At 43.3% G+C, this 72,089-nt stretch overlaps 1 protein-coding gene across 3 annotated transcripts; it reads right to left on the bottom strand.

The window, feature by feature from the left end:
* Positions 1–6,459: 6,459 nt before the first annotated feature.
* On the bottom strand, positions 6,460–57,923 carry LOC138299072 (RB-associated KRAB zinc finger protein-like). 3 transcript variants are annotated; one of them, XM_069237055.1, is made up of 9 exons: positions 57,832–57,923; positions 56,746–56,872; positions 51,609–51,719; positions 38,217–38,327; positions 37,175–37,285; positions 34,218–34,328; positions 25,874–25,990; positions 24,334–24,444; positions 6,460–9,940 (listed from the first exon to the last, which is right to left on the bottom strand). In XM_069237055.1, the coding sequence occupies exons 2-9, from the start codon at positions 56,864–56,866 to the stop codon at positions 9,333–9,335; spliced, it is 1,401 nt and encodes a 466-aa protein (XP_069093156.1). In that variant the 5' UTR covers positions 56,867–56,872; positions 57,832–57,923; the 3' UTR covers positions 6,460–9,332. The 3 variants fall into 3 exon arrangements, with proteins under 3 accessions (XP_069093156.1, XP_069093173.1, XP_069093164.1); XM_069237072.1 differs by lacking the exon at positions 57,832–57,923 and adding an exon at positions 57,372–57,627; XM_069237063.1 differs by lacking the exons at positions 51,609–51,719; positions 57,832–57,923 and adding an exon at positions 57,372–57,617.
* Between the last annotated feature and the right edge of the window lie 14,166 nt (positions 57,924–72,089).

A 72,089-nucleotide genomic window follows, 5' to 3' on the forward strand; every position in this document is an offset into this window, starting at 1 on the left:
TCCTGGTAGAGGAGCAGGAAGATAAAGGCTGGAAAAATCTGGAGCTCTGGTTCCATGGCGTCCTGGTTTTTTCGTGGGGTGTGTAGCGTTTTCCCTTCGAAGTCCTGTTTCCGCCGTGATTTTGTTTGTGGTGAATCCACTCCGGAAAAGGTGGCAGATTGGTGGGTTGTAATTCTGTGGGCGGTACATTGTCCTCCGCCTGTCAGTTGGCGGTGACTGCCGCTGTGTTTGTTTGTACCGCCGTGGCAGTCAGAATGTTAAAGTGGCTGTCTATGTTGGCGGTTTCCTCCACGGTCGGAATTCCATTTTTTTTTACCGCCGGCCTGTTGGCAGTTTTACCGCTGCTTTAACACCGACCACCAGGGTTGTAATGACCACCTATATCTTTTTCTGAGCTCTCAGATTGCGGAGATTCTCCTCTCCGACTTCGTCTATCTTTATTTTTGTTTTGCTTATCCCAGTGTTTTTTAGAGCCCTCTTGTGCTTGCTTAGCATTGTCCTTAGCAGAAGTTCTCTGTATTTAAGGTTTAGTTGGTCTGGCCCCCAGACTATCCCCGCCTATACTAGCATAGGTTTCAGAAATAATCCTTGCCAGCTCACGCTCCTAGTCCAGCTGAGAAAACTCCTGAAGCTGCTGGCAAATCACCAGTGCCACTGCTCCCCCTTTTATATTACTATTTATATTGAGGACACTGTATCAGACTTGTGCATCAGTCTCATCCCCAAATCCAGGGCCAGGCCTGCCCTGTGTTTATTTTGAAATTGTTTTAATACTTCTGGTAAGTCGGCAAGAATTGGGATACAATGTGTGGTTGTATATTGTGGCGAAGACTGTGCCCCAAGTGGCACAATCCTATATTGAGGGAACCATTCCGAATGCAAGCACACTGAGAATTCTATGTTTATCTTGGGGACTCACATGGGGAAACACTGCTTCCAGCTGGTTAATTTTTTGCGCAACCCAGAAAGAGATATTCTACTGCTCAGTGGGTGTTTTACCCATAATGGAGTGGACTGTTTGCAGATTAATTCCTGTAACAGCTAATTGGTTAATAGTTGGAACAGTATTTAAGGTCCGCATTACAAATTGCATCAAGCGTCTATATATTGCTACTAGCTTATTGTATGATGTGCATACATCAGCTATTAGTAGAGCCTGCACATTGGGATGTGGTGTGTAAGTGGCAACGTTTGCTCATAATTACTGCACATTGGGATGTGGTGTATAAGTGGCCATGTTTGCTCATAATTACTCAGAAGGACCTAGTCTAACAGGTTGTACTACATGTGAGATGGCGCCACCAAACCAATGATGGTGTTCTTGATAACTTAAAGGTACTTCTAAGTATTGATATGCTCTGCACTGTTGTGGTACGTTTGCAATTCTGTATGTGTGGAATGTGTTGGAGTCTGTATTTACTTCAGGAAAGTTGACCAAGGAATAAAATATTTCTGTTCTATATGCATCGTGAGGTTTTACTGCAAATTTAACCTGCTGGGAAAGGAAAATAATGAAAAGTAAAACCCCAGACAGAGGGGCAGAAAGAGAATCCACAGTTTTTTCTTTACACCATGCCACAAATTCCTTCTAATCGCAGGTGTATACCGTCTTGGTGGAAGGACACCTGGCTGCCAAGGTGATGTTACAAACTTCAAAAGGAAGGTCAAAAGTTGTCAACTGTAGAGTGGACACGTTCGGATGAACAGCCCGCCATGGCACTCTCCTTAATCGAACGAGACTGCTGGATTCGGGGAGGCAGCACTACCGTTTGTGGGTGACTGAGTCATTCCAACACCAGTTAGCGGCTTCTGGCCCAGCCCTACTGGCTTGCTAGCAGCACCTCAACCAACCTGAGAAGGAATAGGTGAATTGTGGCAGCCTATCGCATGACTCTCTAGTGACCTCTCAGGTAAGTCACGCTGAACAGATCTCACCCCTTTCTCTTGTTAGCAAAAGGTCTCATACATACACAAACAGGTAAATAAAAAGATGCAGGTTGGTTTTCAGAACATTTATTAAAAAGAATGCAATCTACGATAACATATATAAGCTGCAATTATTAGGAAAACAAGGCATAACAAAATCAGGATTGTGACTGTTAGTGAGGAAAAGATGAACAATCCCAACATATTGCAATGAACAGGTATTTAGAATTCCTACCTAATGCCTAGTGTCTCGCTGCTAGCGAGAGCACAGCAGTAATACCCTAATTTGTCCATACTCAGTCCGTGAGAGGAGCACCCACCCCCATTATCTTAGAATGAAGGTGTGCCCTTTGTCTCCTAAGCTGGGTTGCAGAGACAAGGCTGAGGTCTTGCAGAAAAAAAGCATGAAGGACCCCTCTCAAACCCCACTTTCCCTACATGTTGTTTTATAGAAAAACATGTTTTGTTCTGCGAAATAGGCTTGATGTGGGAATGTGCCTAAGTATTAGACCATGTGGTGCTCTTGTGGTGACAATACCAAACATTATCTCGTGTTGGTCTCATACTGTTCCCTGTCAACCCTGGGTCAGGAATATGATGAGAAATGTTGTGCATAGTAATAATAACAACACTCTCAGAGAATAACAGCTGATTAGGAAAAGCAAGATATTCTAAAATTAAAAAATAAGAATACAGCATATTATCTAGGTAAAAAGGACATAGGTCACAGTAAGGTACTAAAATGACCCCGTAAAAAACCCTTCCCTGCTGCTGTGTCAGAAGATCTTCCTAAAGGGGCGGCCTGATCGGAGGATCGAAGGCCATGCTCAGTAGCTCGGGATACCAGACTCACCGTGCCCAGTCCAGAACCACAAGGATGACTTGGGCTCAGTCGTTTCTGATTTTCTTGAGAATTCCGGGGCAGAGGTGGTATGGGCACAAAGGCGTATAAAACGTAAGAAGAAAGGCGTCTCTGAGCGAGAGCTGACTTGGAAACGCCAGTGTGCAAAACTGCTGACATCAAGTGTTTCTTGGCAGAGGGGAACAGAGCTAACCAAGGCTCTCCCCTCTGCTGAAAGAGACTTCTTCAGCTGAGATATGACCTGCTGTTCCAGCTATGTCCAGAGACGCGGAGCCTCTTCACACAGTGTCCATGACCCCACCTCAACCTGTTTGTCGTAGTACCACATAGCTGTGATGTTGTCTGTGAACAACTGCGCTAGCCTTCCTTTGATGGCAAGAAGAAAAGATTTAAATGCTGATCAGATCTCTTGGAGCTCCAGCATGTTGATGTGGAGTCCGGATTCTGCCGGAGACCAGAATCCTCTGACGCCACCTCTTCCAGACGGACGCCACATCCCAGGAGTGACTCATCTGTCAATGCTGTAAGATCTGATTGGGAAAGGGAGAGGGGTCTGCCTCTGACCCAATTGGGGTTTTTTACCCACTACTGCAGATCTTTTGCATTTCCCTCTCAGATGTGGACCATGTCAGAGAGATTCCCCTGATGATGCGCCCACTGAAACTTCTGGTTCCACTGCTCAGCCAGCATATGCCACCTGGCATATGTCACCAGCAGGATGCAGGTGGCCATGAGCCCCAACAGCCTCAGAGCCAGACTGACTGAAATCTAGGATAGAGGCTGAAACACATGTATCATAGCCTGAATAATCCGTACTCACTGCTCAGGAGGATAAGCCCAAAACTGCACTGTTTCCAGAACAGCTCTGGTAAAAGGGAGCATCTGAGAGGGAGTCAGGTGTGACTGCAGCACATTGATTGTAAACCCCGGGGTATGCAGAAGGTCTGCCGTACTCTGGAGTTGAGCCTGGAGCGGTGAATTGAAAGTGCTTGTGACTTACTGTAAACCGCAGGTAAAATCTCTGAGCAGGCAGGATGGAATGTGGAAATATGCGTCCTGCAAGTCCAATGCTACCATCCAGTCTCCTGGGTCCAGGGCAGTCAAGACCTGAGCCAACGAGAGCATTTTGAATTTTTCCTTTTTGAAGAAGAGTTGAGGGTTTGAGATTTAAAATATGGCATAGGCCCATGTCCTTTTTGAGAACCAGAAAGTAGCGGGAATAGTAACCACAGCCTACTTCTGGCACCGGAATCCTCTTTATAGCTTGGCAAAAAGGGCTGCGACTTCCTCGCAGCAAAGGGACAGATGATCCTCCGTCAGCCCATCATGATATGGTGGCATAGAAGGAAGGGTAGTACAGAGGGGAGGGAGTAGTCCCTTCAGACAATCACCCACCTTTACAATGTTATGGACTGTCAGTGGCACAGGTGATGGAGAATCCTGCCACCAACTGGGTGCCCATGGTGCTAAGGGGGCAGACTAGGAGGGTTTGGGGCTGCTGCACTTGCGGGCGACGGACTGACCAGACCACTGGCCACCTGACCCATGAAGTCTGAGGGTACTGTGAGGCTGGGAAGCATGCGTGTCACGGTGGCTGTATGAGAACTGGCGATGAAGGAAGCCCCTTCCTTAGTTTCAAAAGGAGTGAAAGGCTGATTCGGGTGGGGGAGAGAGGTGCATTGAGGCCCACGGACCTTGCCTTGTCTTGAGAGTCCTTGAAGAGCTTGAGCACCGAATCTGCCTTGTCTCCGAAGAGAGGGGTGCCATCGAAGGGCATGTCCATGAGGGAAGCTTGGACATCCCCTGAAAAGCCAGACAACGTTAGGCAGGTGTCCACTGTCAGGGAAATTGCTCTGCTTAGCAAGTCAGATGTGTCAAGTCTACATGAATTGTGAACTTCGCTGCATCTCTCCTATCAGCAGCAGCATGAGAGGACAGTCTGGGCCTCCTCCAGAACATGTAGCAGCGCTTGTGCAACGTGTCCCAAAGAGTGTGGAAGTAATGGTCCAAAAGGCATGCAGTGTTCATGGACCAGTTGTAGCACCTCTGTCTTGACTGCCACCAAGGGTTAGGAACTCCACTCCTCCGTAGCCATTGTAGGGGGAGAAAGCATACCAGTATTTGGAGAGGTATCAAGTCCACAGCTTCACCTAGATCCTCACGCCAGTCCATGTATTGTTCTTCCTATTAGAGCTGGTATTTTGAGGGGTCCAGCCACCCTTTCCAGTCTTCCCCGAGCCCCAGCCAAAGGGATTAGGGCTCAAGCGACATCCATCGGACTCCGTGTCAGAGTCAGGATGGCAATGGATGGTGCACCTGTGGGCACCAGCAATAGGACTGCGACCGGGGAAGATTGAGCTGGTATGACTGGCATCGGTCCAGATCCAGGACTGGATCCTCAGGGGCCCATTGGGGCTGGATCCTGCTGACACGTAACCTAATGGGGCCCCCTCTGACCCTGTGGGGCACAAAAGGGCACCAATGGGGTAGGACTACCCAGAAGTGAGGTGCATGGCCTCTTCAAACTCCTTAGGTTTGTCAGGGATCACTCCAGCTACCAGAAGGTCGGGGAGGTGTAGATCCATCCCACGTGCAGGTTGCTAAGAACGAGGCCTAGAATACTGATGCTCCTTCGTCACATTGGCCGACGGAGAAGAAGTCAAAGATCACTTCAATTTCTTGCTCTTCTTTGTGTGCCTAGACTTATCCGACTGTCCCAAGGACTTAGAACATGACGAAGAGGACTCAGGACTCCGCAATTTGTCCCGGGACCTTCCCCTGGACCGGGACCTCGACTTGCATGGAGCTGCATGCTGGGCCACCATCAGCTTTAAGGATCGCTCCCTCTAAGTCTTTGGATGCGTGGCCCAGCAATCAGAGCACGACTTTCGGTTGTGGTCGCACTCCAACACCACAAACAGAGGAGATACAGATCCATCAAAGACATCAGCCAGTGACAGGCTCCGAAGGGCTTAAAAGCTGTCTTACGCAATGACATCCTCGACACACCAGGAGGAAAAACCTCAAAAAACTGTGGACAAAAAGTTGAAAAAGTCCAGTCAAAAACTGACTAAGGGATATCTCTTCCCCGGATCAGTGCTGGTTGGGGCAGAAAGAAAAGAACTGACCTAGATGGTGCCTATATAGGTACCGCAATGTCACTTCCGGAATGGACAACGATGGACCAGGAGCCAATTGATGTCACCTACCACCATGCAGGGGCACTGCTCTTGAAAATAAAATTCAAAGGTAAGGAATTTGCGGCTAGAAGATTCTCTATCAGATAGAAGAACAAACATTGACTTATGGTCTGTCTAACATCCACACCAGATGTTTGTTATTTACAATGAACTATCAGTTAAACATCTGACAGAATTTGAATATGTTGGTAGTGTTAAATAGCACTGAGGAGTCTCAGAGATAACATTTGTCCCAATAAACATTCTCTGACACACTGGAAAAACCATTGGATAAAACCTGGTCTGCTCTTTCCCACCCTGACCTTCCATCATTAATATATATGGTTATTTTGTTCTCTTATATGGCTCGATTGTTTATTATTATGATTACTTTTCAGAATAAAACATTTCTGACATTCTGTTCAGTTGGATGGTAATCATGACAAGTTAAATCTTGCACATACTATTAGGAGACACGAGGGCAAAGCATAATACTTTGTTTATAAATTTTATTTCAATAATGCTTAAAAATAACAAAATTCGATCATTCAATTAATGGACATCATATTAACACTCACAAATGCCTTGTACTATTTATACATTAAATAATAACATTAAGGTGGGTACCTTCCACATGCGATGGTTATAGCCAATAAAATAATTTACAATAAATCTATATTTCACCCGACATCTGGTAATTCGTAAAAAGTATACAAAAGAGAGAGAAATATAGGCTGTGTTTATCAAATAATTGATTATACCTCATTCTCTCAAGTCATGTAGTGAAGCCAAATATGAATTTCCTCGCTCTACTCGCCCAAGTGCAATTATAGGCTTCACTCTTCCTTTAACTAATCAGTAAACATACTTCCCAAATATTGTTACATTTCCAATAATTCTAATGTAGATTATTTTCACATTGTTTGAGATTGGTATTATTTTCTAGCACCATTTTCCTTCTTTGTCTTTCCACTGGTGTTACTTGTGTAAATCTCAAGCCGCTAAACATGTTGTATAAATGTGCAAGGCACTAACAACCTCATATGTACTGTGTTTATGTGTTATGCCCTCCAGCTCCTCCAAGTAAGGCTAGTGCCTCTGGACAAAGACTGTGCAGTTGCGAATGTCACAATAACAGTGTTGAAAATCGGCTAACAATATTTGCTTCCTCTTCTAGGTTTGCCAACCAGCAGGTGAAAACAGTTTATAAATCAATGAAGAAGACAATAATATGAGTCATTTGCTTGTAAGTTTTGTATACCTATTATGACACCTAACCCATTGAATTAGGAATCACATTGTATTGCTATATCCTGGTGCAAGTCACTGAGCTATTCTGTCTTTGTGCAAGACCCTACTTGACTACTCCAGATTGGTACAATTTCTCCAATCCACACATTCTCTAATGCAACACTGAGTGCTACTCTAATAATTAACATTGATCAGCAGCGCACAGTTATACGAACTACCTTGACTGAGTGATTCTGAATTACTTACAACCATGTTCCGTTGTTCCAAGTATTCCATGATTTTTAAGTCTCTCTCATGGCTGCTTAACACCCATACCCATCCTCTTGTGAGCATGTGATTTCTGCCCTCATTAACTTGCCATGTTTTTCAATGGAAGGGTTCTTGGACGAATGGATGAAGTGGACAGTGTTTTGATCACTTCTTTGCTTACTGGATACCCAATGTGTCACAGTAACACCAAACATAAGCAAATCTTTCCTACTATTTTGCAAACCACCTTGATAAACTTCACATTGTTTTTTCTTAGTTCTTTTCAACTCTGATACCCAAAATGATAATACTGGGCAAACAAATGCTAGAAGGTCAAGATTCTGGTCAAAGGCGGACAGCTCCAGAAGATAGGCAGGCTCCAGCTTATAATAAAAATACACTGGATTGATTAGTAGTTGTAAACAAGACAAATCATAAAATGTATGTGAAGATGGTCCTGGTGTTTACAGATATTACCGCAGTAATATTTGTTTTTTTTCTATTGTGCTGTGCACTTATCAGTATGCTTCTTCTATGGGCAAAGGAGACTACATTCCCTCAAGACAGTGTATTTCTATCCTTGAGACAACATCAAAAGGCAACTTCTGAGTGGCCGGTTGACATGGTAGAAAAACAAACCTATAATAAGAAACAATCTGTGCTGCTGAAAACCTCTGAACCGTTTAACATTCTATGTATTAAGTTCCAAACTGTGTGCATTGCAGCTACAAGTAAACAAAATATACCCTTCAGCTCTGAATTAAAGGCAATACTTCACATTGAAAGATTCCCCTCAAACCACACAACCTTTACATCCACACAGGCCTAGCCATTTGTTTCACAGTGTTACTGTCAAGACCTATTTCAAATCCTGCAAAAGGAATTCTTTACAATGCAACCGGCAGCCATGTTTGGGTTTTTCAGTGAATGAAAATAAGACAATCATAACGTCTGTTGTGATCAACTGAAGTCCATCTTAAAGTAAATAGGTTTCCTTAACTTTGGTGCATACTTAAATCATCTGTGACTACAATAAGGGCCAAGCGCATCCCATTTTATAAGAAATGTTTCTAGTCACAATGCTGACTTGGCTTCCAAAGACCAATATTCAAATCTATTGTCAGCTACATTAAATAATCACCATGTTTTGAGGCAATTACTATTAACCATGCCTTTGGCAAGTGTGTAACATGATGAAGGGAGCGCAGACATCTTTTTGCTCTAAGTCCTTGGGACAGCTGAATTTCAGATGTCTTTGTGAAGACCGTGGCTAAACCAGACCTTCAGCTGCACCTGCTGAATTCTACTGGGGACAGTGATCTGTCCAACCATACACATTCATCACATTCAGCAGATTAACAGCACAAATATCAACAGCATTGGAGCAAGACACAGAATGTGTCAGACTTTGATCAAGCTTAAATCAAAATGGTTGTCTTATCCAAGTAGTACAGACAAATGGTACTCAATATCAGAACAGAGGCATGAGAAACCCTACCTTGTAACCCCAAGTTTTTCAAAATAGGAGCTCAAAAGCTTTAATACCATCCATCCTCAGGCATCACTTGTTTGACATAAATTTTTTAAATGTAGTGAAATATAGCCATCAATGGCTACAGCAAATGTTCTGTTTCACTTTCCCAATATTCTTCAAGACTAAGGCATACCTGCTTGTTTATGATAGACACTAGTAGAGCCTACTCCATTGCGTAATAGTGAAAGCCTCTGTTTACTGTATTACAGTTTTGAATAAATGTGATGATAGTATTTAACTTGATCCTCAAATCTGGGCATGGAAAAAGAAAACCTGCCCTCATGTTCATAAGACAGTTCCCTTCCGGGTTATCTGTTGACTTCAGATTGTTCTAAAAATGTTTTCGTCGATGTTCATTAAGATCACTTTTACGAATGAATCTTTTTTCACATTCACTGCATTTATATGGTCTCTCTCCAGTGTGTATCCTTTCATGTCCGTTAAGATTATCTTTTCTATTAAATCTTTTGTGACAGAATGAACACGAATATGGTTTTTCACCACTATGTGTTCTATGGTGTCTTATAAGATGTGGCATCTGAAAAAAGCTTTTCCCGCATTCAGTACATGGATATGGCCTAATTCCTGAATGTGTAATCATATGCCTAATAAGTTCTCCCTTTAGGCCATAACTTTTATCGCATACGGTGCATCTGAAAATTCTTGGATTCTGCAGTGTGCTTGGAAGTGATTTAAAAAACTCTAAACTCCTCAGTTTACTTTCATGTTCTTTGCATTTATCCAGTCTCCCTGGTTTGGGGGTTGGCTGATTTGAATTGGAAGATTTAAAATGTATAAAACCTCTTTCATGTTGCACAATTTTCTCAGTTCCCTTTTTCCAATTGTCTTCTGACCACATGGTTGTTCTATATTTTGTATTCCTTGGCACATTTTCTGTTGATTCTCCAATGGTTGCTTTTTTGTTCATGTTTCCAATGCCTGTTGGATTAAAATACATTAGTCATTACTTTTTGATGTGTTAGAAAACTATTCACACCTGTTATACTATTAAATGAAGTGTATAAAGATAACACTGCGTTATAAACTCTGTAGTAGTAGTGTGCAAAGTTATGGGAGTAGGTGGGGCTGTTATGGCATTTAGTATATGTAAAAAGCAAGGTAAGAAGGGAAACAATCTGACCGGACAATGCACAGCATACTGCTAGCAGTGGACTGACAGTAGGTTAACTCAGTCCTGGCAAATCTACAGCAATTTCAAATCTGTTTCTGATAGTTGACAATGAAGTTATTACAACATCAATATACACAAGAACAATGTTTAATTATTCTCTAGGTGATTTTGGATTTCTTGCTTTGTGGAACTGCTTTTGTTAAGAATCACACAGCTCCAAAAAGAACCAAATACGTCTATTCCAACGATGTCCTATCAAGCTTGCAAAACTGTTGATGCAAAATAGCTTTAGCATTGTAGTACCAAATGATATAGGTCGAAAGTGGAAAATGAAGGAGCAGATAGAAAATTAATTTACAGCAGTTTGGTAACAAACACATAAGAAAAAGTGTGTTATAGGAAAGAGGGTGTAGGCAATTAGAGATGCATCAAGGCATGTTCAAAGGGAAATAAATAGCAAGTGTCCACTCACACAAGACGACCTGCCTGATCTCACAACATGTGCTGATGTGTTTGAAATGTATTAATTGTCAATGTATTAAATAGAATTCAGGATAACGTTTATGTTCTTCAGTAGTTAATACATTTATTAATGGTTATCACTTCTATTCCACTGTTATGCTGTTCATGAACTTACCCATCACATCTGTATGTTTTTTGTGATCAAATCTAAATGTAACTAAGTGCCTAATTTAGGGATTGGCGGACAAGTTACTCCATCATAATGGCGACGGATATCCCGTCTGTCAATATCTAAATCCCATTATATCCTTTGGGATTTTGATATTGGCAGACAGGTATCTGTCACTGCTGTGATGGAGTATCTTGTCTGCCAACATCTAACTCAACCCCTAAATCCTGATCTCTTAATACGTAAAACAGAATCTCACTTGTTACCTGGATGGATGTTCCTTTCTACCCTCTACCTTTTAATGGTTTCAACATTCTAGTCCTAATGCTGTTATCCCTACTCTCTTTCCCACAAGGCTTTTCCGCTGTACAAGTCAACTGGCAGTTCTGGAGGGGTCATCAGGGAAAGCACACAAAGCATATGGAGGAAGAATTTTCCAGTATACTCTAAAAACATTCTATTCTAGCTATTCTAGTTATTCTCAAACCACCCCTTACATATGCATGAGACAATAAAAACATCTTTGTTGATCAGACAATAAATAGACAAAGTACAAGGTAGAAGAGACCCCTAGGCCCCAGATTACATGCCAGACAGAGCAGGATTCCCATATGAAATTCCACTTTGCCTGATACTGAGTCAGCTGTTGTATCTGCACAAAATTGCTCGAGGTTTTGGCAGCAGCATCAGCCAAGCCTCACTCACCCTTTTTTTTTGGCAAGGGGGAGCATACAATGCTCCTCCCTGCTAGAATGTACCTTTTCCTTTCCACCCCTACTCACTGAAACCCCCTCCACCTTACCCAATCTTGGAGCAGAAGCATACATTTACTACCTGCTCAAATCAGGTACAATTCAATGTAGAATCTCATGTGGTTTTACAACTGGTAAAACAGGTCCCACACAGTAATTCCCCATTCCATGGGGCTTAACTTTGTAATTACAAAGTACTGGTATGGATTTACTGCCCCATCAGTACTGTCCAGCTCGGACTCTGGGCATTATGCCAGGGTGCAAAAGAAACAATACAAAAGTAATATTTTGTTCCAGACACATCTAAAGACAAATGATAGGTACTGTTACCTGTAATAACATGCAATAGATGCATGTACATATTTCATTTTTTGTTACAAAAAATATGAAAAACATTTAAACCATTCAGAAACCACATGTAACACAAGGCACTGTCGTCCTGGGCCTATCCGTATTTCCTGTAACTAAACTCAATGGGTCACCTTCAACGGTTCACAATGTTTTTGTCAGTAACAGCTCTAAAAGGACTGTAATTTTACAAAACATGTATTTCGCTGCCAGAAACAACTGACTGTCTGTTTGCTAAATACTGTGCATTCCACTTTTTCTGTTTTACTTTGCCTTAGTTATAGTTGCGAAGGAGAGGAAGATGATGCTTTCATTCACTGTTTATTCTTGTCCATGGTTGAAAAGGCAGAAAGTTTTAAAGTCAAAGTCTGCAAGCTAGTTTCTGCAGTTAACACCATATTCCTTTCGAGGCGTAGCCAGGTGCTGCAAGATGGCGGACGCCAGATAGTGAGGCCCAGTTGCGAGGGCCCGAAATGCACCAGTATCTAACCGGCCTGGGGCAGTGAGAGAAAGCCTGAGGTGGGCAGATTGTCCCTTCGAATGAGAGGGTGCTGTGAGGGGACTGGGGGGTCATCTGGTTCCTGCCCGTGAGGCCACACTGGATCCGTGGCTGCAGGAAGACTGAGACAAGTGTGCTGTGACCACTGAGCAGATTGTAGACCTTCCAGCAGGTGGTGGCGACTAAGGGCATACTGCATTACACCAGCTACTTGGTTGCAGAGGTGCTTGGTAGGTTCTGTTTCAGTGCCTGGGATGTCAAAGGGTGCAATGACGAGAGGCTTGTCAGGGCTGCCTGGACAAGCGGAGGCCTGGGGCAGTGCCAGTGGCTAAAGGGTGGCTGATTGGTGAGCGCCTGCCCATCCTGCCTCTGCCTGTAGTGGGAGCGAAGGATCTACTCTGCAGAGGCTAGGGTGGAGGCCTAAAGTGAAACTGGTGCCTCTTTTCCTCTCCATTCGGCACCCCCTGCCTGGGGATTACCAACAGACATTCCTTGGGAGCAAATAGACCCCTGCCAGCCTTGCCCTGCATTTCCTACAATGGATACACAAGGTCTGATGAGGTGCCTTGCCCAGTAGCAAAAACCTGCCAATGCTGGATCCACATGACAGTAGTCTCAGGAGAGCATACTAGGCTAGTGGTGCCTCCCCAGCGTGAACAAACCTGGAGAGAGTTGCTAGGGGACGATGGGCCTAGTGTAGACGAGGGAGCACTTTTCCCCAACTACTTCTGCCTCACTCTCATGGAAGCACTGAACTCTGCTAAGTGGCATGCGGGGACAGAGAAACCCTGCTGAGACTGCAGTCCCATCACCACCTGGACCCCCATGGACACAAAGTTGGACACCATCCTTAAAGCCATCATGGAAACCAGGCTGGATCTTGGAGGAAGGGTAGACGCAGTGGCACTGGAGCTAGGGCTTCTATGTGAGGACCAATGGAAGTTTTTGGATATACAAGGAAGTGAGCGCATACCAGTATCTGGAGAAGTATCCAGTCCTTTGGCTTCCCTTAGATCCTTATACCAGTCCTGCTCCTGCTCCATACCATTCTTTAAAGAGTCCTCAGATCCCTTCCACTCCTCACCCGTGCCTGGATGTTCATAATAAGCCTCAGGCACTGATCTGGGCCTAATCGGTGCTGTTGAAGTCAGAATTGGCGTCGTTCCTGCTCCGGATCATCAGTAATGAGGATTGGGCTTCCACCACCAGTGGGCGCTGGTAGTTGAGGAAGCATTGACATAGGGCCTGGTGCCAGAGGAGGCTAACTGTGAGAAACCGGCACCGGTCCTGAACCGATATGGGATCCTGGGGTCCCCAACGGCACTGAGGTCGAAGCTGCCGATGTCGAACCCGATGGGGCCCTTGCTGGCCCCACATGGTCCTTACATCCACCTGTGGTGTCAGCCCGCTCAAAAACTATGAAGCATGGCTTCGTAAAACTCTTTTATTTGAGCGGGGGTCGCTCCGGCTCCCGGAAAGGGGGGAGATTGCAAAGTGGGCCCTGGCAACCGCTCCGCAGAATCGTGCTCGGAACGTCAACGTTCCCAAGAAGCCTCGTCGGTCAATGGGCATTGCGAAGTCTTTGACTTCCTCTTCTTCTTGTGCCTCTTCCCTGAGTGCCTCGAGGACCTCAGGTGGGACGAAGAGGACTTGGGGATCCTGGACGGGTCCAGCGGCCTCCTCCTTGAGCAGGACCGTGACCTTCGAGGAGTCACGCCAACCGAACTCGACTACCGGGCTGCCATGAGTTTTAGGGACCACTCCCTCAAAGCTTTGGGTGCCATGGCCCGGCAGTCGGAGCACTACTTCGAGGCATGGCTCCTGTCGAGGCCACACAGCTGTGAACCCCGTCTTCCTAGATGACATGTTCCTCGCACAGACAACAAAAATCTCCGACAAAGTGTTGAAAAAAGGCTTGCCCAAAAAAGCAAAGGGTAGCTCAATCCCGAACCTGCGATTAACTGGCACGGAAAGAAAAGAGCTGACGTACGCGCGCCGGGGTGGTGCCTTTATAGGCGACCCTGTCGTCACAGACAGCTTCAGCAATGCTGACATAGCCATGCGGAGCTGGACGACGTAGACGTATTCGAAGAACGCCACTCAACAGCGCCTGCAGGGTATTGCTCAGCAAAAAGATTCCGGATTCGAAGCTGGCGCCAGGGAATTCAAAGGTAAGGACTCTGCAGCTAGAAGTCTCTATCAGATAATAGTGATATTGTTGGGGTCACAGGGGGGTAGGTGGGTGGTAGATGGAGACTACCCCATTGCTTACTTTCCCTCACTTTACAGTGAAACATACGCACTGAATGCCTGCCAAAGCCCCAACACCTGGTGCTACCTCAAGGCCTGTAGTGGCCAAGCTGCTAAACGTAAGGGGGAGGGAAAAAGTACTCCAAGCCACCAGATGACAGGACTGAATCAATTACGACAATGATCAGATCATGCGCTTCTCAGATAGCATCATTGCAGTCCAACGTCAGCGTGCATCATTCACGGACAGGAAACGCAAACTGATAGTTGCTAGTTTCAAATATTCACTCATTTTTCTTGCAAAACTCAAAGTGATGGCGAATGGAAAGTCATACCTCTTCACAGAGCCAGGAAACCCATGGGACTGGGTCGAGCGATGGAGACAAGCCTCGCCCAAGATTAGCAATCTAACACTGTGGAGAAGCAACTCGAAGAAGCTACAGTCTGGGTGACACCACAGCCATGAGGAGCTTCTACCAGAGTCTCCAGTGCTCCATCATCTGCAGAGGCACACTGTTAAAGAATCGCAGCTTTTGCCATGGCAGCCCACCTCTGAGACCAGAACACAACTTACCTTTCAGTGGGGTCAGACAATGCTTCTTAGGATAGCTGTTCTTCAGACTCCCAGCTTAGCGTGACATCTACTGCCGCAAATGGCAGAAGAACTAAGTTCTGAAGATGAGGCGACTCTCGCAGTGCTGCCCGCCTGTTGGATATTTCTACTGAACATACTTAGATCCCCCACCCCTAGACCACAGGATAAAGCTCCTGGAGCCTGAAGATGTGCACTCCTTGCCAAGAATCTGGATCAAACGCAGTAGGTATCCAGCTGACAGTTGTGGGCATGCCCACCTCTGCTTTGCCGCTCTTTGGCCTCTCAGGCAAAAGGTGCATCCAAAGGACACTTTCATTAACTGGACTTGTTGATATTGTAATTCAGGTTTGGGCAGCTAGATTTTGCCCGCCACCCTAGGTCTGGGAGCTGGGATGTTTATGTTGACAAGGCTTTTATGGGATGCATGGTACTGCACTGTGCACTTTTTCCTCCACCACCCCTCCGGGGGTTCTGATCCCCTCCCCTCACCCTGCCACACCACATTTCCCAGATGAGTAAGCTAAATTTGGTGACGTGTGTAGGAAAGTACCATCTTGCCTGGCATGTTACCCCCATTTTTCACTGTATATATGTTGTTTTAGTTGTATGTGTCACTGGGACCCTGCCAGCCAGGGCCCCAGTGCTCATAAGTGTGCCTGAATGTGTTACCTGTGTAGTGACTAACTGTCTCACTGAGGCTCTGCTAACCAGAACCTCAGTGGTTATGCTCTGTCATTTCTTTCCAAATTGTCACTAACAGGCTAGTGACCAATTTTACCAATTTACATTGGCTTACTGGAACACCCTTATAATTCCCTAGTATATGGTACTGAGGTACCCAGGGTATTGGGGTTCCAGGAGATCCCTATGGGCTGCAGCATTTCTTTTGCCACCCATAGGGAGCTCTGACAATTCTTACACAGGCCTGCCACTGCAGCCTGAGTGGAATAACGTCCACGTTATTTCACAGCCATTTTACACTGCACTTAAGTAACTTATAAGTCACCTATATGTCTAACCTTTACCTGGTAAAGGTTAGGTGCAAAGTTACTTAGTGTGAGGGCACCCTGGCACTAGCCAAGGTGCCCCCACATTGTTCAGGGCCAATTCCCCGGACTTTGTGAGTGCGGGGACACCATTACACGCGTGCACTACATAAAGGTCACTACCTATATGTAGCTTCACAATGGTAACTCCGAATATGGCCATGTAACATGTCTATGATCATGGAATTGCCCCCTCTATGCCATCCTGGCATAGTTGGCACAATCCCATGATCCCAGTGGTCTGTAGCACAGACCCTGGTACTGCCAAACTGCCTTTCCTGGGGTTTCACTGCAGCTGCTGCTGCTGCCAACCCCTCAGACAGGCTTCTGCCCTCCTGGGGTCCAGCCAGGCCTGGCCCAGGATGGCAGAACAAAGGACTTCCTCTGAGAGAGGGTGTTACACCCTCTCCCTTTGGAAAATGGTGTGAAGGCAGGGGAGGAGTAGCCTCCCCCAGCCTCTGGAAATGCTTTCATGGGCACATTTGGTGACCATTTCTGCATAAGCCAGTCTACACCGGTTCAGGGACCCCTTAGCCCTGCTCTGGCGCGAAACTGGACAAAGGAAAGGGGAGTGACCACTCCCCTGACCTGCACCTTCCCTGGGAGGTGTCCAGAGCTCCTCCAGTGTGCTCCAGACCTCTGCCATCTTGGAAACAGAGGTGCTGCTGGCACACTGGACTGCTCTGAGTGGCCAGTGCCACCAGGTGACGTCAGAGACTCCTTCTGATAGGCTCCTTCAGGTGTTGCAAGCCTATCCTCTCTCCTAGGTAGCCAAACCCTCTTTTCTGGCTATTTAGGGTCTCTGTCTCTGGGGAAACTTTAGATAACGAATGCAAGAGCTCATCCGAGTTCCTCTGCATCTCTCTCTTCACCTTCTGCCAAGGAATCGACTGCTGACCGCGCTGGAAGCCTGCAAAACTGCAACATAGTAGCAAAGACGACTACTGCAACTCTGTAACGCTGATCCTGCCGCCTTCTCGACTGTTTTCCTGGTGGTGCATGCTGTGGGGGTAGTCTGCCTCCTCTCTGCACTAGAAGCTCCGAAGAAATCTCCCGTGGGTCGACGGAATCGTCCCCTTGCAACCGCAGGCACCAAAGAACTGCATCACCGGTCCCCTGGGTCTCCTCTCAGCACGACGAGCGAGGTCCCTTGAATCCAGCAACTCTGTCCAAGTGACTCCCACAGTCCAGTGACTCTTCAGTCCAAGTTTGGTGGAGGTAAGTCCTTGCCTCCCCACGCCAGACTGCGTTGCTGGGAACCGCGACTTTTGAAGCTACTCCGGCCTCCGTGCACTTCCGGCGGAAATCCTTTGTGCACAGTCCAGCCTGGGTCCACGGCACTCTAACCTGCATTGCACGACCTCCTAAGTTGTTCTCCGGCGACGTGGGACTCCTTTGTGCGACTTCGGGTAAGCACTGTTTCACGCATCCTCGTAGTGCCTGTTTCTGGCACTTCTCCGGGTGCTACCTGCTGCTGAGAGGGCTCCTTGTCTTGCTCGATGTCCCCTCTGACTCCTGACGCAATTTGCGACATCCTGGTCCCTCCTGGGCCACAGCAGCGTCCAAAAACCCTTACCGCACGATTTGCAGCTAGCAAGGCTTGTTGGCGGTCTTTCGGCGGGAAAACACTTCTGCACGACTCTCCACGGCGTGAGGGATCCGTCCTCCAAAGGGGAAGTCTCTAGCCCTTGTCGTTCCTGCAGAAACCTAAGCTTCTACCGTCCAGTAGCAGCTTCTTTGCACCCACAGCTGGCATTTCCTGGGCATCTGCCCATCTCCGACTTGCTTGTGACTTTTGGACTTGGTCCCCTTGTTCCACAGGTACCCTCGACTGGAAATCCATCGTTGTTGCATTGCTGGTTTGTGTCTTTCCTGCAGAATTCCCCTATCACGACTTCTATGTCCTTTGGGGAACTTTAGTGCACTTTGCACTCACTTTTCAGGGTCTTGGGGTGGGCTATTTTTCTAACCCTTACTATTTTCTAATAGTCCCAGCGACCCTCTACAAGGTCACATAGGTTTGGGGTCCATTCGTGGTTCGCATTCCACTTTTGGAGTATATGGTTTGTGTTGCCCCTATCCCTATGTGTCCCCATTGCATCCTATTGTAACTATACATTGTTTGCACTGTTTTCTAAGACTATACTGCATATTTTTGGTATTGTGTATATATATCTTGTGTATATTTGCTATCCTCCTACTGAGGGTACACTCTGAGATACTTTGGCATATTGTCATAAAAATAAAGTACCTTTATTTTTAGTATAACTGTGTATTGTGTTTTCTTATGATATTGTGCATATGACAACTAAGTGGTACTGTAGGAGCTTCACTCGTCTCCTAGTTCAGCCTAAGCTGCTCTGCTAAGCTACCATTATCTATCAGCCTATGCTGCTAGACACCCTATACACTAATAAGGGATAACTGGGCCTGGTGCAAGGTGCAAGTACCCCTTGGTACTCACTACAAGCCAGTCCAGCCTCCTACAACGTGGACTACTGCAAAAAAAGCAACACTCTATACACCATTACCTCTAGAGATGGGGGCACAAATAACATTCCTATAGGAAACACTCCTCTCCAAGGGTTAGTCAAAAGCTTCAGAAGGGTCAGTGTTATGGAACTGAGTACTCGAGATTTGCTAGGGGAGTGAACCTCTCAACTGTTTGGCCTCTTTTCTGTGGAAATTGATCCTGAGGGCAACATGATCTAATAGAAAAGTGCTGGTTGTCACAATGATACTAATGGGAACTGTCTACTTGCCACCAGACAATCTGCATTCCTCGCCTCCCTCTCATCTCACTTGACACGCTGGGCATATATGCCCTGGATAATAGGAGGAGACATTACTAGTGTTCTTGATCCTATAATAGATCAGTCATACCTTCAACCAAACGGCCCTATGGTCTACACTGTGACACATCTGACACAATGGGCTACACACTGGTCCCTAGTTGATAGCTGGTGTACTCTACAACTTGATAGTAAAGATTATTCCTTCTGCTACCCTCTCATGATTTACATGCCAAATATTTGGGCAAGACACTCTCAGATCACAATCGCCTATTGATACAACTTTCTTGGTGGGGGGGGGGGCACACCCCAGGGGTCCCTGTAGAAATTACAGTCCGCAGCAATGCAATGGAAGACCAAGTTTTCCATGCCACCATTTGCGATGTCCTGGTAAACTATATAGCAGAAAACACCAACACATCGACAACCCGACTCATTGAGTGGGTTGTATTAAAAACAGCTGCACTGGGACACTGCATACATGCCATCATAGGTACTAGAAGTACATTAAACCACAAGTGTGACCAACTTGAGACCTCATTACCAGACCTAGAAAGGGCAGATAGGTGGCCTAATGCAGATCAGGCCCTTCTCTTTGTGGCACTAGAGCAGCACGCTCGCCTCCTTGACTTCCTGCGGTGCCTTGATTACAGAGCGCATCAAGCCAAAAATTCATGTGGAAGGAGACAATTTGTGTCGTCACCTCGCTTTGCTCCTGAAAGGCAAAACAGACGCAGCACCGTAGCATCTATACTAAAGGACCCCACCACAGTTGTATACTCCCAAAACAACATTCACAGGGGATTTCATACGCATTATCAAACATTATACAACTCCAAGCATGCCCTGATTCGCCTGGGGTTGGCAGTGTTCCTTTCCACTATCACACTCTCTAGAGTGACAGTGGAACAGAAGCCCCGTAACTGAGCACGAAATCAGGTGACTTCCCTACATACAAAACCCCAGGCTTGCCTATTGAGCTCTATAGTCACCTGCTGATATACTGATCCCAAAATTGGCTGAAATGTACTCATCAGCGATGGACGCTGGCATCTTACCATGCTCGATGCAAGAGGCATTTTTAGTCTCCCTTCTTAAACCAGGCAGGGGTCCCTTGGACATGACTTTATACCGGTTGTTGGCCATGATGAGATGTGATTACAAAATCCAACACAATGTCCTTGCCATGCGTTTCCTCGACTGCATGCCCCACTTGATTCACACTGATCAGAACGGGTTCATACCTAGGAGGTCCACCTCTTTTGTGTTGCCTCTTCCGAATCCTCCAGGAAGCTTTGACACAACTAGCCTACTCTGCGTGACTGGTACTAGACCTAGAAAAGGCATTTGATATGCTAGACTGGGAGTATAAGTTTGCAGTGCTGTGGAAGGTAAGAATGGAAGACAGACTGCTTCGCTTAGTTAAAATTTCTGTACGTGGAACCAACAACCAGGTTAAACACTGATCAGCTAATTTCAACCTCTTTATAGGTTTATCGTTCATTGTTTGCTTTGGCAATGAAAACTTGCGCAGCGAAAGCACCAATTTCGTCAGGCCTCAGGTATCTCTATGTGGGGTGAAAAACATGTGGTTTCCCACTAAGGGGAAGACACCCTCTTATATGTGAGGGACATATGTGAGGGAGTGGCCGAAATAACAAGAGTCTTAACTGCTTTCAAAGCAGCCTTAGGCCTTGGAGTCAAGTGGGCAAAGACATGCTTGTTCCCACTACACCCAGACTGTTGTGCTCAAGAAATCATACTGGCCACCCATCACATACAGTGAGTGGCCCACACATTTAGCTTTTTGGGTATCAATATGTACCACACCACACGCTCTCTACTAGAAGGCAACCTGATGAAAGCCATCGCTGCACTATGGCTTCAAATTGCATTTTGAAAATAGCTCCCTCCAACAATACAGGGGCGGCCACATTATCAAAGATGGTAACGCTGCTAATGCTGCTTTATTCATTTGTAATTTACCAGTCCCCATCCCGTGTGGGTGTATTTTGTCTGCTAGGTGGGATGCTGGGGGATCTCATTTGGAATAGAGGGAGATGCAATTTCCCTAGTAAAACTGCAATACCCTCAGAGGCTGGGGCCCTTGGCGCCCGATCTTCAAACTTTACTATCTTGCGACCCAATTGCAATGACCAGCCTGATGGCTTATGGGACGTAACCTAACAGAGGTGACACCGGTGTTCAGCTACACCTTCAAAAGAATACGGGAGATGTTCCTTCCACAACCACCAATACCCGCATATCGTAAATGTCTCTTCTGTGTTATTCACAGAAGCTATAGCAGAGCACTGAAATTTACTGGGAACATGCTACCGTGCATGTCAAATGTACCGCTGAGCTCCCTGGAAGTCTATCGCAGGGCAGTGGGCAAGAAGGGAATGGCGACACAGGGCACCGATGGGGTGGACACAGTAAGAGCTCTGTTTCAAGATCATAATACGATCCTGTCTGATGTTTTGTCGCAGCAAGCTAACTTACCGCCTGGGCAGTTTTTAACACACAGAAACTTGACAGCTGAGATCAAACGCCTCTGGGGAATGGAGGTCCACGATCCTGTCAAGTATTCGCTGATACAGGTGCTCTTCACCTTGAGGACATAGCGACGCCTTGTTACATAGATAGTGAGAGCCATCTCAAAAGTACCACAGACCCGCTGTCTGGCCTGAAAGCTCAGGGGGAACGAGATCTGGAACGACCATCGACCCCAGAGGAATGGAAGTGGGTGCTCACATACCCATGCAAGGTCTTGCACAATGCTCTCTTTCAATCCACACAACATATTATCCTACATAAAGCCTATTTAACACCAGCTACACGACATAAAATATACCCCACAGAATCCTTTGCCTGTCATCGCAACCACTGGTGGATATACTACATATGTTTTAGGATTGTCCTATTGCACAACATTTCTGGGATGTGATCTGTACGTTTCTCCAGAGAGTCTCTGGTAAGTCAGACATGAATAGGCTAGACACTTGTTTTGTACAACTCCATGGCCACCGAAAGGGGCCACAACTCGCTTTAGTGATTGGCAATGGTGCTGGCTAGAAAGTTGATTTTAATGAGGCCCCACATTGGCAGGATACGGTGCTACAGTGGAATCAGTGGCACTACATAATGAGGAGCTGAGGGGCCTACAAAAGCGTCCCATAGCTGAATCATAGGATGACCTCCTACACAAACTCTAAAACAATCAAGATGATGACATGCACCCACTGTAAACACAATCATTGTCACCGGACAACCGTGGACTAGACTAAGATACGAAAGACATAATGGTCCACAACTCAATTGGCCACATAAATACTGAATTAGACGCGCATCAAGAGTCACCCAGAGGTCACCCACATGACTACACACTCACATCTGACATATGAGAACAACCTCAAAGTTAGCACTGTTTTGCTTTTCGTTTTCAGACGTTATCTCACTCACAGCTGCAATATAAAGCCCCTGTCTCACTGAATATGTTATGAGAAGTCAGAGGTAAATGTTGATGTAATTGCTGAAAGTAAGTCACAGCCACGATATAGTGAATGCTGTACATTGCAGTAACCTTAATAAACAAATTTAAAAAAAAATAACATCACATTCCTCATGACTGCAACTGTCATTTATTTCAAGGACAAAGATGACAGTCCTTTACGGAAAGAGGGATCCTTGCTATATAACAAAGCACTCCAAACTACATTATTCTGGCTCTCCTCCCCAAAGTTTCATAGGACTGCTCTCCCTAGACAAAGAGAGTATGACGAGAAGCTCGCCATGTCGGAACATGCTGGGGCATCATTTATAGCAGATGATAAGCATCCATCCAAAAGCTGTGATGGCAAGACAACTTCAGTCCTGTCACAATCCCTAAATAGAGTGGATCTTTTGGGCCTGATCTCCGAACTAGAAGGGGAAAAGTTTGAAGGTGGCTGTCTACGAAAGCTACCCTTCCCGAAATGTGCAATGGTTTCTGCTATTCAAACTGAAACAGGATTCCAATCCTGGGATCCTATTCCATTAGTATGCTCACTGAGATTTGGAGTAAATCATTAACCAAGGGGCATGGTATGTAAAGACAAAATAATCAAAAGGAAACTCAATTGGACATCCAAGCTCAGGAAGTGGTTACAGGTTATGGCAGTCGCCTTGAAGGACGATCATTTTAATGTAGCTCAACCATTAGCATACTCAAAAAAAGGAACTGGCCGACCTGAGTCGGAGAGTTTCAAGAGAAAGAGACGTTCGTTATTTGTGCATTAAGGTTTTTACGCTAGATTTCTGTGATTCCTGGGAAGCTAACGTTTCTTTCTCATATTTACATGAGACCACAAGTTCTCATGTGCGGAATGATATAATCAAATCTAGAATAGGACTTCACTTTCTTTATTCTCACCGATCAGGAATTTCATTATTTAGTTATGCAGAAGGGATGTGTGGATGTGGGTTAAGGATGCACTGCACTAAAGAATATGCCTTGCTAGAATGTTGTTATTTTTGTAATGCCTTGCCGGAAAATGTTAAAGCATATTTTGTTTTTTAAATATAATCTAAGATCTAGACTGATAGCAAAAACCTTTTTATTTCAAATGCATAGTTTGGATGTAATTTGTGCCCTGGCAAGATATTTAATGATTGTAAACGTTTATACCTTGATTGTGTTTTATGATGCTTGAATCTATTGCTAATGGGCTTGTGGTTCAAATAAACATATTGATGACTGACTCACTGTACAATTAGATGCCCCCATGTGCCAATATTTAAGCATTCGTGTCCTGATATCATCTGCCTTTCTAGGCATTCATTCAGCAATGCCAGGGCCTCAACAGCAGTCTGCAGTCAGGATCAAACTGAACATTACCTCAATCCAGCTAAAGACAGATTGGATGGGCTGCATTTCAAGCTTTGGGGTTGGTCTCCCTCTTGCTTAGGACTGCTGCCTTTCATGTCCACTATAGGTGTTCACATTCCTCCATATGAGCAGACCTAAAGGTAAAACCCCAGGCTCTTCACCAGTATGCATCTAATACACCAGGCATACTATATAGGATACAGAGGCTGAACGATATACCCAACCACCCCTTTCTGAATGTGAAAATCGTATCATGTGATGCATAAGCCATTCCACCCCCAGTACCATATTGTATCATACGTTACGGCCTTTCTGTAACAGGGTTGTATTCTTGCAACAAGAAACATATTTTTTAAATGACAAAAAGCTCCTTCAAATATCTCCTACTTTCACCACAAGGTGATAAGCATTTTAACTCACCATTTGGGCTACTGGTGCTTTCTATTATCTCACAGTCCTGAGAGTCAGAGGGATAGACATCTCCCTCTTCTTTGATTCGCACCACAACAACTTCTGGGATAACCGCATGTCCTGTTTATTAAGAAATAAAAATATATATACATATATATACATATATAAAAGGTAAAATAATCTGACATTCAATTTTCAAACATTATGGTCAGTAAGTAGTGTGGGGGTAAACTACATTATACCATGCTCCATCAGACAGTTTTACCCAGATCTTGCAGGCCCAAGAAACCAAATGTGCCTCAAGTTAATAAATAATTGGTTGTTTGGGACGTTTTCTCTGTGGTCCTCATGTACGTCTATTAATGGGGCCTATGAAGAGAAGAACAACTATAAATGTCTCATTATTTTTTTAATGTATTTATATTTTTTACCATATAAAATACACTGACTAGTACTTCGGCCTATTCCCTAGAGCACTGATTTTGTTAGATAAGGGAAGTGAGGTGCATAGAGACAATGGTTCATCAAACAGTTTGTCTAGGTGAGAAGCCATGTTTAAAACATAGATGTCATGGTTCCGGAAGAGGCAACTTAGATACCGAACCTCATTTAATGACGTATAGAAACAAAACCATTTCAGATGCAGGTATGTTATTAGGATTTAATCAACAAGATCAGGAAAAACGTACCGGGCAGGAGTGGGAGACGTTATCTTAAGCACCAATGTAACAGATGAGAAGAAGTTGTGAGTTTTTGTCAGCATGTAACACAAGGATTGATCTGAATGAAGAAGGAAGTTACAGTGTGCAAGTAAATAAAATACTACAACTGAGGAGATTATTTGTATACTGTGTATGCCCCCAATGCAACTTCGAAGCGCTGCAGAAGGAGCAAGAGAAAGGAAAAACACGAGGGAAGGTGCGAGAAAGAGATGACACTGGTGTCGCATGTATGCTGCTAAGCGTGCTTCAATGTGCTGTTGATGGGGATGGGAGATGTCGATGAAGGGAGTAGGAGAGAATTAAATTGCAACATGTTAGATCATGTTTTGCTTATTATACCTCTAAAACTATAGCTTCGTGGCTTCAGTGTGCCGACGGGGACTAGAAAGAAGGCAGTATGGTATGCAATGTGCATTGACAGTGTGATACTCCTGTCATCTGAAGACTACTTTAAAGCTCTAAGTGAGTAATAGGCGATACCTAATCTCCACTGGCTCACCTGCTAATTCCATCACCCTACTGCATGAACTCACACCCTCCTCCTTCCACTAATGAGAACACCTAACTACTAATTTAATCCATCCATTACGAAGACGCTAGAATAAATGCATGGAATGGCCTTCTTCAGTGCACAAGACCACTCCCAATAACCAGCAATAACTAATAGTCACTGGATTAATCACTGACCATGGGTTCCCGAGCCGCGTGCTACCCAGAGTAAAGTGCTTCAAGGCCTCATCAAAGGTAGTAAGTGCTATATAAATGCAATTACAAACACAAATAAAAATTACAAATATATCATGGGCTAAGGAGTATTCCATGCTTACCTGAACTTGAGGCAGTGCTGCTTTCACCAGCCTCTGCCGCAGGTTGGCTCCTTAAGCTCACAGTAGGCTCTTCCTCTTCATTTTGCAAATCAAAAGAATTATGGAGAAATGGAGCGCCTGACAACGAAGATACAGAACTTTGTATACATCAGAAATTACTCATTTGCATGGGTTTACTGTGAAAATATAGTCTGTTGTTAACTACAGTATAGACAAGATATCTTGCACTGTTCTGGTGTTAGCGTTGCGTAGCACTAATGTCCCAGACTTGCTAGTTTTTAAACTATTGCTAAGATTCTTCGTGGCGATTTTACTGACAATCAAGTGGCCAGATGTATAGGTAACTGCTGGCTTTGTACTATATCAAACTATAACAAATGCAAAATCAATTTTATGATAACTAAGCTATTAGAAAGAGTAAACACACTGATTTGCAACATCTTAGCAAATAAGGTGTGCGCTGAATGACAATGCACCACAAATAAAAATAAAGTCCTAAACAATACCCATTAGATAAAAGGGACAAGTGGCTTTGGCACACCACTTCTCTTATTATAGAACTATGTGAAATGTATTTTTTTTAAATCTTTTTTTTAATCATTTTATCATAACATTGATAAACCAAAAATGATTGCAATAATGGGGGGAAACGTAGTGGTACTGAATATTAGTGCTACACAAAGGACACAAGGTGTATCTCGTGGTGAGGTACTAATAGCAAAGTTTAATATATGGGAGGGAAGTATAGACTGCGGGGGAGGGAGTCTAATGCAGTTAGAGATAAACAACAGGTCATATCAGTGGCTGACAGCTGGAGAGTCACAAGGCCAAGTCAGTGAATATGCAACCAGCATCCGTAGTCAAGAAGCTAGTTTCGCAGACTCTGGTTATTTCAGGTGGTCTCGGGTAGTAGCCAAATATCTTGTGGTCTAGAAGTCGGGAGATGGAGTGTGGCGTACAGTTTACTTGTAGTGTTGCAGTATATTAGGCTGTGTAACCAAGCTTTGGCAGTGTTTACAATCCCAGTGTATAGCAATTTCCCATTTAGCTAAGAGCAGTGCAATGGGAGTAAATCGTCAGACACATTTTGGTATGTCTAAAACATATCCCAGCAAAGCTATCAGAAGATTTGGTGCCATCTCCAGGTCAATCATCAGGGCTAGCCGACAAAACATATTGGACCAAAAGGGCACAATGTGGCTGCAAGTACATGTCATGCATGCAAAATCTGCATTATCCGTGTGGTATTTAGGACAGATGGAGGGACTCGAAGGATCTATCCGTGCCAGCGCGCTAGGTATAACACAGGATTTATGCAGACATTTATAGTGAAGAAGTTTGTGACTGTGATTGGGTGAAATGAGGTGTGTTTGGGCACAGCAGGCAAACCAGTCATTATAAGATAAGGAGTGTCCCAATTTAGTTTCCCATGTGTCCCTGAGTTTTCCGTTGTGTGAAGGTAGGAGGGCTACACATGTACGATACAGCTTGGAGACCAGTCTGCCCCCATCATTATCAATGTGGTGAATTCGTGCGGATCAATGGGTATGTTGGTAAGAGGGCTTGCAGTGTGCTGTAGAGATGTTGTAAAACAAAGTGGTCCATATAGGTAAAGGTAGTGAAGCTGACATTATAGGCTAGGGATAGAACCTGGCCGTCTCGGAAAAGGTCCCAAAAACTGTGTAAGGCGAGATGGTGAAACCTCTTTTTAAATGCTAATAAGGCATATTCCATTCCTCCCCACTGGTTGCTCATTTCCTTTCCCATGACACATCTTCATCAAACCCTGCACTAGGTCAGCATCAGTACTCCTTCACCTTCCTCTGCATTGCTCCACTTGTCTCTTCTGCCCTCCTTCAACCTTCCTTTTGCTTCTCCTTCCACTATGCTACTTTCTTGCAACCATCACCTTTCCACGCTATAAGGTCAATCTCAATTAATAAGCTCCCCGCAACAACATATTTGTGACCTCTGTTTAACACCTACTTCAGAGTTGGGCTGCAAAATCATAAATTCATGATTTTGCTGCCAAATGAGTGCCACAGACAAGCAGGGGGGAGGATCAAGCGGGTAAGGACAAATAATGAGTGCCAAAGAAGGGAGCAAGAGGTATGCTTTGTGGGTGCTCTCCATATGGAACAAAAACACAGTTCTGTACTGGCCAATATTTGTATTGTGAAGTTAAGAGGGAGTTTTGTCACATAACTTACAGCTTCTCCCCTGTGTGGAGTTCCAGCAATAAGTGTTAGTACCATGTTAAAATATTAAACTGGCTCTGTGTTCTTGTCCACCAAAAATACTTTAATTTTTACTGTGGCAGTGACCTCAAACAAAGGTTATTAAGCCGCATAAGTCTAAGGAAGTGCAATACGTGTGCAAATCATGGAACCTATTTACATATCTTCAATAGGGTGTGGTGCAGCGTAAATTTGGCACCACCCCTTATATCACATCTTCAATCTATATGTACATATAGCAAGACATATACTGTGTGTTGTAACATTATTAATGAAAAGTGGTGCACTCGAATTAAGTAATGAGGTGCATTCACAGTAGAACTAGAGAATCGTACATACTTGATGCCTTCACCTTATTAAATGAAATGTAATCATTTGAAATATGTAAGAAAAACATTTGTATGTTAATACAGTATCTTTGCCTTGGAAACCAGAAGAACCTCTGTAGATGTGTACAATAATGTTTTACAGTCAATGTTAAAAATGTAGTTTTCAGTCACACTTATGTTTATGTATTTATAAATGTATTGCATTTAATCTAACTGTAACATGAAGATTTACTTGAGGTTAGGTAACTGCCATTTACATGAATGTTGAAATTAATATGTGCATCAGTGACACCAAATTAAATGTGCACTGGCGAGTAATATTCTTAAATTGACTTGACTAGGTCTGTATTTCTTTCAATGTGAGAAACTGTTTTCCATTTCTGCTAATGCGTCAATTTATTGCAGGTGCATTCACATGAAATGTCAGTTTGAAAATAGATACCATTGTTTTGGTAATAGAGAATCTGAGAAAAATACCTTGATTGAAGAACATGGAGAAATCGAGTGTGAGATGACTGTCCTTTATTCACATATGTTGCCAATGATGTATAAATGACCAAGGACAGCATTGTTCTCAGGACTGATCTGGGAGAAAATGTAATTGTTTCAACTTACAACGTGAGACTAAAGAATACAATGGATGGCGTGATGAGGGGTGTCACCTATCAGAATTGTGTGGTATTATCTGGGGTTTTCACGGACTGATTTTGGACACTATTGCTTTAGACTCTGAGACGTTTGACTGAGTGTCTAAATTCTGACACATTCTTTCTTTCCCCATAGGCCTACGCATATATGTTTTCCTTTTTCCATAACTTCCAGACTTTTTGAGATTTTCCCAATCATTTTTATAGACTAACGTAAGCAGATAATTCTAGATATTATCCATGAATAGGAGAGAAGTCCAAAGACTTTTCTTTGAGCATCAAATTCTATTACTGATATTCTGCATTGCTGTAACTTAATTCTTGGTTTGCCTTATACTAATTTGCCTAAACCTCTTCAGGAGATGTGGTTGTCCTGTTGTTATTTTTCATCTCTACAGCATGTTCTTAAGATTTGTTTTTATTAAATTGTTAACTTGTAATCAAATCCTTGACCTTATTCCTAATTTGGATCCTTATTGTGTGACCAATCACCTAAGGAAGATGGACGAAAGGTTCCATAACCTTCTCACTGCAGATCATCCTCCTTGGCTGAATTCTCTGTTCGATGCTTAATTCCTTTTGAAACCATTGTTGTCCATGAGGTGGCACAAAGTGTATGGGTACTTTCAGGTCCTGCTTCATTTACATGTGCTCCATTTGGGATCAAGGATAGGTAACCTAATTTAGAAAATGGCTCAGAGCACACATAGCACAGGTGCAACTTAACAACCTCCCACATGCAAAGAGCATAGGTACATTGTTTTGCTCCCAATTCAGGAGGCTATAAATCACAGTATGTTAGCCCAAGGTTTAACAAACCCTCAACAATATGTGTGTGTAACCTTAAAATCATGCATTCTTATCCCAGGAGATCCAATCAAACCATCATTCTCTACAATCCAATACACTGAGTAACACAGACGTGTAAAATTAATATTTGTCATTTATAATGATAAAACCCCAAAGTCTCTAGTAGCTAGCAATCATCAAAGAAAACATAAATAAGAAAAACAATAAGATAATGGTTATCAGATCTTCCAGAACATCATTCCATAATCTAACACTACTTTGCTAGGTGAACATTTTGCTGCGAACTGCTTTAACATGCTATATAGACTGCCCTGCAGCTTTTTAGCTAGATTTGGAAAATTGTTATTTAAGTTACGGCACCATGGAAATATCAAAGATTTCGAGGGTGAACAGGAATTGGTTTTCAGCAATCGTGAGGGCCTGGGTTTCAAGATCATCAGACATTTGCCTTTGAGTGACATGAGACACTATTTGCAGGCACTGACTCTCAGGCATCACAAACAGTGAAAAGTGAAAGATAGATTATCTAAAGGTATTTTCTGATGTGGGTTTTTATATTCTGTAAACATTCTTCTTGTTTTTTGTGGGAGTGCACATCTAGGTTGGGTTGCGGAGTTTGAGATATTTTGGTGTTTCAATATAGAAGTCACAAAAATCTGTTTTTAAATGTACAGGCGTTATGAATATTCTGTTTAATCTCAAGACATGAAAGTATTCCTATGCACACTGGAGTAGTTCGTATTCCCTCTATTCCAACATATGGATGTGATTTTCACTTCAAAGCACATCTACACCCCTCCTCAAAGAGCTCCTACTGGAGCTCACTGTGGACAAGGAATGTGAAGTTTCAGTGAGTAGGAGACCCAAAGCATCCACTATAATTCGGTATGCATTTGTTGTTCTTCTCAACCTAAGATTCTCTAGACTTTAGAGGGAGCAATATAAGACAACAGAACAAACTTCTAATTCTCAGATGTCCAAAAGTAGATCCCATCATTCTTGTGCTAAAGAAAACTAAATTGAGATCCAATCTCAGAACCTCACAGATGTCTGTATGCATGGCCAGATAATACAATTTCCCTCAGACTGTCCTTTTACTAGACACATTTACTTTATTTGCCCTTTTTTACACCCAGTTAGTTGTTTCTAAATGTCCCTTTCGGGTTGGGAACTGACCAACTAAATTGGAAAATTTATCTCACACAGACCCGTCCTCTAGAATAAGGTATCATACCATTCTGCGCAGGTTGGGATGGAATTTGAGTTCCAAATTCAATATAAATGCCCTGCATGGAGTGGGCTTAGAAGAGTCTCCAAATTATTGTTTTTGACAGAGTTAAGAGAACTAAGGGAGGTGAGCCAGGAAGGTGTCCCACAAAGGGATAAGCAGCTAGTTCTGTGTCAGCTCCAATAGGCACGTGGCAGTCAGCAGCATCGGTTAATTAGATGCAGCATGGTATCAACTTCAATGAGATGTTCTATATAGCCCTGAGTTCAGTGCAGAAGTAGCAGAATAATAAAGATGATAGATGTGGATTAAAGCCACCATTCTAACCTCTGCTTGAACCATTAAGCATGGCTGCTATGGTTACTGAGAATGAAAATGTTCCTTTTGTGCGTTGATGTTTTGAGGATTCAAGTGGCACTCATCTTCAAATGTTATTTTTCTTTCAGAATAAGAAATTAAATGCTTTCAAGAAGCATCCACAAATGTTTGTGATTTTCTAAAGACAGATTTCTGCAAAGAAATTAACGAGTCAGATAGCAAGGTCCATCAGTTAGTCTTTATTTTGAAAACCGACATAGTATAAACCAGTCAGACTGCATCTGCCTTGCTACCTCATAATTAGCAGAGTTATAAAGGAAACACAATTTTATTTTACAAGGGAAACAACTCCCCACTTCACACTGGAAGTACAGCTTCAGTAAACTACCCCCCAATCAGCTGCAAGGGTATCTATTTTATTTATTTTTTATCTCAAGAAGAAGCAAACCCTTGTTTTTCTGTTCAGCATTGCCTTTTCTAAATTTCTGTGCCTCTTTACCACTGCTTCCAGTTCCCACAGCAGTTGCCAAAGACAGTAGAAAAAGTGGTTGCCAGTAATTGTTTGTTATGTTACTTGCTTTGAACATCTGCCTACTACCTCTATCCCTTACCACTCAGTTCTCATTTTGCAGAATGAACCTGTAACTAATCTCTTTGTTAATGAAATGACAGCAGACTGACAGCTTTATTCTGTAAAACATCTTAACTTCTTCTAAATTACTTTCCTTTTCTGTTGTTATTGCTGTGGAACGAGGTATATTTGAGTCACAATGGTAAACAGTAAAATTAGTCTATCTTCTGTTCCGAACTTTAGATACAGCTACTAATACGTGCATTCGAATATTTGTGGTCTTGGTGTTGTGTTTATAGGTGGAACAAAACCTTTACTATCCCCCATCCTGAATAATCCTTAATCGCTTTAAGTATACTTGCACCAAGGTCATTCAGATCACATTATTATTAACAATATATGTTTCAGGACAGCAAAGATTATATTTCATCCTAAAAATGGAAGCTCCATATGTTTATGGTCACCAATACTGTGTGTTCCGCATTTGTTTCTCAGAAGCCATTTTAAGGCACATCTTTAAGTTATGTCTTCCTATTCTAAGCTAACCCTAGGCATTGTTGTTTAATACCATGTATATATCTATATAAATACATGTGTATATATATATATATATATATATATATATAGATATTTATATATATAGAGATAGATAGATATATCTATCTCTTTCTCTTTCTCTTTCTCTCTCTCTCTCTCTCTCTCTCTCTCTATATATATATATATATATATATATATATATATATATATATATATATATCTTCACATATATCTTCACATAACAAAACAACGTTATAGTTAGGTTCTGAATTTACTCGTACAAAACCATTAAAAATCAGAAGTTATAGTCAGAGTTATTTCAAGTAACTATAACTTGCACTCTCGCCATTCACAGTTTTCTCATCAATACTTTTATTGCACATTTTGCTGTGATAATATCAAAAATGCCATCGAAGGTGTCATCAATGATATAATATGTGGAGTAATTAGCTGTGCGTAGCGAAGGCATGAGTTATAGTTACCTTAGGGCACGAGTTAAAGTTACTTGAAATAACTCTATTACTGCTAAATTTCTATGGTTTTGTACAAGTAAATTCAGAACCTAACTATAATGTCCCTGTAACCTTTGATTTTTAAGTGAATTTCTATGTTTTTTCAAAAGTGAAGTAATTTTAATTACTATACGTTAATTCAGCCACCTTCGCTCATGGCCTTCGGCTGTGCACGGCAGGGGTAGCCGCAGGGCCTGTAGCCAAGCCCTTATAATCAACCAAACCCACCTTTGGCTTTGCGCTGCTGCCCACAGGGCCTGTCTTTGTCAGTGGATCTGTGAGTGGGTGCGTGAGTGCCTGAGTGGGTATGAAAGTGGGTGTGTGAGTCTATGAGTGGGTCTGAGTGGGTGCATGAATGCCTGAATGGGTGTGTGAGTGGACGCATGAGTCTCTAAGTGCATCTATGAGTGAACTAATTGGTGTTTGAGTCTGTGATTTTTTTTTTGCTTATTCACATATATTCGCTATGAATTTTGATTAATTGCGATTAGTGCTCATGGTGAAAAAAATCATTTGAAACCCATAATTTGACCCTCAAATGCCCCGATATCACACCCCTGGGGTCAGGGTAACTCCACCCTGACCCCTTATCACACTTTTCATTTCAATTATCAACCCCGGGGACTGTGTCTGTTCCCTAAAATGGTGGCCGCAACATTCCAGTCAGGTTGCGGTTATTATTCCTCCGTCCATATGAACAATTCATGTAAATAATAACCTGAGATATCCAAATTAGGCACCTTTTATGTGCAAGGTTTTATTTATTTTTTATCTTATTAATCTTTAAATCCTAAGGAACATTATTGCTACTATACCTTTCAGATACTATTTTTAACTTCAATTGCATACTTTTTTATGCTGTGCGTCACCCTGAAGCAATAAAGTGTACATTTATGACTCTCTGCCTCAAACAAAAACACATAGAACAAAACCAAGGCCATGTCAAGAACATGATACTGCTGCGGGGAAATGTAATCTAATGAGGGACAAATGAATGCCAACCTAACCTAGTAACGTTTAGTTGTTTTGCAGACTGACCACTGCAAATCTAACTCAAAAAGGGAAGACTGTGTATCATGTTATTCCCTAGGTGTGATTGTAACAGTAATTTAAAGTATAACCTAATTTCAAAGAAGTGTAGTTCAGTTTACTTACTTGTTAAACTACTAAAGTCTACGGTCCTCTCGCTGTCCTCATGCTCTAAGGGATATGCCACACCCTCTTCTTTTATGTGAAATGTAAAATCAGATGCGATAATCTCATCACCTAGTATGGAAACAGAAACACAGATCTGCCACTAAGAACGAATTTCCAACCAAATAATATTAATTAGGACTAATTTCTGTTTGTGCAGAAACACAGAGTATGGGGATAGCTAAATATTGTTAACAAATACATGAAAAGGTCTGCCAGAGTCTGGAACATCATATGACTAATCCAAGTCAATAAATCTACCCCCCCTTATACTAGCTCAGATAGTGTAGTTGTGTATCTATATGTATTATTAGGATTTCTTTGCTTGTTGTCTTAATTCTCATGTTTGTATCTCACTTCTCAAACTCATCTTGCATCACATATGTATATATGATTAAAACGCATGTTAGAAGCAGTACCCATTTCTCAATAAATACAATTGAAAAGTAACATTTAAAAAAAGTGGCCTTTAATGAGCAGATCAGATCATCCAATAAAAGTCCGCTAAAGTATTAGAACAAATTGAGGGAAAATGAATTGTATTCACTGACGTCATCCTACCTTGGATCTCATTATAATTCTCACATTTATGACTTGGACAGGAAAAAATTTAAACACAGATTACTTCAAGAAGGGCAAATAACAAAACAAAAAATTGCTTAACTGATTTATCTCTTCATCTGTCTCTGATATGTTCATATTTTGGAGTGTATACGTTAATTCTACAACGTTTTGTACAAAGGAGCTACTTAAGAAACATTAGGTCAATACCAAGTATAAGATCCATTTTGAAAACTTCAATATCTCTGCTCAGGGATTCAGCAGAATGAATTCAGTGATCATTAAGAGTGCTTGACTAAAACTGAAATAACCGCAGTGCTGATTCTTTAATCGTTTCCTCACACACTGGTAAAGAAGGGTGGTAGCTGTGATCATGCTGAAATGGTGCATGAAATTGTGTTATACCTTGAACTTGAAGATCAGTAACTGCACTAGTCTCCCTGTATTCCCTTAAATGGACTAATCTACACAGACATTTGTTGACAACGTGTTGTTTTGACACCAGCATTAACTCTCAATTCTACCTACTCTTAAGGATTTAGGCGCTGATCGCTGGTGCAAACCTTCCTCAAATGTTTTGAGTTTAGATACACAAAGAGTGTAGCAGGGTCACAGAAGTGTAGAAGTTCAGTTTGAGCTGAATTTGGTTTCCCTCCCATCTGAGGAAACAATGTCAAAAGCTGATTAACCTGCCTGTTTAGTAAGAGATCAAATGGGTCCAACATTAACCTATGCATAGGTGATGAGTCTACCAGCTTATGAGTAGGCCAATGAGTAGAGAAGAGGGCATGGCAGACTATTTTATGGAAAGGCTTCTGACACTCTCAAGCTTTGATAAGAATCATTATCTGAAGAGTTGATGAAGAACTTTTTCCCTGCACCTCAAAGCAATTAAGGTTGTGTAATTCTTGATACGTACAAAATGACCAAGAATGCCTTGACCTGACAATGACCTTTTACCTCCAACCGGGAAGCAGGAGTCTGTTTAGATTTTCACCACCACAAGCGGTCTCAAGGAGTTCTCTCCACCCATAAATCCCACTCAAGGATTTTGGGACTCCAATATGTTGTTAGCCTTTGAAGATTCAGTAGCCATCAAACAGCTACGTCTGTGGGTGGTCACAAACTCCTCCTTTTCCCTTTCCAACCTAGAAACATTCATGGTTTTACTCTACCATGTGTTGGCGTAAATCCATTTCCAGAAGGGGAATAAATCAGCCGCAAATACGGGTAGGATGTAGGGGAAGGGGTTTTTCTATGGGGCAAAATATTTTCCCCACAGTGGAAAGAAGTGTGTTTTTACACAGGGAATCCTATATCACCTGTGTGGAGTATCTCCACTTAGGCTAAAAACACCAGGAATTGACACTCAAAAGGAATCCACATGAAATGATCTCCCTGATCAGCTGTCAGTGCATATTCCTGGAATTATGAATTCCAAAAGTACTAAATCTACACTCACACATAGTTTAAATCTTTGAGTGTGGATTGATTATGTTTTTTGTGAATCAGCCCACTATTTTTCCCACATTTTCTTTCAAGGTAATTGTGATTCACAACCCACTACAAAGTGTGACTGAAAACCTATCAAATTCATGACCCTGTAAAATGCATCATTTCCAATTGATATTTTAAAGCATGTCATGGGAAAGGACACCCAAGTGTCGCACAAATACAGTGCCTACTTCCTTTGAGGCTTTTACTAATGCTACATACTCAATGCATAACTAAAATATCGGCTTTATATACCCAGCTCAACATTTACTTTAAATAAAAACAAAACTGTGTCCTGGGATTCAAGCTGGCATTTCAACTAATGCCTTTATTTAGGTGGGCGTGCTTGCTTTTGTCATTTATTATAAGGACAGTAGGGTTTCAGTGGTCACTCGCCACATTTTACAAATTATTTTTATTATTGCCACCTGGGCAGAAACAGCTTCATTGGTAGCTTCTGCATTGTGTATGAATTACAAAAGTGACATTTCACAGAACAAAAAAGTTTGAGCTTTGCTGGTTTCATTACATGTGTGCATTACTGTAGGAATTCACCTGTGTTCAACAAATACTAAAATAAATGGGAACCCTTTCTAGCTGTGGGCCATTGTTTTAGCAAATACAAAATAAATGTGGTAAGTATCACACTATGAGAAAAAAATATTCATGCAAAATAAAAATTACACAAAAAATAAACCTGATGAAATATAGATTCTTTTTTTTTTTAAATGCACAGAAACTTAGAGAATAAGCATTCCACACTATCCTCCATAGTGGCAAGGTACAAATGGCTCTGGGAGACAGATATGTCATTCACTGCACCACTTCAAGAAGTGCAAAAATGATGGGCACTGGTAACTTACTTGGGCTTGAGTCCATGAGGGCTTCTCTTTCTGCTTGAATATGAAGGCTTAAACTTGCACCTGACTCTCCCTCCTTCCTCAAACAAATGTCAGGGCTGAGGAAATGGTATTCTGCAGGTTTAGTTAGAACAGATACATATTTTTAAGTAGTAGGCATTTAAAAATAATATTTATTCACACAGAGAATGGTATAGTACTAATGACATTCAACATGATTACTAAAATTCTGTGTGCTGTGTAAAGGAAAGGTTACACAAAACAGTGCAACTCAACAAGTTATAAAGAGAGCTTCAAAGTGCAGAGCCTATGTATTGCATGGCCCGCAATAGGTCTCCATTTCAGATTCACGTTTTTAGCATGACATCTTTTTCTAATGGTGACTTTTCACAGTTCCTACTAACAGAAGAATGTGCTGTTCACACATTTATTCCTGTTACGCTTCGTCAACCTGTAGTCTGCGCATTCAGAACAGGGGCATACAATACGAACGCAATTCCTTTGTTTTCCTTTGATGTACTCGCTAGAAGACAACCTGTTTTTGCTAGACATTGAGAATATGAAAATGCACTGCCTTTTTCAAAGTGAGTTCTTGGTGTATCTTTGTGATATGCGGGAATGAGCCAATTTTAAATCAGAAATATAATTTACAAGGTAGGACACATGGTTTAAAAATATCTGAATGTTTTTTACCAAACACTGCAATATATGTAAGTATATAGTATATATTTTTTTTATTTTATTTTTTAAAGCTTTTGTCTGGCGAGACAGCTTAGCTATCTCTATGGGGGACCTAAAAGTAGGGAGGTTTAACTGATCTTCGTTGACTTGTTAAATCACACATTCTGAACCTGCAGAGGAGGGTGGTTTTAAATAGCTTCATTCCGAAACTTGATGAGTTGCGCTGTTTTGTGTAATCTTTACTTTGCATAACATGCAGAATTTTGGTAACCGTGTGTCTTTTGGATGCACGAAAATGGCTTGCAGGATCCGCACAGGCCGATTTGACTCAGAAATGTTCATGTGTACAACATTTTCTCCTCACCTGTGCTGAGACACTCATTCCTTTCTGCCACTTCGTTCTGTGGATCTTTCCACTGTTCAAGTTCCTCTCCATTCATCCTGTATAAATTATCAGGATTGGTACCTTTATTGCCTGTTACAAAAAATAAATTTGTTAATACTCATTGTTATTACTTTAGCTTATTCTACTTAGTCATGAGCCATTTCATATGTTATTTATTTACATTTGATATTAGGATTGTGAGCAATGGCCGTTGCGTAGGACGCGAGGGCTTGCCGGCCCCGCCCACCCCGGTTATCGGACGAAGCTCGCGCCGTGGCGCAGAGACGCGGGGAGGCTGGAGAGAAGCAATTCTCTCTGGCCAGGGATCGCCACTTTTTTGCTGGATTTCTTTCGCCGTGGCCCCCAGGCGGCAAGGACGGAGGACGGAGGCCATGGGAGCGACCCCTCTGGCATGAGAGCAGCACAAAGGGCTGGAACGCTCCGATCTGACAAACAATGGATGCCACGTTACGCTGCTTCTAATTTTGGCGACCTGGAAAGCCACAAGAAGAAGAGAACACTGGAAGTACCTCCCGCCTGGCTTGCTCTTCTCCCCAGCCTGCAAAAAAAAAAAAAAAAGACTTCAAGTAAGATAAAGTGGGGGGGGGGGGGGGAATGGCTGGATTTGCTTGGCAGCAGACTGTAAAAAAGACTGTAAAAAAGCACTAGTAGTTTTTTAATGGTACCCCAATGGGTTTTTGATATAATACAGGGTTCTGAGGGCACTCGTCCTACTGAACTTTTGAGCTTTTTTTGAACTTGGGAACTATTCTAAAGGAAAAGCAGTAGCTCGCTTCTGCAACAGGGGATAGCAGCCGTGGGGGTATCCTATTTGATAAGCAGGCTCTTGTTTGAGAAGGCTTTCCTCAAGCTTATAAGTTACACTGGCTTTTAGTTTAACAAGGGTTAGGTCGCTCCAATGTTATTGGTCACTCAGGTTGGCATCACTAATCTCCTGTGCACCCCTTACCAGCCTGCAAGGGGTGTTATTAAAAGAGTGATACACGGAGCAGCAATAGTAGGACTAGCTGGATTTGTGAGGGCACTCCCTCACTCTTTGAAAATAAGTATGGCACCTAAAATGGCTCGGAACTCTGGAGATAAGATGGAAGGAGCTAAAGCTTCACGACTTGGAAAAGATAAAGGGGACCCAGCTGGGGCAAATAGGCGCCCCTTATCAACAATGGCCAGGCAAACCGGGAGAAATACGACCAGCCTAGGGAAAGACACCAAGACCGACGACAACATCACTTCCCTGTTGGAGGTCAGAGGGAAAAGCAAAAGCCAGCCCACTATTACGTCTTTTCTTGCAGGAGGGACACAAGAAAGTGGTACTATGCATACAACCCCCCCTCTGGAGATAGTCAGTTTGTAACAGAAACTATATCCTTGGGTGCCCTCGGCGAGAAGATTTCTACGGAAATTGAAGAACCCCCTATAACAACTGCACAATGCGGCAACGGTCTATCAGTGGGCCTAGATAACTGCATGGCGGTAAGAAGGAAGGGAAGGGGTTCCCCCTCCAGTAAGGAGGGGTCTCAAGCGCAGCAGCCCGGGAACTCAACACGAATAGAGGATGCAAGCAATCTAAGTGTTACATTGGGTGCCGTAGCTGGGCAAAACACATTGCTAAAACCAGGAAGACGGGACAAGGAAAAAGAGACAAAAACCTTGGATTGGGCAAAAGACAGCAGGGATAAATTTTATTCTCTGACAGAGGAATCCGATCTCAGCAGTGGAGAGCATGGCCTCAGCGAGTCTGGTAGCACTATATCCTCTGAAATGGGAAATATATAATCAAGTAATTAACCCACAGTACGGCAGGCGTGGCAGCAGCGTAAGTGCCCAAAAATAAGGTTTGGCTCGCAGGAGGGCACCGAATTCTCTACATCAAGTGGCAGTAAGACCTTAAAATGGAACTACTCTGGCATTAGACTAACAGATACAACAGATATAACTGCCACAAGTGGTCAACAGCTGGCGGACAATAACATGGAAGGAAGCACCGGGGATGCGATAAGGGGTGCAAGAATGGTGGGCACTGATTCTGGGATGTTGCAATCAATATACAATTAGATTAAAGAACTTCAAACAGAAACTCGAATTGAAAATCGCCGCGCCAGGGTAGCTGCAAAGCGGTTGCAAGGAACAGTTCGCAAAGTAGCAGTCATGCACCGAGATTGAAGCCAAATTATGCTAAATGGATGAGAGGATGGTTGCAGTCGAAGAGGATGTTGATATCCTGAAACAACAGAATGCTACGCAGGAGGGTCAACTGACTGACATAATGTGGAAGATTACGAGAACCGACAGAGAAAAATAATCTGCGCTTTTTGGGCATAAACGAAGGGTTGGAAGGGAGTGACATTCGGGCTTACATGATTAAGCTACTGCGTAGGGCTTTTCCTGAACTGAGCAACTGGGACTGGGAAATGAGATTCAGTGCGTTCATAGGTTTCCGGCAACTCGGAGGGAGGGGTCGCACCCAGCAGACTCCAAATATCCTAGAGCTATCCTGGCTATCCTGGTCTTTTTTGGTAACTTTTTGCTATGGCAAGCTATTTTTGACAAATCTCGCCCAAATGCTATGTACTATGGAAGGAGTCACTTTTTTCACTCAACCGGATTTTTGCCATTAAACTGTGAAACGCAGATGGTGGCTCCGACAGCTGATGACAAGGGAGGGGAAGCTTATCTGATAGCCCCCGCTTGCCTAAAAACTATTGTGAATGGGAAAGGGAGATGGTTTACGTCAGAGATCCAAGCAAAGGAGTATTTAATGGGGTTAAAATGATGTAAAGATGTCAAGTGAACCCGGTGGTGGGCGGGCACCTCACATCTACACAACCCAATATTCGGACCAAAGGGGGTCTGATTGCTCTACAGGAAGGGGGGGGCTGGTCAGGAGAGGGGAATCCCAACCAGCCCTAGCGGGGGGAGGAGGGCGGATGGGAGTGGTGTGGGGAGGGGGAAGAGGGTGGAAGCGGGTCTAGGGAGAATGGTGGTAGGGAGAAAGGGGGACAAAATGGGAAAGGAAGGGATAAAGAGAATTAAGAGAAGTATAAGGATAAGAGAGAGAAAAGAGAGGGAGGCATATTTAAGATACTAGAGATTTTATACAGCCAGGATGGAAAGCAAAGGAAAAAGAATGGGCGGTAGAAAAGGGCGGGCAAGGGGGCGGGGGAGATAAGGGGATGGAAAATGACTGTGTTCAGAACAAGATGTGAAAACTAAAGGGGTGGGGAGTGGTAGATTAAAATTTGCTAGACAGAAGGCTGACAGGAATGGGAGATGGGCTATTGTAGAATGCTCCTATGGTAAAGGATGTTTTACTTTATGTTCTGTATATGGGGCAGTAACCGATGATCTGGTAGTAATGGATACTTTAGCTATAGAATTAACTGGCTGCCTCCCCCGTATATTCTATGTGGGATTTCAATTTTAATGGCTCTTGGGACGGATTACAGGATTTATTAGCGCCCGTAGTTAAGAAATACCAGGGACGTAAGCCTTGTGTATTTAAGGCAATGGTTGGTATACAGAAGGAGTTAGGATTGGTAGATGCCTGGGTTAAGCTTTGCGATTCAGATCCTGGGTACACCTATTTCTCTGCCCCTCATGCAAAATTGGCTCGACTAGATTTTTTCTTGATATCCCCCGAATTGTTAATGCATGCTAGTATGGAATTATTCCTACGGATTATGTCAGATCATAACCCATTGGTACTTGATCTGGAGCTAGATGGCCTGGAGTATAAAGCCAGGAGGTGGACCTTTGAAGGAGGGCTCCTTAAGGATTCTGAATATTGTGATCATATGAAGAACTGGATAGCTGAATTCTTAGAGATTAATCTGGGGTCTGCCCCTTAGAGACAGTTTGGGATGCCCTGAAAGCAGGAGTACGGGGGGAAACTTTGAGCTTTAGCCTCAAGAAACAAAAAAGCACCCAAGGTTGAGTAAGGGATTTGCATATGAAACTCAGAGATGCAGAAAGACAGCTGATTATAACTATAGAAAAGGGGGAGGATATAAATAAAACTCAGGAGCGGATTACTATAGCAAGGGCAGCAATAAACGAGGTCACTGCACAAAGAATAGCGGAAAAATATCTTGCACAATGCTCTGAAGGGTATGAGTTTGGTGAAAGAGCCGGGCACCTGCTGGCGGTGAGGGCAAGGCATAAGGCAGCAACTGGGGTCATCAGAGAGATTAGGGAGCAGCAAGGACAAATAGTGTCAGATGCAGATGGAATCAGGAAGGTGTTTCAGAGATACTATATGGAGCTGTATAGCGATACATCTGGATCTTCAGTTACAGAGATGCAAGAATTTCTAAGCTCCATTAGGTTTAACAAAGTATCAGAGGAGGATCATTTGCAATTGGAGGGACAGATTGATAGTCTAGAAATAGATAAGGCATTAAGTGAACTCACTTGAGTACAAGCAAGAAGAAAATGAGCTACAACCAATGTTCAATATTATCAAACACATACAAAACACAAGAATTTTTATAGCAATACATTCAAAAAATGATATTTATTAAGTGTGTATGTACAACAAAACAGACACATCTTGATTATATGGATATACAGATATGACATAGGGAAGAAAACAAATATAAGCCTAAATCATACATAAATATTAAAAAACAGTTCAATACAATGAGTGCAAGCACACAAATGACTCACAGATACAAAGTGCCACACAAGACAGGACAATACAATAGTGATAACACAACAGTTAATACATAAATCTATAAAACCTCAAAAGTATGTTTAATTACAGATAAATATAAGTATTTCCTCTATCAGCAATAGACCTGACAGTACTCAAAATAACATAATCCTGTTATTTCAATCAGCAATTGTAACTTAATCTAGTCTAATAATCACAAAAATATCATTTCTCTACATCAGCAAAAGTAGGAACCAAGCCTACGCGCGTTTCGGCTGTCGTCCTCTCGTCTGAGAGGCCGCCTTCATCAGGGCAGTTCCTTAGGTATTTTATGATACAGAAATCGCAGGCTTCATCAATTTAGTAATCCTTCCCAAACATCAATGGCCTGCAACCAAGGCGAAGATACAAGTAAAATCCAAAAGCAGTTGGAAAATATCAGACTTTCTGGTTCCAATTCCGGTTCAACCAATACTCCGCTATGGGAAATTGCCTTCCGCTTCACTAAGGGATCTGGATTTTACAACAAAGTTTCACCCAGGGCATCTTCTCCATTACTTTTATCCATCAAAGCTCTCATCATTAAGAAAGATCCTCTATTCTTCGGCTCGCTGCGGCACCAGTAAACTTTTTTAGGGAGACCACCTTTCCGGTGAACTCACCACTGGGAAAGCCTCTGGCCCTGATGCGATCCCCCTAGAGTTCTATAAAATCTTTAAAACATTGTTACTTCCTCTGATGATAGAGTTATTTATTCAGGTACAGAATGGTGGAGAAATCCCGCCATCATGGGGAATGGCCAACATAGTAGTTTTTTTAAAGAAAGGGAATGCTCCACAGAGCAGGTTATGGAGAACTATGGCTTTGGGGAGAAGTTCATTTTGGCAATCAAAGCTATTTACAGGTTGCCGTGAGTGAGAATACAACAAATGGGAGGGCAGTCTGAATGTATCCAAGTAGGGCGCGGCACTAGGCAGGGATGCCCTTGCTCCTCGTTGTTGTTTGCTCTATATATAGATCCCCTGCTCAGACAGCTCGAAGGGAATAGTAAGATCTCGCCGGTGTGCAGGCATGGATGGGATACAAAAGTTTTAGCGTATCCGGATGATATAGCCATAATAACTTCTAACCCGGATTTAGCGTTGAAAGAAATCGAAGAGGTGACGCGCAAATTTGCAATGTTCTCTGGGTATCTGCTAAATAGAACTAAAACACAGTTGCTGGCTAACCAATATACGAATTCTCAGGACAATCGGAGGGTGGATCATGCAGTCTACTTGGGTATTGATATTACACCAAGAGTAGGAGAAATCATCAACCTGAACTTAGACCCAATACTTGCAAAGACCAAAAATGATATTCATAGATGGAACAATTTGCATATGACTATAATGGGGAGGTTCAATATGGTTAAAATGATTCTCCTCCCATAACTATTGTATATTTTACGTGCCATACCATTAAACTTTACAAACACTTGGTTTAAGGATATGAGCGGGTAGTCATGAGATTTATTTGGGCATACGGCAAGTGCAGAAGAGCGGATAAATTTATGTCTCTGCCGCGGGAAAAGGGGGGTGGTCCCTACCGAATATGAAATTATACCAAACGGCATCGGCTTTTCAATATATGCGCCCATTATGGGGGGGAAGGGCAGGGGAGAATGAGGTGGAGGACGGTCCCAATATCTATGAGCTGCTTGTGGGATCGGCCGCTAATGGATGTCTGTTAACCTTCCACGAACCTAGGTACTATAAGAAAGCTAGATACAAGGTATTAGAGGGGGCTTATAAATGTTGGCGGTCGTGGCGCATAAAGAATGGGCTTGGAAGATTTAATTACTTTACAATAATCAAGAACAACCCGTCGCTTCCCGAAATATTTAAGGATATCCATATGGTAAAATGGGCCTCCTGAGGCATAGAGAGGTCAGGAGACTTCTATGATGATCTCGGAGTGAAGGTGTTTAGGAGTCTTCAAGAACAATATGGTCTACAACATAGGGATTTCTTCAAATATTTACAGATATAAGATTTTGTGGGTAAAAAAACAGGGGGGGCACAGGGATTCAGAAGTAAACTGTTGTTAAAGGGTATTTTGGGGAAATCTAATATGCCTATTAAATTACTTTACTCATCACTAATGGCAGAACGACCTGATGATTTGGGGAAGCATAGTGAGAGGTGGAAGGACAAATTGGTGGATGGAGGTATTAATTTTCTCAAATCACTTGAACTGGGACATACTATGTTACTTTCTTCCTCTCTACAAGCAAAACACTATAAGACCATGTTCGATCTGTACTATACACCGGCTCACCTTGTCAAGTGGGGGGGCTCACAAGGGATAAACTGTCCAAGGTGTGGGGCATATGGAACAGATATTGTTCATATGTTTGCCACTTGCGGGGAACTGACGGTACTGAGAGACGGTATGCAACTCGTGCTAAAAGAAATATTGGGATATTAGGTGGCCCTTACCCCTGGATCATGGTCTTAGGGTTCGCGGAGGAAACGAGGGGACGACATAGGGCGCTCATCTTTCTGGCCATGGCGGTCTATTGACTATGTATCTCCTCTGCATGGATGAACCCGCAACCACCGTCATGGCAGCAGTGGCTGGGCAGGTTATTGTCTGTGTATCATTTGGAAATCGCATTGTATGACCGTAAGGGGAGATCGGCCAGAAAAAAGGGAAAGTAATTTGGGGACAATTTCAGAACTGGCTTCTGGCCCATGAATGAAGGTTCAATCTAAAGTCCTGTTCTGATGACAAAGGAGTAACTCGCCTCCTTCCAGGCTAATGGGAATATGTAATCATCTTTTGAACCTTATGTTACGGTTAATATTATGTATGAATGTAATTATTTCTCTTTCTTTTCCAAATAAAAAAAAAAAGAGATTTGATATTAGGCCTATCTAGACAAAACAAAGATTTTAAAAATGCAATACTTTTTAATAACAAAACACTTAAAGATAGTCCTTTTCACGCCCTCATCTCAACAATATTTAGCTATCCCCGTACTCTGTTCAGCCAGATATCACAAATATTATAATAATCCCCTATCAAATATTGTAGTCATGGAAGGCCTCCAATAACAATAGAAAATAATGTGCAAAAAACGCACTTACGTGCCATACAATGTGCAAAACGCAAATTAGTTTATCCTCCACGTACACTGTAACGGTACTGGTCAACTAAAGTTCCTAACCCTAAAATACATTAAAGTGCCATAGAATAAGCAAAGCACTATATAGTCTATCCTCCATCTACACTATAACAGTGAGCTGTTCTGAGAAATATATGAGCTCATATACTCCACTACAACTATAGCTGTGCAATATCCTTAGTTTGTATAAAATATTAATAACGCGAAAGGCAATAAGACCACTCCATTACTTTACACATGGATTCTGTTTGTGACATATCAAGATTAAGAATTTTAAAATGTACTTAAATGTCCGGCATTCTAATTAATTTAACATATATAAAACTTTCCCTGATTTAAAACATAATGTCTGAGCTCATTATTTATATTAATAAAGCATCTAATTTTAGTATCCCTTTCTTTCCTTTATTAAATATGTGCAGAATACAAACATATGCGAAAATGGTATATTAGTTGTTTTACAGAAGGGATACATTCGCTAAGCCGCAACATTTTCTAGACTCGTAGGGCCTAATTACGACATTGGTGATCCGAGGACCGCCAATGCCGCGATGGTAGTCCGACCGCCACACTCCAGGTGGTCCGTTCGCCACATTTCGACCCTGATAGGCGGACTGCCGTCTATACTAGGAACATGGCTCCCAATGGGCTGACAGCGGTCGGAGTCAGGGTCAGCCACGGAGGCGTTGAGTTCAGCGCTGCAGCCCTGATCACGAGTCCAGTTGCTGCCAGCTTTTTCATGGTGGGGACCCCGCCAAGAAAAACGCTGGCAGAAACACAGTGCAGGGCCCCCCCCTGCCCAGCACCCTCGGAATGCGCACTGTCTGCTATGGCAGACAGTGCGCATTCCGAGGGTGGTGGGGGCCCCCTCTGTGCGACAACATTGGCCTCAGCTCCAAGAGGAGCCAAGGCCAATGCCGCCACACGGTTTCCACTGGACTAACCGGTAGAAACCTCTCATTTCAGAGGTTTCCACCAGACAGTCCAGTGGAAACCTTGTTAGGCCCAGAGGGAAATGGAAAATAATACGGAAGCCAGGATACCACCCTCTCATGACGTCTGGGGTATCAATCCTCCCTGATAATGTTCTGTTGCTGTCTAGTTGAATTTGAGTTCAAGGGCCATTATGTAGTTGAATCACCAGTTTTAATAAACGCAAAGGAACACCCCAACACACCATTTCTCCCACAATCATGTCCTATTGATTTTGTCAAATGATGTGGGTAAGTCTATATAAGCCATGTAAAGCAGTTGTCTGGTCCTTACAACATATTTTTCCACAAGTAATTTTAGGATAAAACACACATTTTTAGTTGAGAAGCCATTCTGAAATCTTAGTTGTGTTTTTGGCAGTACTTTCATACTTTCTGGCCCATCCTCTAGACGTTTGAACACATATTTTGGATGTCTTTTTGCTATGTACATCTGTAAAGGCATCCAGTAGTTGTTAGGCAGTTCTCGTCCCCAATTGTTTATGTAACTGCACCCTTCTGCTACTTAATGAGGTCATCATACCCATGTAATTTCCCCCAGTTTCCGCTGGAAAAAGCTATAACTCAAAACAAATAACCTTCTGTGAACCTAGGTTGATGAACATGAAAAAACTAGCAACATTTGTTTCAACCCAGAGAAAAGGAGCATGGAAAATCATCATAAATGCATGCAACGACGAACAATTAAATGTACTTCAAAATACAGTTCCTGAAATCCTGACCATTTTTATTGAACAGTTAGTAAGCTATGCATTCTCCCATTTCTATCAATTAAATGACTGTTTATATTGCAATGAGGATAATACATGTAGATCTACAAGATGCTTAGACTCTGATTCTCAGTATGTCGAATACGCAGTGGTATCTTGGGCACTCACTAAATACCATTAAGCTGGGGAAACATGTTTACTGGGTGCTGTAAATACCTTTTATATTGAGTTTTGCATTGTAAAATAAGGAACACTATGCAGATGTGATATCTATTGCACCAAAATCTACATTTTGTACCGTAAATTGCCCTCCTCAATACATTTAGGCAGGTTTAATTTGTTGAAACTTGCCAGGGGAAAACAGTGTAGTCTGATTATCATCACAAACCTCATAATTCAGCCTCCTTGTCAACAGATCGGAATTTATCTCCAAACTTGGAATTGGGGCCTAACTCAAAAATGAAGGATTTGTCACAATTTCTATAGCAGCAAGTAAACATTTATAAGCTTTATCACAAAAGAGCCAGTTCTTGATTTAGCATGAGGAGCTCATGGAAAATCCTCTGACTTCTGGAGAAAGTGATCAATCTAGAGGAGAATCCAACTGCTGAATTGGTGATGGGAATATTCTAGGTCCTTAGAGATTCACCTACATGGACTCTCAGCATGGGAGCCACTTTCGATTGCTCTATTGCTGAGCCAGGAATGCATGGTGCAATTTCTTCAGTGTTTGGTCTTAAACCTTTTGACCACAGACATGGAGGAAAAGTGCAGTTTTCCCATGAAACTGAAATACCTTACCCACATTTTAAATCAAGCACAATGTATATATTGTGCTTGAGGAAGGTTTCTGGACACTTACTGGCTAAACCCATGGTGGAATAATGATGTTAGCTGTGCTGTTCTAATAACTGTAATCTGTGTCTTGCTTAGGCATGGGTGCAGAGGGAAGAAGTAGGTATCCAGGTGATGTTCATGTGGTATGCTATTTACCAGCAAGTGTTCTCAGAAATGTCTTCAATTTCTCACAGTCATTAATGTGTTGATAGAGCAACTGTGGCATTCGATGAAAACCAGACACTTGTATAAAATGTTTAATGTTTTCATATGTTTTCAATCCTGAAGACGTTCTTTAAGTGCAGGGAATGAAATGTGTTGGCTGTCTTGTTTGTGCTGTTTTCATACAAATAAAGTATAAAGAAATATTTTAAATGGACAATTGTCCATATGCAATTATATTTTGTTGCACAGTGTGCTCTCAGTAATTTAGATGTACAAACAGTCATTACTTGATTCAGGTAAATTATCACACTGCTAGGAAGGAACGCTCATGCTTTATTTTATTACCTACTGAAACTAAACAGATAAGCCCATTATTCCCCTGAAGGGGACATGAATGACCACCAAAACCATCAAGGATTCTGGGTTGCCACAAAATAAAAGCAGAAGGCTGAAACAGCAACTCAGTAACTTTCACACACTTCCTAAATGTTCTGAAAATCAAGAACAAGCTATACATTTTATTTAGATTTTGGCAACATATGCCAATACAGCCAAAAACTATTTGAATAACCTAAATGGGGTTAGTGAGAGAAAAGGATTTATGCACCATGTAGTTAACTTGTTTTCATTTCTTCTTTCTTTGTGTTACCATTTGGAATTTTTCGCTGTTTGCCAACTAAATCCACACCAGATTTTGCCTGACATAACCTTCGAGGAACCTTGCACGTGGGTAACAATTTGTGCATTGGAAGACAGCATGTATGCAATTATGTTGTTTTGGGAGCCTGAACAGAATTAGACCAGTAGTTTTAAAAAGTGCCACAGTAGTGTTGCAAGGCTTCTGAATGCTTGCCTGCAGCTTCAAGTGGAAATCTAAATACAACAAAAGACTAGATGCCAGGTTGGAGGTAATTAACTTGAAAGGCCCAAGCATGCTATCAAAACATGCATTTGGGCAAGCAACATCACACCTTCTATTAAAAGCATTTTTTTTCACCTTATGTTAAATTGGGACTAAAATGGCTCATATGTTTTACATAGTGTATACAAGCGTACGGAAGCCCGCTGGAGAAGGTTGGATGAGGGGCAGAGGTTAATTTAAAACGTTTAAAAAAAACATTTAAATGTGAAAGTGCTGCCTGCACTTTGAAAGAGCATAACTTGGCTGTGCCAATATGCATTCCAGAAAAGATGAGGAAATATAATCAATGGCATATATAATGTGTGTTTAAATGTATACATGTAAACATGGTGCACTGAAAAGTCATAAAATCGAAGTGCAGTTATAAGTAGAAATGTAAAGAAGTCGTATGTAAGTTTTGTAATTACATTTATTGATTGAAAAAATATACACAAATGCAATTTTATTGAAAAACATAAAGTGTATTTGTAAAGTACACCTTCACCCAGAAAGGTATCTTGGCGCTGACTAACAGATGCTGATAGTTACCCAATTCAATGGTACTCATTGTATTAGTACTATGATATTTAGAAAAGTGTTATATTTCATAGTTATTCCTCTTTTATTGTACTTATGAGAAATGCATGTATAATCATGTATTCTAATGTGTATTGAGTTCTGTCCCTGAAAGGTTTTTCTGTGTATAACCTTCAACATGGAGTTTTGCTATTGTTGCATATTTCTTTATTTGTAGGTGCGTCTGCACAATTCTCTAGTTATTGAAGAGCTTATTGTCAGTCCTTGATAAAGGGGTATAGGAAGAGGGGTTGCCAAGGATGAGGAGCGTTAACAAGGATCCATGAAGAAGAACTCCCCTCCGGATTCCTGGACAAAGGAGAGATCGAAGGTTGTCCTGATGTTTGGTCCGAGGGATTGAATGAGAGTCGCAAATTCTAAACTGTTCACGCAAAGAGGACATTCACTGGCATTGATGTAAGTGCCTGAATGTTCTGCAAGGATAAAAATGGTGTTTAGTTAGTTAGAGAGGCGAATTCCCTTTGCCCTTTGACTAGAGTGGAGCCTTAGAGACACAGAGACGTACAGACCTTTCTCCTTTGTTTTGGCTAAAGTGGCTTTATGCTACGCACATCTCTGTTCTGTGGAATTTCTAATGAGGTTTCTGTGATGCTGACACTTTTGATTTATTTTCTATTTCTAAAAATGTGATATCTTTTTAGGTTTCCCTTAGCTTTATTGCTTTATTAGAATAGTTAGATTTATTTAGATTCAGTGGTTAAGCAGGTAAATCAAAGCTTTAACCCTGAACATCAGGTATTGTTTTTGATCTTTTGTATCGCTGCAACAGAAATTTTGATATGCCTTATGCTTGTACGATTCAATCTGATTTAACGCTTTAATTCACCGTTGGTGATTGTGTCCTTATATGGTGTGTTTCGTTTACATAAGTCTGGATTTGAATTTGGAATAAATCTTTTGAACTTAAATTCCGCCTCTGAGATTCAATGTGTGGCCAAATGGGTTACACTGTAAATTGATGGAAATGTATTTATCACCCCTCGAAAACTCCTAAAAAGATTCCTCAGAACTAACAAATTGGTGAATGGGCCAGACGCATTAACGACTTCATTATGCAGCACTCCTAACGTATAATATTTAAGTCTGCATTGTGGAAAAAAAATGAAAAAGCAGTAGGCTGTCACCAAAAGTTATTTCTTCCTTGTATAATTCCCAAAAGCTCCAACTCTTAGATATGAATACACATAAACCTGAATCACCGAAGTGATTAAAATGTCTTCAATACAGTGATTGTAATGAAAAATCTTAAATTATGTGGGCCGTGGTGGAGAGAATTTGTGGAAGTTTTAGTATTAGACTGCAATAAGGAGTTTGCAGTTTACACCCACCTGGAGAATGATTAACATTGTGTCTGGTCCCTGGTTCTAATTGGTCCATGGAATATAACGCATCATTTTCTTTTACACTTAATGAAAATACAGAGGCAGCAATAAGAGGACCTGTCATTAAAAGTAAATAGAAAATAATTAGTCTAATAATCATTGTGAAATTGCCAACATTTCAGGAAGTTTCATATTTACTTCTCATTCAGTAGAGATCTAGCAATGACCAAAACGTGGGATGCAACACTAATGATGCATACAGACAGATATTGAAAGTGAACATGCCCTGATCTACAGACATATAAAAATAATAACATACAGTAAAATGTCAACTACTGGGTGAGGTGCCTTTCCGTATCAAAGCAGGCAGAACCTGGGGGGTGGGGGGAATCCATGATCGTAGTTAGGATAGACATTCTAGCTTGCAAGTGGTGAAACCTCTGGAGTTTCTTTTATGATGCCTCACCAAAGATAGAAATGCCCACCCATACCAGTTGGCCTAACACACACAGAGGATTTGACATCTTATACACTGGCTTATCCATGCTGTCCTCGAAGATTCAATACTCCATGACACTAGCCAATCCAAGGCTTAGATTCCCTGGAGTCAGTACCAGTCCAGGGAGAAACCTTTCCAGGTGGAAACTTTTACGCAGTGGTCCTCCAAAGAACCAGCTCTTAGGAGTTTGTTGTAGCAGCAGCTGCCCTCGACAGATCTTGTTTTCAACTGCAACATCCAACTTCAGTTAATTCCTCCAGCTGCCATATTCCACCTCTAAGCACACTTCTCTTAGCCCACTCACGTGGCACATACAGTGACAACTAGACCTGGCCAAGAAGTCAAAGTCCTGTTGCTAGGGGATTACTTTGTTTGTCACTTTTTTTCAGATCCAAGCTCTCAGCTCAGCTATTAAATCTGGCTCTCTTAGTGATTTGTTTCCTGTTCACATAGATTTGCCATGCAGACTCTTATATCAACATTAAATACTCTTTGTAACCAGGCCCTATCATTAGGCTAGTTTCCAAGCCAATGGAAACATTACTAAAAAGGCTAAACCTGATTGTAACAGTTTGTCCAAATTCCTGCTGAGTCTCCTTGTTCCCTGCCACCACTTAAATCCCGAAGGCTGCTGCTAAATAGTAGCTTTCATTTTTTGGAAGATCATGCCATACTTGCCCCAGCGTAGAATGGTTTCTGATTGCGAAACAATATTGAACCAGTTCTAGGTGCAGTGCTGGCTTGTTTTTACATAACCTTGAGCGGCAGTGTGGCAGCCCTTATTCTCAAAGCTCTCTATACTATAACAGACAAAGTTCCCCACACCGTTGTAGTTGACAATTTGCTAGCCATTTGTATTGAGGTGTACCCTCTTCAATGACTAAACTCATTGCTTCGGGAAAGAGAAATGATGGTTGCTGGACCCCCTTACCATTCTATTTCGAAAGGTTTCAGTGTTCCTCTCTAAGCCCAGCTGTTTACAATATATATGTCTCTACATCAGCACAATTAATTACCTCGCTTGTTTTTTACTTATGCAGGTGGCAATAAACATCCTCCATCTGGACACTACTCTTCAGGATTTGAAAATTCGCTTTCAAAGCTGTGTTTGTGCTTTCTCCGAATGCATGTCCCAAAACTTTGTGAATTTTGATGTCCTAGTTTTCTGAGCATACATTTGGTCCAGCTGCATTGTTTGTAATCTAGTCTTCACCTTTGATCCGGATCTTTCCCTTAAGCCTGAGGTGAGCAAACTTACATCTATGTACTTATTCTGGCTTGAGGTTTAAAAAAAAGCACCTCTATTTTTCTCTCTTGGCCATCGCATAGTGGTCTTTCAAGCAACTATGGCTTCTGTTTGTTTTTTGGACCCATCTTGTATTAGCTCCTCCACATATATGTTATCTTAACTTCAACAAATCCAGAATTCAGCAGCTCGTCTGATGCTAAGTCTCACACATGTGGATTCTGTCTCTTTTCATCTAGCTAGGCATCACTGTCTCCTTTACTTCAAATGATTCTTTTCAAAGCCATGTGCATATACCAAGGAGCCGTATTTAACATTGGCCCACTCTTGTTGCTGGACAGCCTATGTAAGTACTTAACAAAGTGTTCACTCTCTTCCTCCTCATCCAACCTTTTGTCATGCCAGAGAATTCGTATAGCTTGCTACCCAACCACTTCCAATTCTGGAAAGCACTTAGAACATGTTTTTCCACATTGAATGTTGATACTTAATGTCCCTTATGCAGCTCTGTTTCTCTTAGCTTTGGATTTCCCTAGACCTCCATTTCTCCTACCAACTTTATCTCTGCTCTTTAGAAAATGTGCGCATACACTCATTTTGTTGTATTCAAGCACCTTGAGAGTACGCTTACTGCATTGCGTCCTAAAGGACCAATAGCACACATCCAAGCCGATCTTTATATTCTAATGGGCACCTAACAAATGGCTTGGCACAGCATGCATTGCAGTTTTATTAATTACACACCCAAAGAGGAAACAGATACATTTACAACAGATTGCTTTAACAAAGAGAAGGCAATACAAACTGTAAGGTACAGCATGAGAGGGATGATATAGCATGAGGGCGAGAAACAGCAAAAGGGAAAGAGAGAGGAAAAGACAGGGAGATAGAGAGGAGAGTAGCCATGCATGCATCATTACAAAAGACTCACTGAAGCAATGCATGCAGTAATTTAGAAAGATCTAAAATGTGCAGTAGTGCAGAAATACACCTGTAAAATGTAGTGCATTCAGTAAAATACAGAAACACTGAAATTCCTGAAGAGACAGACATGGAAAAATGGATGCCATGAGGCCTCCCAAAAGGCAGTCCAAGGGTAATCCCACCACATCATGGTTTTACACCTGAGAACACGTTCCTTCGGATTATATCTGTGAGTCTAAATACATTTGCCAGTTGTTCCTGCTTATCTTACCTGCCCCTTCCCCTAATACTGCTGTTTTAGCTGTTCTTTAGCTGCTGATTGCCTTCCTTGCCACGTTATCGATATATTTTTCTAGGTTATGTTCACTGTGGGCTTCAGGTGGCTACTACGCAGGATTTAGGTCCAGGATGAAGTAACCTACCTCTAGAATTAATCCCTTATTTAAGCTGCCTGCTCCCCTTCTGTGTCTGCTGTGGGATACCCATACGTACCCAGCACTACCATGATATCTGTATTCTCCAGTGCTACCGACTCCTAGTCATTTGTCATCTCCTAAAGACACACTTGTTACACCAGTAACGTATAAGGACATTAGGAATGAATGTACAGACTTCAATTTTCACATTCATTATGTCATCCGACGGAGGTAGCACACCCGAGATCAAGATGGAGAGGAACATGCTTTGCCAGGCACCAGCACTACTAAACTGAGGTCACTACATTTCGATATCGCCTCCCCACCCGCCTCCACTGATAAAATGCTATTTGGCATACCATCACATTCTTAAAGGCAGTTTCATGCAACTGCATCTTCAAAAGAATGCTGACTGTGTTCTACGTGTTATTTTATGTCGATAAGAATTCCAGGGGGAAAAAATGATTATTTTTCTCATATGTCTAAAGGTGTCTTAAGGTCCGTGATTGGACACCTACAGTTTAGAGGAACCACTGAAATACCAAATAATGGTTGGATGCGAATACAAGCCCTTCCGATTGAACTGGTCCATCACAACAGAAGACAATATGGCAATCACAATAAAAGTGGCACATGAAGTACATTGTGCATTGTGGCCTAGCCGTTAGAGGACATCAATGGCAAAAGATATGGAGTTCTTTGCTGGAGCAAATTGTGTTCCTGAACCTCTCAAAACGTGCTCCGTGGCAGCTGAGGAGAAAGTTGTTGCAGTGGCATTCTGGGGTGTATTCAGACTGGTGAACCCCCTGCTGCTAGTGACTGATGAATACTTCACATTTACGGAAGACGTACCTGTACAGAATACATCTGCTATCTGCAGGAATACTAGCATATCTTTCATCCTCAAATTAGTAAATGGGTTTAATTGAGAAACACGTTGCTCATTTTGCCAGCTATGTGGGTTCCACCACTGTAAAATCACTCCTTTGAGGTCACAAGAATACTGCATGGTGGCTTTCTTCATTGCCACGTGGAAAAGACAAGGTGTTCCAAATTGAAAAGCTAAGGATCGTGCACAGGAGCGTCTATATCTAATCATGGGGCACTACTGAAACACAACACAGCAATATTCAGAAATCTTCTGCGGAAATGCTAATTGTGAGAAGGTTTGGTACTCTTATGCCTCAGATGTCACATGCCAAGCCTTCAAATTGAGAGAACACACTTCAGTAGGGAACAGAAAAAGGCAAATGAAGCACTGTGTTAGCCAGAAGATAAGAGCAAAAACATTTGTATGTGGCAATGGGATACGATGCTGGACAACCTTCCCAGCGAAATCTCACCACTGGTATGAACGACTGAATGATTATGGTGTGAAAAAATGGTCTCCACGTGAGGAAGATCTCTTGTTACATCCGAACATTCCTCAGGGAACACTGCATTTTGTCACTGCAAGAAGAAAAATCTGAACCAGAGGGCCCACTTGATGAAGGCACTCCTTCTGCTGTCCACACCAGGACACCACACCAACATTCTATCATTAAAGGACCTGAGTCCCCATCACAATTCATTATCCACACTTCAATCTTCTCCATTTACTAGCCGGCTAATCATTGTCCTGCCACCAGTGAAGGATATCGTGAGTTGCATGAACCTACTCCTGGTGGTCGCTAACCACAGAAGGGGGAGAAGTGGTGTCCTTGCTGCAGTGCATTTTGGACGCACTGATGTTAACACAGCAGTTTTAGAGCTACTCAAGTGCACACTGGAGAACAAGGGCGGTCTAGGAGAAGACAACACTAGGTTGCAGAGGTAAATGACGTGTTAGTATGGCTATTGGGACAGTGTGTGTGTCTGATTTTCGCTTTAGTTAGCACTGCAAACAGTTACAATAACGTTTAATGGATAGCCAGCATCTGAGTCATTAAACAGTAGAGTGACTTTAAAATGCATTAATGTTGTTTAAAAAATGTACATTTAAAACGCAGTCAGAATCCTGCGCCAAATTCAAGAAGACTTTTTCCTAGATTGTCTAACTCTTAAAAAATGTAACATTACCAAGAGAGGTCAAGACTTGTTGAATTTCCTTCATCACATTCCTGTAAAGTTCATTCTGCCACTCGTCTAAAAGTTTCCACTCCTCTTTAGAAAAACACGCAGCTACATCACGGAATGTCATTGGTGCCTTAAAGAACAAAGTAGTATGTAAAACATATTTATCCAAGTCAAGTGAAACATACTGTATTTTCATGTAATAATGGACATTCTTTCCACTGGTTTCAAAGATCCATTCTATAAATATTACGATGACATTGGAGGCATGTTTGGAAGGTAAAATTAGTTTGTATATTTTCGGATTTAACATGTTTGAATCAAAATAAATGAAAGAAACGTCAAGCTGACTGGAGCTCTAGTACATCAGTGTAAACCATCTTCATGGTTCGGTTACTATAACACTAATACGCATACACTTATAAAAGACACATGTGATGTTCAATAGTCGGTACACTAACGTCACGAGAAATACAGATGAAACTATTTACAAATTATAGAGCTCAGAAAACTCTGGTAACAGCTTCCATAATTATAGGTGGATTCACCAATTAGGGTATTATACGAACAGGATACTTTTTAGCACACGGTGATTGAACTCCTGTAACTATTCCTATTAATTAATTACTTACCTTATCCGCACCCAACAGGGACCTTTCTCGTTTCATCTTCACCGTACTTTTTTTAAAAAGTGAAAACGTTGAGTTTAAGGTAGAATTGGGCACTAATGTGAGGAGCAACGACCTTCCTTTTAAAAGACTAACGCAGAAAGAGCCAACGGGTATAAACCAACTCGCCTTGTCTACTGCGAACTGGTTAGGTGAAATAAATAACCGAGACAGATATACATTTTGTTCTGTCCTTACAGTTGGCAGAGCCAGTCTATTGTGACAGTTATTGGCAGTCACTGAGCATGCGCCGAGAAACACCACTGCTCTTGCGGCTTTGCTGCGAGACAGTCAGGGTGGCCTCGGCTACACGGTGTGCAGGCTCGGTAGAAATTAGTTCAGAAACCTCTGTATTCTGTTTATTCAAGCAGATATGCGTTCTTCACAAGTAAATTCAAGCCTAAAAAATACAAAATGAGTTTACTTTCTCGCTACATTCTCCTTTGCTTCACGTTTCTCACATGAAATATTCCCTCATTCTATAACAGGACCGGAGGCTTCCGATTATGCTTCTCCTTCTTTGCTGTTAATCAAAATTCCAAACACATCAGCCAATAAGAATTAAACTTTTCTTAACCCCTTCGCTGCTAGGCCTTTTCCCCCTCCTGTGCCGAGCCTTTTTTTTGGCTATTTGGAGCAGTTCGCGCTTAGGCCCTCATAACTTTTTGTTCACATAAGCTACCCACGCCAAATTTGCGTCCTTTTTTTCCAACATCCTAGGGATTCTAGAGGTACCCAGACTTTGTGGGTTACCCAGAAGGAGGCCAAGAAATTAGCCAAAATACAGTGAAAATTTCGTTTTTTTCAAAAAAATGGGAAAAAGGGGCTGCAGAAGAAGGCTTGTGGTTTTTCCCCTGAAAAGGGCATCAACAAAGGGTTTGCGGTGCTAAAATCACCAGCTTCCCAGCTTTCAGGAACAGGCAGACTTGAATTAGAAAACCCAATTTTTCAACACAATTTTGGCATTTTACTGGGACATACCCCATTTTTACGATTTTTTGTGCTTTCAGCCTCCTTCCAGTCAGTGACAGAAATGGGCATGAAACCAACGCTGGATCCCAGAAACCGCAACATTTCTGAAAAGTAGACAAAATTCTTAATTCAGCAAGGGGTAATTTGTGTAGATCCTACAAGGGTTTCCTACAGAAAATAACAACTGAAAAAGAAAAATATTGAAATTGAGGTGAAAAAAACATCAATTTTTCTCTACGTTTTACTCTGTAACTTTTTCCTGCAATGTCAGATTTTCGAAAGCAATATACTGTTACGTCTGCTGGACTCTTCTGGTTGCGGGGATATATAGGGCTTGTAGGTTCATCAGCCAATAAATGACCTGCACACTGCAGTGGGTTTTCATTCTATACCGGGTATACAGCAATTAATTTGCTGAAATATAAAGAGTAAAAAATAGCTATCAAAACCTTTGTATTTCCAAAATGGGCACAAGATAAGGTGTTGAGAAGCAGTGGTTATTTGCACATCTCTGAATTCCGGGGTGCCCATACTAGCATGTGAATTACAGGGCATTTCTCAAATAGACGTCTTTTTTACACACTGTCTTACATTTGGAAGGGAAAAATGTAGAGAAAGACAAGGGGCAATAACACTTGTTTTGCTATTCTATGTTCCCCCAACCCTCCAGATAAAAATGATACCTCACTTGTGTGGGTAGACCTAGCGCCCGCGACAGGATATGCCCCAAAACACAACGTGGACACATCACAGAAAACAGAGCTGTTTTTTGCAAAGTGCCTACCTGTAGATTTTGGCCTCTAGCTCAGCCGGCACCTAGGGGAACCTACCAAACCTGTGCATTTTTTAAAACTAGAGACCTAGGGGAATCCAAGATGGGGTGACTTGTGGGGCTCTGACCAGGTTCTGTTACCCAAAATCCTTTGCAAACCTCAAATTTTGGCTAAAAAAACAAATTTTCCTCACATTTCGGTGACAGAAAGTTCTGGAATCTGAGAGGAGCCACAAATTTCCTTCCACCCAGCTTTCCCCCAAGTCTCCCGATAAAAATGATACCTCACTTGTGTGGGTAGGCCTAGCGCCCACGACAGAAAACGCCCCAAAACGCAATGTGGACACATCCCATTTTTTTAAAGAAAACAGAGCTGTTTTTTGCAAAGTGCCTACCTGTAGATTTTGGCCTCTAGCTCAGCCGGCACCTAGGGGAACCTACCAAACCTGTGCATTTTTTAAAACTAGAGACCTAGGGGAATCCAAGATGGGGTGACTTGTTGGGCTCTGGCCAGGTTCTGTTACCCAGAATCCTTTGCAAACCTCAAATTTTGGCTAAAAAAACGCATTTTCCTCACATTTCGGTGACAGAAAGTTCTGGAATCTGAGAGGAGGCAAAAATTTCCTTCCACCCAGCATTCCCCCAAGTCTCCCGATAAAAATGATACCTCACTTGTGTGGGTAGGCCTAGCGCCCGCGACAGAACCGCCCCAAAACGCAACGTGGACACATCCCATTTTTTTTAAAGAAAACAGAGCTGTTTTTTGCAAAGTGCCTACCTGTAGATTTTGGCCTCTAGCTCAGACGGCACCTAGGGAAACCTACCAAACCTGTGCATTTTTGAAAACTAGAGACCTAGGGGAATCCAAGATGGGGTGACTTGTGGGGCTCTGACCAGGTTCTGTTACCCAGAATCCTTTGCAAACCTCAAATTTTGGCTAAAAAAATGCATTTTCCTCACATTTCGGTGACAGAAAGTTCTGGAATCTGAGAGGAGCCACAAATTTCCTTCCACCCTGCGTTCCCCCAAGTCTCCCGATAAAAATGATACCTCACTTGTGTGGGTAGGCCTAGCGCCTGCGACAGGAGACGCCCCAAAACACAAAGTGGACACATCCCATTTTTTTAAAGAAAACAGAGCTGTTTTTTGCAAAGTGCCTACCTGTAGATTTTGGCCTCTAACTCAGCCGGCACCTAGGGAAACCTACCAAACCTGTGCATGTTTGAAAGCTAGAGACCTAGGGGAATCCAGGATGGGGTGACTTGTGGGGCTCTGACCAGGTTCTGTTACCCAGAATCCTTTGCAAACCTCAAATTTTGGCTATAAAAACGCATTTTCCTCACATTTCGGTGACAGAAAGTCCTGGAATCTGAGAGGAGCCACATATTTCCTTCCACCCAGCGTTCCCCCAAGTCTCCCGATAAAAATGATACCTCACTTGTGTGGGTAGGCCTAGCGCCCGCGACAGGAGACGCTCCAAAACGCAACGTGGACGCATCCCATTTTTTGAAAGAAAACAGAGCTGTTTTTTGCAAAGTGCCTACCTGTAGATTTTGGCCTCTAGCTCAGCCGGCACCTAGGGAAACTTACCAAACCTGTGCATTTTTTAAAACTAGAGACCTAGGGGAATCCAAGATGGGGTGACTTGTGGGGCTCTGACCAGGTTCTGTTACCCAGAATCCTTTGCAAACCTCAAATTTTGGCTATAAAAACGCATATTCCTCACATTTCGGTGACAGAAAGTTCTGGAATCTGAGAGGAGCCACAAATTTCCTTCCACCCAGCGTTCCCCCAAGTCTCCCGATAAAAATGATACCTCACTTGTGTGGGTGGGCCAAGTGCCTGCAACAGAATAAGGCCCAAAACTTGTAGAGATAGAGGGGATAGCACAGCGAGTTTATAAGGACATATTCTTTTATACATCTTTAGACTGACTCTGCTTTGGGGACCCACATAAGTGAGGTGTCATTTTACTTGGGAGACTAAGGGGAACACTGGGGAGTAGGAATGTTGTGCTGGAGCGGTGATCCTACGAAGAAAAGTCAGGAAAATATGCTTTTTTAAGCAAATTTTGAGGTTTACAGAGGAGTCTGGGTAAGAAAATGTTGGGGCATCCACGCAAGCCACACCTCCCTGGACTCCTTGGGGTGTCTAGTTTAAAAAAATGTCTGGGTTTGGTAGGTTTCCCTAGATGAAGGCCGCACCCAGGACCAAAAACATAGGTGCCCTCTCCCCCCCAAGCACAGGTAGTTTTGTAATATATCGTTTTGATGTGTCCACATACGTCCGTGATGTGCCAAACACTAAAATTGTGAAAAGAAACGCACTTAGGTTATGTGAAAAAGACCCCTCACCCACCAACCAAGTTGGCGGCATGCTTCATCATCGGGGTCCCACCTGAGGCACCTAGCGTGTCAAAGGTGTGCTGCGATGCCTGATTACAGCGGAGCAGGTTTTGTCATTTTTACCACATATACTGGTTGGATTTGGCACAAGGGTGAGTGATGGCTCAGTGGATCAAATTTTACTAACACGAGCTTTCACAAAAATGAAATGCACTGTTAATAACTGAAAGGCAAAAAACTGAACCAATGACTGACAGCTCGTGAGCTGTAAAGCCGTGACAAGGCACCAACCGCTTTACAGTCCATTCACACAACTTTCATACATGACACACCCAAGACCATTCGCACCGCCAGCCACGGGCCCAGAACATTACAACACTCCCATCGACAGACAGCGCCACTCAAGGGCCCATCACTTACATACGCCCACATGCCTGATACAACAATCACACCAGCTGATGGGAGTGTGTGGACTGGTGTTTGGCTGGCAGTGTGTTGCAGTAGCCAACAGCAAGTCAATATGTACACTCTCAGCCAAGCCCCACTCCACACACAATGGCATCATTTTTTTTTTTAAACAGAGGAACCCCTAACTAAGTAGAAAGAATTACAAAACTACAAGCACAAAAGCTCTAACTAAGTACATGACAGAAATGCTAACCATGAAACTGAACACATGAAAATACAAAACAGACATGAGTTTACACTCATGGTTGTTCCCAGAAATTCTTCTGGGTGTGGTAATTCTTAAAACAACCACCCACACACAGCCCAGGCTTTGAAGGACAATCTGGGCAGTACATTCGAGTCTCCCTCCGGATACCTCTTCGAAAACACACTCTACATTTCTTAGCTGGAAAGTCTTTTTTGGGTGTTGGAGGAATGTGCTCAGCAAAGTGGCGATCTTTCAATCTAGCCGCATCCTCCACCACTGCTTCTCTAGGAACTCTGGCCTGTTCCACCACAATAAGGCTCCCTATCACTGACTCCTGAAATTTCACAAATGTCATCTTTTACTCTGGAGACCTATCCTTAACACAATAAAAGCATTGAAGGTTGCTAAGTGGAAGAGGTGAATTGCTAACTTCTTATACCAAACGTAAGACTTACGAATAGCAGTATAAGGTTCCAACCTCTGATCAACTCTATCTACACCTCCCATGTGCTTATTATAATCTAAAATGCACACAGGTTTGCGCACTTCAGCAACCTGGCCCCAAACAGTCACGGGGGAAGTACTCTCATCATGGATGGTACTTAGCATGTAGACATCCCTCTTGTCTGAAAATTTCAAAGCTAGCAGCTCCTCATTCTGCGAGGCACAGCACTGTCCCCTCTCAAGTTTTTTACAGACAAGCTTCCTTGGATAGCCTTTCCGGTTAGAACGGATTGTGCCAAAAGCAACAGTGTCCACTCTAAACAATTCCTTGAACAACTGCACTCCAGTGTAGAAGTTATCTACATACAAATGGTGACCTTTGTTGAACAGTCGTCTACCAAGATCCCACACAATTTTCTCAGTAACTCCAAAAATGGGAAGACAACCAGGGGGGTCAATATTGGAATCCCTACCAGTGTAGACGCGGAAACTATACACATATCCTGTCCTACTTTCAGACAGCATATACAATTTAATTCCATATCGTGCCCTTTTGCTAGGAATGTACTGCCTAAAAACCAAACGACCCTTGAAGAGGACCAAAGACTCGTCCACACTTATCTCTTTGCCTGGAACATAGACCTCCGAAAACCAATCTACAAAATGATCAAGGACAGGCCTAATCTTAAAAAGACGGTCAGAATCTGGGTGATCTCGTGGCAAGGCTAATGCATTGTCAACAAAATGCAGCATCCTAAGAAGAAGCAAATACCGATTACGACTCATGGTCGCAGGAAATATAGCTGTTGCAATCAAGGGACTAGTAGACCAATAAGAAGCCAGTGACGGCTTCCTTATCAACCCCATCAAAAAAGTCAAACCCCAAAACTTTTTTATCTCCTCCAAATTTGTGGGAATCCACTGGGCAGCTCTAGAGTGTGGCCTAAGTCTAGCAGCGTTGTCCCTCAAATGCTGCTCCGCATACAAATTAGTCTGCTCAACAATCTCTTCCAAAAACACATAATCCATGAATAACTCAAAGAAATTGATAGGCAAAAAGTTCTCTGTATTGGCGTTACACCCCGGGAGACCAGTAAAGGCAGGCAACTCTGGCTGCTCCATGTTTGGGGCAACCCAGACATCAGGTCTTATAACGGGAAACCTTTCAGCCCCAGGTTGCTGCACTATTGGCACATCAGTGTCCTCCTCTAAAACAGGCCCTTCATCTGCACTGAGTGTGGCTTCATCATCAGAAGATTCCCCTCCAACAGAAACATCACTGACAGAATCTCTCACTTCCTCCTCTGCCACAGATGCAGAGTCCGTCTCATAATCATGATCAGACTGTGACTCAAAAAGCATACCAACCACCTGCTGAGCGGTCATCCTGCGGCTAGCCATGATCTCTCCTACTAAAATTAACTGGACAAATTCACCACCAACAACCAGCACTGTGTAAGACAAGTAACAAAGTGTAGCTTTGTTAGTAAGAGTTATAAACTCAAAAACTACCGCTCACTTGCCTGAAAAAGCTTGATTCACCAGCAACTACTCTGCACAGACACAGCAATCACACATGATATCCCACTAAAAAGAAATAAAGAAAGGCAAATTAGAAATAAGACAAAACAAATATCATTGTGCACAAATCTAAGGACAATTTCACACACAATTCTGCATTTAGTACACCCCCTACAAACATGTCATTCATGCATGGCACCAATACTCCTTTGGAGTAAATTGTTTTTACTTACCTAAAACATGCAACTGTGCAAACTGCAGGTCAACCACCGCCAAAACCGCAAGGAGCCACAGCAAATAAAGCAAAAGCTTTGAACTAGAACAAAAAGGAGGATTTTTTTTTTATCACAAATGCAAATACTTCATCAGTTGACAAACACCCCACCATCAAACATTTAGAAATTTGTGCCTAAGTGGATTCTGCCATAGGGGCAGATGGGCCTACTAAAACAATAGGCCTGTCTGCCCCAAGGAGGCCAGAAAATACCTTTAGTAGTGTGTCCCCATGGGGAGCGACCCTTGCCAAAGGGGACAGCCCTCAAACAAAAAAAAAACAAAAAAACACACACAACACTATCCATGGTGCCTAAGTGGCTTCTGCCCCCCTTGGGGGCAGATCAGCCTAAAAATAATAGGCTGATCTGTCTCCAAGGGGTGCAGAAATGGCCTCGGTACATGTGCCCCCAAAGTGGGGGGCGACCTTTGCCCAAGGCCCCCCCTCCTCCACTAACACACACACACACACACACTATCCCTGGTGTCTAAGTGGCTTCTGCCCCCCTTGGGGGCAGGTGGGCCTAAAAAAATAGGCCCATCTGCCCACAGGGGGGGCAGAAACAGAAATGGCCAACAGGTCAATGCCCCCCTTGGGGGGCACCCCGTGCCCAAGGGGGCGCCCCCCCCACAAAAATAAACAAATAAAAAAAATCCCTGGCGTTCTAGTGGTTTCTGCCCCCCGTGGGGGCAGATCAGCCTAGATATAATAGGCTGATCTGTCTCCAAGGGGTGCAGAAATGGCCTCGGTACATGTGCCCCCAAAGTGGGGGGCGAGCCTTGCCCAAGGCCCCCCCCATCCACTAACACACACACACACACACACACTATCCCTGGTGTCTAAGTGGCTTCTGCCCCCCTTGGGGGCAGGTGGGCCTAAAAAATTAGGCCCATCTGCCCCCAGGGGGGGGCAGAAATGGCCAACAGGTCAATGCCCCCCTTGGGGGGGCACCCCGTGCCCAAGGGGACGCCCCCCCACAAAAATAAACAAATACAAAAAAATCTGTGGCGTTCTAGTGGTTTCTGCCCCCCTTGGGGGCAGATCAGCCTAAATATAATAGGCTGATCTGTCTCCAAGGGGTGCAGAAATGGCCTCAGTACATGTGCCCCCAAAGTGGGGGGCGAGCCTTGCCCAAGGCCCCCCCCCCCAATCCACACACACACACTATCCCTGGTGTCTAAGTAGCTTCTGCCCCCCTTGGGGGCAGGTGGGCCTAAAAAAATAGGCCCATCTGCCCCCAGGGGGGGCAGAAATGGCCAACAGGTCAATGCCCCCTTTGGGGGGGTGCCCCGTGCCCAAGGGGACGCCCCCCCACAAAAATAAACAAATTTAAAAAATCCCTGGCGTTCTAGTGGTTTCTGCCCCCCTTGAGGGCAGATCAGCCTAAAAATAATAGGCTGATCTGTCTCCAAGGGGTGCAGAAATGGCCTCGGTACATGTGCCCCAAAAGTGGGGGGCGACCCTTGCCCAAGGCCCCCCCATCCACTAACACACACACACACACACTATCCCTGGTGTCTAAGTGGCTTCTGCCCCCCTTTGGGGCAGGTGGGCCTAAAAAAATATGCCCATCTGCCCCCAGGGGGGGCAGAAATGGCCAACAGGTCAATGCCCCCTTTGGGGGGCACCGCGTGCCCAAGGGGACGCCCCCCCCCACAAAAATAAACAAATACAAAAAAATCCCTGGCGTTCTAGTGGTTTCTGCCCCCCTTGGGGCAGATCAGCCTAAAAATAATAGGCTGGTCTGTCTCCAAGGGGTGCAGAAATGGCCTCGGTACATGTGCTCCCAAAGTGGGGGACGACCCTTGCCCAAGCCCCCCCCCATCCACTAACACACACACTATCCCTTGTGTCTAAGTGGCTTCTGCCCCCCTTGGGGGCAGGTGGGCCTAAAAAATTAGGCCCATCTGCCCCCAGGTGGGGCAGAAATGGCCAACAGGTCAATGCCCCCCTTGGGGGGGCACCGCGTGCCCAAGGGGACGCCCCCCCCACAAAAATAAACAAATACAAAAAAATCCCTAGCGTTCTAGTGGTTTCTGCCCCCCTTGGGGGCAGATCAGCCTAAAAATAATAGGCTGATCTGTCTCCAAGGGGTGCAGAAATGGCCTCGGTACATGTGCCCCCAAAGTGGGGGGGGACCCTTGCCCAAGGCACCCCCCATCCACTAACACACACACACACACACACACTATCCCTGGTGTCTAAGTGGCTTCTGCCCCCCCCTGGGGGCAGGTGGGCCTAAAGAAATAGGCCCATCTGCCCCCAGGGGGGGCAGAAATGGCTGACAGGTCAATGCCCCCTTTGGGGGGGTGCCCCGTGCCCAAGGGGACGCCCCCCCCACAAAAATAAACAAATTTAAAAAATCCCTGGCGTTCTAGTGGTTTCTGCCCCCCCCTTGGGGGCAGATCAGCCTAAAAATAATAGGCTGATCTGTCTCCAAGGGGTGCAGAAATGGCCTCGGTACATGTGCCCCCAAAGTGGGGGGCGACCCTTGCCCAAGGCCCCCCCCCCATCCACTAACACACACACACACTATCCCTGGTGTCTAAGTGGCTTCTGCCCCCCTTGGGGGCAGGGCAGGTGGGCCTAAAAAAATATGCCCAAAATGGACAACAGGTCAATGCCCCCGTTGGGGGGGCGCCCCGTGCCCAAGGGGACGCCACCCCCACAAAAATAAACAAATAAAAAAAAATCCCTGGCGTTCTAGTGGTTTCTGCCCCCCTTGGGGCAGATCAGCCTAAAAATAATAGGCTGATCTGCCCCCAAGGGGGGCAGAAATGGCCCTAAAAGACATGCTCCCGAAAGGGGAGCGACCCTTGCCCAATGGGCCGCCCCCCCCCATCCACTACACACACAATCCCTGGTGCCTTGGGGGCAGATGGACCTAAAAAAAATAGGCCGATCTGCCCCCAAGGGGGGCAGAAAAGGCCAACAGTTCTATGCCCCCTTGGGGGGGTGCCCCTTGCCCAAGGGGGCACCCCCCCACATAAATACACAAATAAAACTACATCCCTGGTTATCCAGTGGTTTCTGCCCCCCTTGGGGGCAGATCCGCCTAAAATAGTAGGCCAATCTGCCCCCAAGGGGGGGCAGAAATGGCCGTAACTAATTGTCCCCAGAAAGGGAGCGACCCTTGCCCAAGGGGCCGCTCCCCGCAAGCCAGAAACACACAAGAAATAAAGAAAAAAGAAATCCCTGGTGTCTAGTGGGCATTCTTGCTGCCCGATCGCAATGCGATCGGGCAGCAGGAATGCTCAAAGAGACACCGGGGGAAAGGAAAAGCCTTTCCTTTCCCCCGGTGCCTCTTTTGGCAAAACCCCCCACCCACGGGAAGAGAAACTCACCTCTTCCTTTCTCGCCGCACAGGAAGCAAATGGCTTCCTGTGCGGCGAGAACCCCATAATGAAGTCAGCGCGTGATCACGCGCTGACGTCATAATGGGGGGGGTCGGGGTGAAAGGGGAAGGGCTTCCCCTTCCATCCCTGACTTCGGGGGGTGGGGGGAAGCACACAGAGGGAGCGAGAGCGCTCCCTCTGGGCTGTGTGCCGAGGACGTAGTGGTTACGTCCTCGGCACAGCAGCACTGTGCCGAAGGACGTAACCACTACGTCCTCGGCACAGAACGGGTTAAAACTCCATTACCCACAATCTTACATGTGACATCATAACAATAGCACCAATCGTGGCACAGAACATTGTATATAACCATCAAGACGCCAAATCCGTCCTCTTTCTTTGCTACTTGCAAAGAGATAAGCAGTTTGTAGGTCGAGCTCACAAGCCCTCTGACATGTTGTAATCAATCTGTGGGCTTTCAACCACGCCCACTGCACGCCCGTCACAATTACTGGTTCATGGGCTTGCCTTTCAAAAGCCCTTTGTTATCATTGGTAAATGCTTTACTTTTGTACCTCCTTAGGGCAGTTTTGTTACTGCCTTGGCCATCGACCCTGTTACAAGGATAATTGCACTTTTGCTGATACATTTGACTACGAGCAAACTTATTTTTCCTTTTGTGTCTCTCCTTCACGATTACGCTCATGACAGCTGTGGCGCTTTGAATTGCCTTGTTTATGTCAACTGTTTTACTTTTCATTTTCAATTTATGTGGCAAGAAAAGTCTAGTTAGGAATTGACAACACTAATAGCTCTAACTTGAGCAAAAGTGAGACCCGTTGCATTGCCAATTCTTGTTCTACATACTTTCCACTGTTGCTTTTAATCTAATTTCGATCTGTTGTTTATAATGAAATGCATTAACTAACGATTGGCCACAATCAATATTGGTGCACCCGACGTGGGTGCCAGGAAGCAGGGAGACAGATAGGGTGACCACCCGCCCGTAAATTTCACGGACTGTCTGTAATTTCGCCCTGCCGTCCGTTGTCCGTGATGAAAGCCTTAACGGACGGCATTTGTCTGTAATTTTCACCTTTCACCTAAAGAACAAAGGATGGCAGGGCGAAATTACAGGCAGATCAGTTTCCCCAGCTGGGCTGAAAGGCAGGGAGTCTCCTGTGCTCTCAGGGAGGGGCAAACAGATAAGAATCAGACCTTCTTGGCAGGGGGTCTCCTTCCCTAAAGACATGCAAATGTGCCCAAACGGTAAATCTACAAATACAAAGGGGCTTGAAAACCTGCATTGACTTTACTAAAAGGAGTCACTTGAAGTTTTCTGGTGGCAAAGATATTTCTTTTAGAGAGGTATTGTAATGGTGTTCCAAGGGGAGCTGTGGAGTGTGTGGTTTTAATGGAGTGTTATATATTTATTTTAGTACTAGGTATAAACTGTATATTATTCATATCTGTATTTGAGAAGCACTTTTTTTTTATTTAACCGAAATGTATTTGCGCATTTTGTAGCAGCCTTTATTATGATGTAATTGTATTTTTCACAGTTCTTTCAGGTACCTCGGTACCTCATAGTACTAACAAACATTGGCAAAGCCAATAGGTCTCATCTACGAAAGAGTTATTGGCTTTGCTAATGTGTTTTAGCCATTAGCCATGTTATACACCAGAGTAGCTGCTGTTCAGCATGGCTTAAAGTTAGTGGCATAATTGTGTGGAGTGGAGTAGAGTGGCATAGGAGCAGTGGCGTAGAGCCCAGTGGTGCAAAGTACAGTGCAGTGGGGTCCAGTGCAGTTATATAGAGTGTGTTAGCGTAGAGTGCAGTGGCATGGAGTGGCATGGGACAGAGTAGAGTGGCATAGAGTGCAGTGGAGTAGAGTGGCATACAATGGAGTAGCAGAGAGAGCAGTAGTGTAGAGGGGTGCAGTGGCATAGATTGCAGAGTAGACTCACGTTGCAGGGAGTGCAGTGGCGTAGTGTAGAGTGGTGCAGAGTAGAGCAAAGTGCTGTAGAGTGGAGTGATGCAGAGTAGATGGCATAGAGTGCAGTGGCATAAAATGCAGTAGTACATAGTACATTGGTGTATAGTACAGTGGTGGAGAGTGCAACGCTGCAGAGTAGAGTGTCAGTGCAGTGATGTAGAGTGGAGTAGAGTGGCACAGAGAGCAGTGGCGTAGAGTACAGTGGTACGGAGTAGAGGGCAGTGGCATACAGTGCAGTTGTTTAGAGTGCATTGGCGCAGAGTGCAGTGGCATAGAGTGGCATGGGGTAGAGTTACATAGAGTGCAGTGGAGTTGTGTGGCATACAATAGAGTAGCAGAGAGTGCAGTAATGCAGAGTGGTGCAGTGTCATAGAGTGCAGAGTAGACTCGTGGCATAGAGTGCAGTGGTGTAGAGTGGTGCAGAGCGGAGTATTGTAGAGTGGTGTAGAGTAGAGTATAGTGCCTAGAGTGCAGTGGCATAGAGTAGAGTGGTCTAGAGTGCAGAGTTGCAGAGTAGAGTGTCAGTGAAGTGGTGTAGAGTGGTACAGAGAACAGTGGCATAGAGTACAGTGGTTCAGAGTAAAGGGCAGTGGCATACAGTGCAGTTGTTTAGAGTGCACTGGTGTAGAGTGCAGTTGCATAAATTGGCATCGGGCAGAGTAGAGTGCCATAGAATGCAGTGGAATAGAGTATATTGGTGCAGTGTGCAGTAGTACAGAGCAGAGTGGTGTAGAGTATAGTGGCGGCCAGTGCAGTGTTGCAGAGTGTCAGCTTGCAGTGGTGTAGAGTGCATTGAACTAGAGTGCAGTGGTCAGAGTGGTATAGAGTACAGTGGCGTAGAATAGATTGTTTCACAGTAGAGTGCAGTGGCATAGAGTAGAGAGGTGCAGGGTAGAGTGCAGTGGCATAGAATGCAGTGGCACAGAGTGCAGTGGCATAAAGTAGATTATTTCACAGTAGAGTGAGGTGGCTTAGAGTGGAGAGGTGCAAGGTAGAGTGGAGTTGCATAAAGTGGCATAGAGTGTGATGGCATAGAGTAAAGTAGTGTAAAGTGCCGAAGCATAGAGTGCAGAGGTGCTGAGTAGATTATAGTGATGTACAGTGTATTGATGTAGAGTGCAATGGCATAGAGTTGAGTGTTACAGATTAAAGTGCATTAGCACAGAGTGTATTGGCTTAGAGTCCAGTGGCGTACAGTGCAGTGTTGCAGAGTGGCAGAGAGTGGAGTTGTGCGGATTAGATTGGTGTTGCCTAGACTGGAGTGGTATGGCATGCAGACAAGCAGAGCGCAGTGGTGTAGAGAGGCGTAAAGTGCAGTGGCATAGAGTAGAGTGGTACAGAGTAGAGTAGAGAGGCATAGTGTGAAGTAGCATAGAGTGCAGTGGCATAATGTGGAGTGGTTCCGAATGGAGAAGAGTGCAGTGGCATGGCGTGGAGTAAAGTAGAGTGATACAGAGTAGGGTGCAGTGGTGTGGAGTGGTGCAGAGCAGAGTGGAGTGCACTATGGATGGTATGCTAACACACTGCCATTACAAACAACACATTTTTGATTGAAATTACCATTAAATTTGCACAGATATACAGTTTTTCAAATCAAACTATACTGTGCACAGACGATGATGTATGGAAATTGCATCACCTAATGCAATGATTTGTTTTAATCATGTAAAGGTATTTGTTTCCAGCACAGTTCAGAATTAACAAAAATGTGCTTAATTTGTACTTCTAATTCTGATATATTCTGAAGTTTATTTAAATGTTGTCATGTGATAGAAAAAACTCTTTCCTAACCCCAGTATCCAGCAAGAGTGTCGCATAAATCCTCTCACTTTGAAGTCAGAGAAAGGAAAGCAAACACTAAGTTCCCACCGAAGACAGAGCCTGACATTTGACTTTGTTCTTTGAATGCACAGCAAATATGATAAGATAAGAACAAGATTTACAGGCCTGTTTACAGAAAGGGAACACTCGGCAGGATACTGTAAATAAGGGTTTGGCAAGGGAAGGGACGAATTCAAGCTGTATAGCCTAAAACAAATAAAGCCAGCAAATTGAAAGCAACAAATTGTGAGTTACAAACCACAAGGCCAATGGCAAGCAACGGGCAGAATGTATTCACAAGGAAGCACTATGAATTTACTTAAAGTGACAGCTGTGGGATACTTTGTGGGGAAAGTCCAGTATTTTAGTCCATATCTTGCAGAGGTTTGGCCACATCAATCACCCAGGTAGTATGACAAGAAGACCTGGAGGGGTTTCCATGTTGCAGGAAAGGTCTGTACACCCATTCTATCAGTTTGCCACCATTTCCTATGGTACAGAGCTTCTGGCACAACTCTTGTAGGGTTAGTGCTAGGTGGCAGACAT

This window comes from Pleurodeles waltl, chromosome 1_2 (genome assembly GCF_031143425.1).
Source record: "Pleurodeles waltl isolate 20211129_DDA chromosome 1_2, aPleWal1.hap1.20221129, whole genome shotgun sequence".
Classification (NCBI taxonomy): domain Eukaryota; kingdom Metazoa; phylum Chordata; class Amphibia; order Caudata; family Salamandridae; genus Pleurodeles; species Pleurodeles waltl.

What these genes read in the sequence shown, in the direction of transcription:
- LOC138299072 (XM_069237072.1), bottom strand. Translation starts at nt 57,407, where the DNA reads ATGAAACGAGAAAGGTCCCTGTTGGGTGCGGATAAG. An exon ending in CAATGTTAATCATTCTCCAG is followed by an intron (nt 38,328 to 51,608) that starts GTGGGTGTAAAC and finishes TTTTTGTAACAG; the next exon opens with GCAATAAAGGTACCAATCCT. An exon ending in AGACTTTAGTAGTTTAACAA is followed by an intron (nt 25,991 to 34,217) that starts GTAAGTAAACTG and finishes CTTCGTTGTCAG; the next exon opens with GCGCTCCATTTCTCCATAAT.